General features: G+C 35.8%; 3 protein-coding genes across 5 annotated transcripts in view; 2 read left to right on the forward strand and 1 right to left on the reverse strand.

Moving 5' to 3' along the window:
- Positions 1-5,651: 5,651 nt before the first annotated feature.
- On the reverse strand, positions 5,652-25,240 carry LOC126808477 (tetratricopeptide repeat protein 16). Of its 2 annotated transcripts, none has more exons than XM_050533208.2 (13): positions 25,144-25,240; positions 24,091-24,506; positions 23,520-23,629; positions 20,300-20,460; positions 18,642-18,977; positions 15,836-15,965; positions 14,016-14,230; positions 12,907-13,154; positions 11,078-11,229; positions 9,971-10,063; positions 8,668-8,876; positions 6,922-7,096; positions 5,652-6,084 (listed from the first exon to the last, which is right to left on the reverse strand). In XM_050533208.2, exons 2-13 carry the CDS (start codon positions 24,446-24,448, stop codon positions 5,878-5,880), a joined length of 2,394 nt encoding a protein of 797 aa, XP_050389165.1. In that variant the 5' UTR covers positions 24,449-24,506; positions 25,144-25,240; the 3' UTR covers positions 5,652-5,877. The 2 variants fall into 2 exon arrangements, with proteins under 2 accessions (XP_050389165.1, XP_050389166.1); XM_050533209.2 differs by having other exon boundaries at positions 25,130-25,217.
- On the forward strand, positions 25,240-53,642 carry LOC126808476 (uncharacterized). Of its 2 annotated transcripts, XM_050533204.2 has the most exons (15): positions 25,240-25,512; positions 26,289-26,491; positions 30,504-30,679; positions 32,252-32,362; positions 33,365-33,431; positions 34,751-34,885; positions 35,440-36,505; positions 38,381-38,482; positions 39,193-39,296; positions 40,363-40,445; positions 41,409-41,512; positions 42,660-42,751; positions 47,281-47,355; positions 47,936-48,006; positions 51,374-53,642. In XM_050533204.2, the coding sequence occupies exons 1-15, from the start codon at positions 25,435-25,437 to the stop codon at positions 51,511-51,513; spliced, it is 2,607 nt and encodes an 868-aa protein (XP_050389161.1). In that variant the 5' UTR covers positions 25,240-25,434; the 3' UTR covers positions 51,514-53,642. The 2 variants fall into 2 exon arrangements, with proteins under 2 accessions (XP_050389161.1, XP_050389164.1); XM_050533207.2 differs by lacking the exons at positions 25,240-25,512; positions 26,289-26,491 and adding an exon at positions 29,988-30,263.
- A 6,472-nt stretch (positions 53,643-60,114) lies between these two features.
- The window catches only part of LOC126808500 (lysosomal thioesterase PPT2-A), a 19,413-nt gene continuing 7,438 nt past the window's right edge, over positions 60,115-72,089 (forward strand). Inside the window, exons 1-7 of the mRNA XM_050533261.2 lie at positions 60,115-60,259; positions 61,727-61,881; positions 63,117-63,270; positions 65,874-65,966; positions 66,508-66,562; positions 66,779-66,831; positions 69,468-69,551. Coding sequence (XP_050389218.1) covers positions 61,738-61,881; positions 63,117-63,270; positions 65,874-65,966; positions 66,508-66,562; positions 66,779-66,831; positions 69,468-69,551 — 583 coding nt within the window. The 5' untranslated portion in view covers positions 60,115-60,259; positions 61,727-61,737. The remainder of the gene's footprint in view (positions 60,260-61,726; positions 61,882-63,116; positions 63,271-65,873; positions 65,967-66,507; positions 66,563-66,778; positions 66,832-69,467; positions 69,552-72,089) is intronic.

The raw sequence follows: 72,089 nt of genomic DNA on the forward strand, positions 1-72,089 counted from the left end.
CAATTAGACAAATTTTAAATACAGATGAAACATCATCCTTTGATCTTGTTGTACCATTATTTCAAATACAGATGGAACATCATCCCTTGATCTTGTTGTACCATTATTTCAAATAATGTACTTGTAATAGGCCAATCGTACATGAATTGTAATAGATGAAATCTTGGGACTCACATGAGGTTATTGTTCAATTGTGGCGGGTTGGATGGCCAAATGGATCATAAGGTCTGTCATTGAGTCAACTGGTATGGTTTTGATATCCCGGTAGTACGTGACAAGGAGTAGGGTCGCCTTTCCATCCTCATGGGTTTTCTCCAGGTCCCCCGGTAACCTCCCTCTGCTAAATACCCCTACGCGAAAGCAAATTATTGAAATAATATTGAACCATATGTTAGTCCCAAAATGGCCTAGTTCGTCTTGAGTGGATGTTCAACCCATTTCTCTCTCTCAGGATGATATCCTTCAATTGTATGTGCAAGATATAATGTCTGTATTACTATACTTATATCCAAAAGAAAGTATACACCATGCATTTTGTGCTGCATCAACCAAAGTCGTTTTTCCATGGTGTACGGAATTTGGGTAGAATGTCAACTTGTTTCAAATTTTTTATTTTGCTTAGAAATGTTGAGTTTGGACGCAAGAGACAAACCCAGTAATGCTTTATCAAATGTTTTTAATCTAAACAAAACTTAGTCATACTTTTAGTGTGTGTACTTTCTTTTGGACATCAGTATATTTTAAGTCTTTTAACGGCCTAGAGCACAACATTGTGTAATGTATGAATACAACACTTGAGGTAACGCGCGTGTAGTATCCATACATTACATAATGTCTAGCTCTTCCCCATTAACTCACACTAAACTTACACAGGTTTAATAAGAAAAAGTTAGTTTTATACGCCCACATTGAAATATGGTCTTATATTGTCGTCACCCCTGTCTGTTATAAACAGTGTTTAAGGTCATGAGATGAAGAAGCCTATTGATTTTCACCAATTTCCGATAATTACTGTTAGAGTTATAGCCCTTGATCCTTTTTAAAAAATCTTGTGGACGCTCTCAGGGCTAAAGTTAATATTCGATTGACTTTAAATTTATACACAGTGTTTAAGGTCAAGAGATGGAGAACCCTATTGATTTTCAATGATTTTTGATAATTATTGCCAGATTTGAAAAATCTTGTGGACGCTTTAGAGACAATAGTTATTATCTGATTGATTTTAGATTTATACACTGTGTTAATGCCTAAATAATAAATCCTTTCAATTGATTGATACACAGAATTTAAGGTCTTGAGACGAACAAGTATATTGATTTTCAATGATTTTTGATAACTTGAACAGCTAAATCCATGATATTAAATGTTTTGTATAGTAAATGTTAGCATGGGCTAAACAAATTTACTGATAATTACTTAATGAGTTGTTACTCTTAATCAGATTTTAGTTTATTATAAATGTTTCATTACCAACTGCCCGAACGATTAAGCTGCTGTGGGTGTATGTTTCATTGCCTGGCAACCTATCTTTTTATCAACAAAGATGTCTATATTGCTTGTTATTAAACAATATCTACTGAAATGTGATAAATATATCCCAATGGTTATTCTGATTTTCATTTGATTTTGGGTTTTTTAATTAAGAATATTATACCATAGTATTTATTTATATTGATATATATCAAAAAAATTACATATGATTTTTTTGTATACATTCTTCTTATGCTATTGTAACAAAATATTTTTACATTTATGTATTTAACATACTGTATATGTTTTTGTATTTAATTTATGTATAGAATAAATTTGATTTCAAACCAGAATTCTATTTGTTTTTATACGGCTACATGGATATGTGACCGTATGTTGTGTCGCCTCCATCCGTATGTACGTCGGTGGTCCACATTTTCTTATCAACACTCTACAGACTACATTTATCATCATCTTTTTAAAATTTACATTATTAAATTCCAACAATTTACATTTTTAACTTCTAGAGTTATGGCCCTTGTTTCACTTTGTGAACGCTCTAACGACAAAAGTTATCACCTGATCTGTATTAAATTTGTATGCATCATTTGATTTGGTAAAATGAAGAAGTCTATTGAATTTCAGCAATTTTCGTTAGTTACTGCTAGAGTTATGGCCCTTGTTTCACTTTAACTGGACACAGATCACTAAAGATTTCCCCATTGACTCCAATGTTAATTCTCGTATCTTAGACAGGCTCTAACTTTTTCCCAAATTTTCGTTGGGTAGAACGCTTTCTACCACAGATGGAGCAACATGTGGCAACCACTTGCCCAAAAGCATGTATGAGGTTCTTCATGAAAAACTTGAGATACACAAGCTGGAAGTAGAGACAAGTAAACATGCAATTTCAGGCCATACATTTCAACCTAACCAACCTCTCAACTCTTGTATCCTTCCGCATCAAAATTATGAATATTCACCAAAACCTGGCAGAAAATGTATTTTCAAACCCTTTTCCTCGATTCTACACCAAAAAGTCAACAAAAATCGCCATGCAAAAGGGGGAAAAAGGAAAAGGGAGAGGAAGACTAAAAATAGCTTTGGCCCTTGTTTCGTGGGTGACGGCGTAGGAATATTTGGTGATCTGTGTCCTATATAGGGGTGAAACTTCAGGTATCACCAAAAGGCCCTTTTTATTTCCTTCCCATGTGTTCTGGCAACATGCCGGTGAAAGAAAATCAAAATCAAAGAATAACTGTAAAAATGATGGCCCTTTAAGTACACATGCTGCTTTATGTACACTGGTGCATCTCAGGTCCATAGGCCTTTTGTGCTAAAATTTAAAAATCTTTCTTATTAAAGGCAGTATCTGAGTTCTGTGAAAAAATTAGACAAGTTACAAAGAAACTACATAGAAAACACTCATAATTTGGAATTTTTTTCAAAAATATAATTTTTTACTGCCATGTGATGAAAAATGTACATAATTTACATATAGCATCTCTCAAAATACCAATAATTTTCCACTTTTTTAAATATCCGGACGGACAAGAAATATATTTTTAGAATCTGTGGACAATATTCAAACAGAAAAAATGCAAACCAGTTGCAATGATTGTAATATTAGAGATCTATACTGAAACATGTATGCCTACCCCCTGAACATGCCACTGATTGAATTAATCTAATCTATGGTTGCAGAACTTACATTACCAAAGGAATCTGTCTAACAGCTATGTTTTACCATCCCTGGCTAACATATGCACATATAAACTAAAATAGGTGCAATAAATATGAATTATGGTTAAAAATAGGCCTTGATGAATGAAAAAAATGCCATATTTGGTCTATGATCACCCCTCTCTAACAGAAGGGTCACAGAATACACAATTTTCACAAATTTGGGAATATTTCAATGTTTCCAACATCTCAAACCTCAGAGGCATATTACAAATTTGTATTGCAATCCTTGTGCTGAAGCAAGATGTCTGGAACTTTACATTAATTTCCTGAAAAAAGAAGTAAAAAGAGTAGTCATGACAGAGTTGACAACATAAAAAGAGGCCTGAAAAGGAGAAAAATTAACATTTTATTGTTTTATAGGCAACATAAATGCAGCAAACACCACAAATGCTTGATTTTGATAAGAAAATATTGAACATTAAACTGACATTTACACATCTACACCAGTTTTATATCTGGGTCTGGTCTCATTGGCCTGAAATGCCTCAGGGTTCTACGTTTGACTCTGAACAAATAATTGTTAGAAATCCTTGAAATGCACAAAAAAAATATTTTTGGGTGAAAAATAACATTCTTAGCAGTAATTCAACCACAAATTCCAATTAAGATCAATGACATGTCAACACAGGTGCATTTAAATCCCTCAAAACACATTAATAGAAAAGGGTGGGGTGGGGCATTTATTGCCTCTCTAAACAGAATGATGGAGTAAAAAATGTCTAGAAAGGCTGGGATATTGCTTCCTACATGAAGGAAATGCAAGAATTTAATGTTTCAAAGAAGAAAAAAATGCTTATTCTGGGTAAAATAGTGGCAAAATTGAGCCAACCCCTGTTTTGAACATTTTGTACAAACCCATCTGCTGTACATTATTAACTCAGTGTTACCAATTTTCAATTTTCTGTAGGAAAGCTGGAGCTATTTCTAAACCTGACAAACATGTAGATCCCATCTAAGTTATATTAGCAAAGAAAATATGGGCATTTTTAGACATTTTGACTCATTTTAGTAGTCATGAAAATATTAATTTCTACATCGAAATGGGGGGAATCTCAAGATTTTTTGTGAATATTCCTGATCTTTAGACAAAATTTGGTGAAATTTCAATACTGTTCACTTTATCTGTGCTTTCTGAGACTGAATAAGCCAACATTGGGCATTAGAATATTTTACTTACTGTTAAAAATTCAATAAAAATTGAAAATTGAGAAATTTGCAGTAAAATCACAATTTTTCTTCAAAACTTTGATTTTTTTTTTTTTTAATTAACCTTTTTTTAGTTTTTCTGTAGCCAAACTATATTATTCATATTTTCTGAGAATTTAATCTTCATATTTTCAAAACTAAGGCATATCAGTGACAGCCTTATCACACACAGACAGGACACAGATCACTAAAGATTTCCCCATTGACTCCAATGTTAATTCTCGTATCTTAGACCGGCTCTAACTTTTTCCCAAATTTTCGTTGGGTAGAACGCTTTCTACCACAGATGGAGCAACATGTGGCAACCACTTGCCCAAAAGCATGTATGAGGTTCTTCATGAAAAACTTGAGATACACAAGCTGGAAGTAGAGACAAGTAAACATGCAATTTCAGGCCATACATTTCAACCTAACCAACCTCTCAACTCTTGTATCCTTCCGCATCAAAATTATGAATATTCACCAAAACCTGGCAGAAAATGTATTTTCAAACCCTTTTCCTCGATTCTACACCAAAAAGTCAACAAAAATCGCCATGCAAAAGGGGGAAAAAGGAAAAGGGAGAGGAAGACTAAAAATAGCTTTGGCCCTTGTTTCGTGGGTGACGGCGTAGGAATATTTGGTGATCTGTGTCCAACTACAAAAGTTATCATCTGATCTGTATGAAATGAAAAACGGTTTCTTGTAAAAATTCCCACTACCTAAAGACTTTTAACTGACTGAAAATGCTGTTTATAATGACAATGACCTCCAGGGTTCAGACCCTTGTTTCAGTTTGTAGAACCTTTGGAGGGAGCCAGGGTGGCTAGATGGTAAAGACTGGTCCACTAGCCTTTGGTCGGGTGTTCGATCCCTGCATTGGCCGAGAAACTTCATCCAGATTTTCCGACGTGGTTTCCCCTTGTCAGTGGTGCAGAACGGAGGGCCTGACAAGGATAGTTGTCTAGTCCTTTGGATGATACGGAAAACTGAGGTCCAGTGTATATATTGGAATGCACGAAAAAGATCCCCTGGCAGTTGGAATTCGATATAAGAGTAGCCGATAGTGCTGCTGCCCAGGCAAAATTTCCCTCATAGCACACTGTATGGCGTATGCCCGTTTTCATTAGTCCAGTTTAGGTGCAGAACAGTAGGACGTTAAACCCCATTTCATTTCATTTCAGAACCTTGGGAATCCTCAAACAACAAAAGTTATAATCTGATCTGTATGAAATTTTCTTGTAAATGCACCCAATTACCTACATCTTTTATATAAACACTCTCTGATCACAGTTTATTTCTATCAAGAGTCTTAAACCATTTATTGAACTCCACTGAACACCATTTACATAAAAACTAATAAAATGATCAAATTAACCATCTGGGTTGAAGATTTCATAACTTTCAAAAATATAACACCAAACTATATTAGAAGTAATCCCACTGTCGACATTGTTAATGTAAAAATTCTAATTATCATTTAATTCCAATTCCTAAACCAAATGTTTTCCAGTTCGTTGATTTCTTTTCTTCCGGAGTTTGCTTGATGATCATTTCAGGTCGATGGAATAAGTTTGCTCCATACAACGGTTTGGCAGATGAAGGAGGTAACGGTTGCATTCTCGGAGCATTTGATTTTAATGTTTTTCGTTTGTGATAGGAGTCTTTCAACTTGGTATTTATCTATAAAACAAAAATAAATAAAAAAAGTATTAAAATACAACCCTAACAAGCGGTTGCCAGGCAGGATACACCCACATTTTGCAAGAGATGGATAGAGAACAAGCTAAAGAAAAAAAGGCGATTTTTCGTAAAAAATTGTGACCTCTAGAGGGATCACATCCTAAAAACAAGATTTTTCGTACAATCAAGGGCCATAATTCAGGAAGTAACGATCCGATATGCGCGAATATCAAAAGGAACAAAGATCTTTGGGTTTATAAACATGTAGTTCACGTTTAATCAAAATCGGATTAAAATTGTGATATCTAGAAGGTCCACAACTTTGATATACCATAGTTTTACACTATTCGCGTACGAGAGGTGGCCATTTTGTCCAACAGTTTTGGTTCGAGAATCACAAAATTCGAACTCGACCAACATTACAGTGATAAACTCGAACATTTTATTAAATCGGATAATAATTGTGACCTCTAGAGGGACTACAAGCTTAAAGACGTGATTACAATCAGGGGTCACAAGTTATGGTTTGATATGCGCGAATATCGAAAGGCACCAAGATCTTCAGCTTATAAACATACATTTGAAGTTGTATCAAAATCAGATAAAAATTGTGACCTCTAGAGTATCCACAAGCTAAAAGCGTGACTTTTCATACAATCAGGGGCCATAATCCATGAAGTTATGGTTCGATACATGCCAATATCGAAAGGAACCGAGATCTTTTGGAGATAGACCTATTTTCAGATTTCGTCAAAATCAGATAAAAATTGTGACTGAAGTGTCCAGGGGCGACCACGATAAACCCCATAGATCTGTTAATAATCGTATAATACAAACCTTCTTTTTAGCTTTTGCAAATTGTAAGTTAAATTCCTGTTCTTGCATACACATTTTTAAATCTGGCATACACTTCTCTGGTTTCCATTTTGGTATTGATGGTGGATGAGGTACTACAGGAGGATTATCATCAGTTTCTTTCTCCCCTTCTTCAGAATTCTTTACGTCAGCCGGTCTACAATTATTTGATAGTTCTTTTTAAAAACATTTACATTTGAAATATTCACATGAAAGAATAACAGATTGGTCAAATCCTTTAAAAATCTAGGAGTATTTCTTAGTAAAATGAGGAAAATTGCTTTTCTGTATGATTTTGGTGTGCTGAACATGAATATCCATGCTTCTAAGCCAAATTATGAGTTTTTGACTTATTATTTAGCATAAAAACAAAATGATTGCCAAATGAGGCTAAATCAGGATATCTTACAAACTACCGACATGAGAGAGAGACAGAAATGGGGTTTAATGTCCACTCACACAAACTAGGTCATTTCGGGACTAACATATGGTTTAATTTTATTTCAATAATTCGCTTGCGCGTAGGGCGTCTTTAGCAGTGGGAGGAAACCGGAGGACCCGCAGAAAACCCACGAAGTTAGACAGGCCACCCTACTCCTTGTCACATACAGCCGAAGAGAGAGCGAGAGATGGGATTTAAGATTCACTCGACACAAACTAGGTCGTTTCGGGACTAACATATGGTTCAATTTTATTTCAATAATTCGCTTGCGTGTAGGGGTTTTTAGCAGTGGGAGGAAACCGGAGGAAAAGGAGAAAACCCACGAGGTTGAACAGGCGACCCTACTGCTTGTCACGTACAACCGGGGAATTGAAACCACGCCAGTTGACTCAATGACAGTCCTTATGATACAACGTGCCCCCCCACTGACTTTAGAGCCTATAAATATATTACAGACAGGTAATTGACACTAAAGAAGCCAATAATGATTTCTTTACGCACCTATGACATATCTATGACATCATATCTAAAATACCTGCCATAGTATTCAGCACACCAAAATCAATAATAAATGAAAATTTGACTAGTCTATATTTGCGTTTTGAAATTTTAACAGCAAACTTATAAGAATTGTAATAGAAATTTGTCATTTTAATTTACAACGATAAGTCCGAGAATAAAAATCCAAATGTATAAAAAAGGTACTATAAAATGGGTGCTAATTATTTGTCCTACAATCTGTTATTTGCCTGGATATTTCTATTTCCGACTGCCAGGGAATCATTAATGTACTGCAAATGGTAAACACGTTGCTTTGGCTTTTCATCCAACCGGATTGTCTAGATGCTGTTCATTGCCAGAAAAATAAGCTAATAAATCAACAATTTAATTAAAACACGGACCCTATTTCGTTTCGTTTTTTATAGTTCAAAATTTCGTTTTACTTGTCTTTACTAAGCTAGGATCTAGAAGAGTTGTTATATAACCCACATTCTATATAGTTGATGTGAGGGATTAGCCAATGAAACATTCTGTTGCATTGAGTTCTTGGCGTGCAATGTACCGAACTGTGGGTAACCCACTAGAAAAATCAACGCTGATTGGTTAATCAAATGTCTGCTATCATAGGATCAAAAGCCGCTCGTATGACCCCGGACGTAACATCCCAATATAACCGGTCAGATTTTCATGTAGTGTAGGCCATCGAAAGTATAAAAAAAACAAAACGAAACAAAATATAGATCTGTATTTTGATCAGACTGATAATATACTGTCATAAAACTTACTGTGGAAGTGCAAGAGGTTGTAATCTAACTGGTGAAGCTGTAGGCATCAGATTTCTTAAAGCTAATCTACCTGCATCTGCTGCTCGACTATTGATGATGTCAATCACTGATTTACCTGGGAATAACCTTGATAATATGGTTACTATGTCCTCATTGGTTGGATCTAACAACATCCCTAATATCAGATCTTGTCTCGCTCCGTTAGCATCCTATTAACAAAAACAAACATTTTTCTTACACAAGTAAAATTATTTAAATGTCTTCTTTAGGGGGTCATGGTGGCTAGGTGGGTAAAATGCTGGCTTGCTAGCCTGGAGGTCGGGTGTTCGATCCCTACATTGGCCGAGAAAGTTCATCCAGATTTTCTGGCGTGGTTCCCACGTTGTTAGTGATGCAAGGCGGATGGCCTGACAAGAACAGCTGTCTAGTCGTTTGGATGGGACGGAAAACCAAGGTCTTGTGTACACATTGGCATGTACGTAAAAGATCCCTGGACAGTTGGAAATTGATATAAGAGTAGGCCGCTGTCCAGGCAAAATTTCCCTCATAGCACACTGTATGGCGTATGCCCTTCTTCATTAGCCCAGTTTAGGAGCAGAACAGTAGGATGTTAAACCCCATTTCATTTCATTTAAAGTCTTCTAAATTAACTTGTTAAACTGGTGAAATAGAATTCTATTTAGGATATTATTAATCCAGTACAGAAATAGAAATTACTGTTAATACATTTATAAAAATTATTGATCGTCATTTGCATTTTTCGGACAATTTTTTTTTTTTCATGTCTAAATCACCGCTTTGATTCATTCAGATTAAAAACATTTTACCAAACACTTATAGGTGGCACTGGCTTATTTATATCAACTGGGGTGGTTTTGATTCCCAGATAGGAATAACTGCCCAACCTCGTAGGTTTTCTCTGGGTCCTCCAGTTTCCTCCCACTGCTAAAGACCCCTACGTGCAAGCAAATTATTGAAATAAAATTGAACCATATGTTAGTCTTGAAATGACCTAGTTTGTATCGAGTGAACATTAAACCCCATCTCTCTCCATTCAACAGTAATCACTGCTAAAACCAGCTATAAAGAGTTACCCCCATTGACACTATCTGAACACGAATAAATTGTTCTAACTATTAATATCAAAGAAGTTCTGCAATTATACTTTATAATTTGTTTTATTTATGTACATTTCATCTAAATCTTTTATCAAAATTATAATACTATTTAGAAATTTTATTTTTCAGAACATTTAAAAATTTTGAACCTAATCAATTGTCTCCCTTTGTATATTTCTACTTACCTCTAACATATATTTTGCACGAGCTCTCGAGACATAATATCCACCAACTGTTGGGTTATATTGTATAGCTAATGACATTTTAGATAACGCTTCCTAAAAAGACAAAAACAATTTTAAATAATTACTGCTGACTAGAAATTTAAACACATTAAAAGTAGGGTATATCAATAAATTTAATTGTTTCTTCAGCCATCTGACTGTTGTTTACTGACAAAACTACATAACCATAAACAAGCAGTTGCCATGCAAGATACGCACACATTTTGCAAGAGATGGACAGAGAACAAGCTAAAAAAAACAAGCGTTTTTTCGTACAATCAGGGGTCATAATCGGATCAAATTTGTGACCTCTAGAGTGTCCACAAGCTAAAATCGTGATTTTTCGTACAATGAAGTTATGGTCTGATACATGCCAATATCGAAAGGAATCGAGATCTTTGGGAGATAGACCTATATTTCAATTTTCGTCAAAATCGGATAAATATTGTGACCTGTAGAGTGTCTGCAAACAAATTGTCCAGACGAACAGGGGCGACGACAATATACGTCCACATGAAAATGTGGGCGTATAAAAATTGTGACCTCTAAAAGGTTCACAACCTTGGTATTATATACTTTTACACTATTTGCGTACAAGGAGCGGCAATTTTGATTCGATTATTATGAAATTCAAACTCAACCATCATTAGGGTGTAACAATGAAGGGCCATTCTTTGGGTTATAAACATGCATTTCAAGTTTCATCAAAATCAGATGAAAATTGTGACCTCTAGAGTGTTCACAAGCTAAAATCACGATTTTTTAGTATAATCAGGGGCCATAATCCATGAAGTTATGGTCCGAGCAATGCCATTATCGAAAGGAATTGAGATCTTTTGGAGATAAACCTATATTTCAAGTTTCATCAAAATCGGATAAAAATTGTGACCTGTAAAGTCTCCACAAACAAATTGTAGACGGACGGACAGGGGCGACGGCATAACATGTCCACATGAAAATGTGGGCATATAAAAATTGAAAAGGTAAACAGTACTCTCTTCGATTTTCCTGCTCATGATGGCTGACAAATATTGAATCACAAGTAATCAGATATTTCCAGGAACTTACATTATAATTTTTATCTTGATAAGCGGAATGAGCAAATTCAGCATGTATAACAGATATTCTAGTTCGTATAAACGCATCCTGGCCGTCAATCTCCAGAGCTTGATGATAATCTTGAAGGGCAAAGTTCAACTCATCTTGTTTTAAAAAACAATCTGTAAAAAATTTAATTATTAAAGATACATTATGTAAGATTTAGATAAAGAGCTAGCCATTCTTGCTATAATAGTTCAAAATAAATAATGTAAAATGAATAATATTAAAATTCCATTCAAATTACTCTATTGCGAGCGAAGACAATAGCCTTTGAACGCTTGACAAGGTGTGTGCAATAATTTCAACCACGGTACTGGTTGTTCGAAGCCAAGTCTCACTTAAATCAAAATATGGCTCAACTGTTCTAATCTATTTAATATCGGAGAAATCCGATGCCATCGAGTGTTGATTATGGCCTAGATAAGTTAATTAATGTCTAATTAATAATTTAGAAAACATTTCAGGCGTAAAGAAAGACCTGCAATTGGCAGATTTAGCTCTTGCATAATGTATGTTGAATGAACAGACAGGTTTCATAAAACATATAATTTTATTACAAATAAATGTATGAACAATAATTAGAGAGATCGGTATTTTTCATTTAATTTTTTGTGGTCAATTTGCTTAATGAGCCACAGCGACAAAATGAATTATGGTGTTTTCAATGTAGGTGTATCAATATTGGTATCAATAAAAAGACTCAAACTTTTTAATTATTGGCCAAAAAGAGCAAGGGAGAACTAATTTAGTGAATAAATATGTTTTATATGTGTGTGAAGCTATTCAAGAAAATATCACCCAACACATGCATTCTTTATTTGACATAATTCATAAACAAGGTCAAATTGTATGTGAACAAACCAGTCTGATTAAAATATTTACTAGTTCAGCTATATGCTATATATACATGACTTTCAAAAATCTATTTTCTTAATAAATAATGACCAAATTTACATTCATTTAATCTTTTCATACAACTAGATAAAATACAATCTGATTAAAGCACAGATCTATATTTCCTTTCGTTTTTTTTATACTTTTGATGGCCTACACTTCATGAAGATCTGATTGATTGTCCTGAAAGGTCGTGTCAGAGGTCATGCAAGCGGCTTTTGACCCTATCACGTCAGGCATTGATTAATCAATCAGCGTTGACGTTTCTAGGGGTTTACCCACAGTTCCATGCAGAGCACGCCATGAACTTGCCGTAACAGATTGTTTCATTGGCTAATTCCTCACAGCAACTAGAATGCGAGTTATATAACAACTCTTCCAGATCCTTGTGTAGTAAAGTCGAGTAAAACGAAATTTTGAACTATAAAAAACAAAACGAAATAGGATCTGTGTTTTCATCAGATTGCATTAAAGCGGAAATTGCAAATTTTTAAGTTATATTTTTAAAATTTATTAAAATAAAGCCTGAAAATAGATGGTATCCATAAACAGTCCTACCTTGTTAAAGAATAATCCTATTAATCCTATAATTCACTATTGCCAGCTGAGAAATTGGCAAAAATATAATTTTCTTCTTCATTTTCAAACATTTGAAAAAAGCTACTCCATGGTGGAGAATAGAAAACAAGGGAGGTAATTGTGTTATTATTTCCTGTGTAAATGAGTTTTAAGTGTGAGAATGACACCTATGACTGTATAATTGTGAGTTGACAACCTATTGAGCAAAAGACATAGAAATAATTATGTTTTGACTTTCTTAGAAAATTTGCAATTTCCGCTTTAAATTGACTAAAAAAAAAAGAATCGAGTAACATATCCCTTTAAATAAAATAATAGCATACCTCCTCTATTGATATATAATCCCTTTTCTCTCTTCTCTCCTTTAATAGCTTTATTAATTAAAATAATAGCCTCCTCATAAAAACCTTTATTGAAACATTCTACTGCGAAATCGTTATAAGTCAATAATAATTGTCTCTGTGAATCTATATAGACTGGATTATCCTCCTCATGGTCACATTTATCTAAGGCCAATAGAAAATCATCTATTGCTGAATTAAAATCACCTAATTTACGATGTAAGGCACCTCTAAAAAAAAAAAAAAATCAAAAAGATGAATTAATATCTTACATACCATGTATTTGGATAAAATGTGAAAATAAATGAAAGGCTATTTATAGGTTTCAAAATTTCTATCTGGAAATTTCCAAATTTTAATAATTGTTATGCCTTCCAAACAGGCTGGGGGGTTGGATGGCCGAATGGTTAGCATGTGCGCGCTGGCTGTATCATACGGTCTGTCATTGAGTCCACTGGCAGGGTTTCAATTACCCGGTTGTACATGACAGGATTAGGGTCGCCTGTCCAACCTCGTGGGTTTTCTCCAGGTCCTCAGGTTTCCTACCACTGCTAAAGACCCCTGCACACAAGCGAATTATTGAAATAAAATTAAACCACATGTTAGTCCCGAAATGACCTAGTTTGTGTTAAGTGGAAGTTAAACCCCATTTTTTTTCTCTCTCCAAACAGGCTTTTAAAAATAAAGCAAATCTACTGTTTGAAGTTTCTCTTTTCCAAACGTCTTTCAAGAAACTTCAAAATATGTTTTTTTATGGCTGTTCATGGATTTGTTTAATATATTTGTATTCATGTAGTAGCGCCGCTGCCCGGGCAAAATTTCCCTCATAGCACACTGCATGGCGTGTATGCCTGTCTTCATTAGCCCAGTCAGAGCAGAACAGTAGGACGTTAAACCCCATTTTATTTTATTTCTTTATATTCATGTAAGCTAATGCCATACCAATTTCAAATCTTGTTCTTCCTCTAAAAACGAAAGTACAAGTTAGTTGACTCAATAACAGACCTTATGATACACCACGCACGCACCATTCGGCCAGCCAACCGCCCAAATTGGTGAGAGATAATAAAAGTAATAATAACAAAAAATACCTTAAAACATGATAAGAACTAACAGCAGGGTTAGTTTCTATAGCTATTGATATTTTCTGTAGAGCTTCTCTATGTTTTCCTAATATATTAAGTTGCATGGCTTGTTTCTTACTATCTTCAGCTGCTTTCTCTAGACTATACATCATTTCTTTAGCTACAGAATGATTCTCATCTATATTCAGAGCATCTTTCACATCGTAATAACATAAGGTTGTCTGAAAAACAAATTGTTTTATTTAGAAAATTATCTCAAACACCGTGGACCTAATGTAAGAGCAGAAATTAATATAAGCAAGATATAATGTTAAATGTGAACAATGCCCAAATTTTACATATTTCTGTTCTGTAAATTAAGTGTCATTAAGTAACCTTTCTGCCCAAGAACATCAGTGAAAAGGACAGTTATTTTTTATATAGTCATGTGTGCAATTCTACTGACAAGTGGGAACCCAGGCTTGAAAAATCTGGAGATTCTCCTCTGTCTACATACTGCAGGCTTCCAAGGAAATCTGTATTATGAACAAAATAATTAATGATGCTAGACTCCAAACAGTATTATTAGCTCAAAGCGCTATGAAAGGTTACAGAAAACAGTTATAAATATGAACACTGGAACAAGTAAGTTTTGAGTTTATGTTTGAAGATGCTTAAAGATGGAGCAGTCCATAGATGTAGTGGCAGAGAGTTCCATGTATGTGCTGCATTATAGGCAAATGATCTGCAGCCAAAAGTTTTCAGGTTATACTTTGGAGTAGTTAATAAACACTGGGAACCAGAAAGGAGTGATCTAGATGGAGAGTATTTATGAATTGTATTACATAGGTAGCCTGATGCTGTGCCGTGTATTAGTGCTCCTACGACTAGTCGGATAGCGGTAAACGGTTAGAACTGGACGGTTAAACGGTTCGAATTCAACGGTAAGGTTATTCGGAGATGTCCCCCATTACATAGAGTTGTGTCTGATTATATTCCTCTTTATAACAAAACTTGCCCGTTGTCATTTTGTATTTGATGTTTGAAAATCTTAGAATGTAACAGTCGTCCTACGATGTCGACTGCTAAACAATGATTCTATTAATAGCACTTGTCGTAGTCATACGGCAAAGTCAATGGACCTTGTTCTGACTTTAGCTAATGTTAATCCAATCTAAATACTTCTCGGCATTTCTAACTATATTCTACCTTGTTTATTATTTACTTAAAAACGTAACCACCATTCAAAATATAATCATAAAGGATAGAAAATGACATTATACTAGATTCGTTACGACATTCAACACGTAATTTCTCGCAAGAATTCTACTTTGGTTTTTAGTTAAATTAACCAATCATAAAAATTCTACTTGCAAGCGGGGAATTAATTTTTTATTGTCCAATCAATAGACGTCTTCCAATTTACTTTATTCTATTCTTAGTAACATTGTGTAATCTGCCATCTGTCACGTACGAAGGGAAACAGAGTATTGTTTTGTATATTATCGTAGATATATATTGAATTAAAAAATGTTTCAAATGAACCAAGTTAACCAGGTAAATAAATAACTACGGCCTAAGATAGTTTAAATTTTCATTAAAGAATTCCTGAAATTTTTGTGCGTGTAATGCCTTTTAGGCGAGTATAGCGTGCGCACGAGTAATGACTCGCACCTCCTGACAAGCTCTGTTTTATGTTTAAAATTGATACCATACGGTTAACGGTTACTAACCGGTTAATAGCTACGGCTATTCGAATAACAAAAAGTCCTAACCGTAGGAGCACTACCATGTATACACTGATAAGTGAGGGTTAGAACTTAGAACTAGAAAATATTCAAACTTACATTTCTGAACATTTCATGCAACCTGGCTCTCATTATAAGGAGATCAGAATTATTTTTATCTGTTTCTAATCTCTTGTTTACTAGAGCTAAACATTCACCATGTCTTTGTAAAGCAGCTAAACATGAAATACTGTTAAATATACACATGAAATACTGGTAAATATACACATGAATTACTGGTAAATATACACATGAAATACTAGTGGTAAATATACACATGAAATACTAGTGGTAAATATACACATAATACATATCAATAAAGTGAATCATTAGAAGAAATTTGTTAGACCTAGATTCAGTATTAGTTTGAAAGATATCAACACATTCTTTTAGTGTCTTTTTAAGTCATGACCATTATATACAGATTAGTGCCACTGGCTTAGATTTCAGACGTAAATGTATTGTTACCTTTGACTAATACTAGAAGACTGCAATCTGATTAAAACACAGATCCTATTTCGTTTTGTTTTTTATAGTTCAAAATTTCGTTTTACTTGTCTTTACTACACTAGGATCTGGAAGAGGTGTTATATTACTGGCATTTTGGTTGATGTGAGGGATCAGTCAATGACACAGTCTGTTACGGCGAGTTTTTGGCATGAGGTGCACAGAACTGTGAGTAACCCACTAGAAACATCAACACTGATTGGTTAATCAAATATCTGATGTCATAGGGTCAAAAGCCACTCATATGACCTCTGACGCAGGCCATCGAAAGTATAAAAAAATGAAACGAAATATAGATCTGTATTTTAATCAGATCAGCCGGCCCTAGATCCAAAGATTCAAGAATATTTATTAACAATCCTTCAGTCGAAGATCCAGGTGGTGGGTTTAATAAATAGGATTTATTATGGGATTAAGGGCTAAATAGATGATCTCTATTAGTTTCGTTGATTGATATTATTACTTAGACTGATGATTGGTGCCCAAAATTTGTAATATTTACCAATCACATGTACTTCAATCGAGATTCATATGGGGGAAATCTTTAATAGCAAAAGGTCATGCTTGCAACTTTTAAAACTAAAAACTAGTAATTTTGACCAATCAATTGAGTTTCAAATGGGGGAAATCTTGGATAGAAAAAGGTCATGCTTGAAATTTAAAACCAAAATAACTAAACTAACCCATGTTGGAAATGTCGGAATAAGGAAGAATCACTGTTGGAATTTAAGATTACTTAGTTTTCTTTCAGATTGTGTCAGTGTGAATCACATTGCTAATACAAATGAAATGGGGTTTAACGTCCTACTGTTCTACTCCGACTGGGCTAATGGAGACAGGCATACGCCATACAGTGTGCTATGAGGGAAATTTTGCCCAGACAGCGATGCTACAGCCTACTCTTATATCGAATTCCAACTGCCAAGGGTTCTTTTACGTGTATGCAGGGGGACCTCGGTTTTTCACCCCATCCGAATGACTAGACAGCTATCCTTCATCTTGCACCACTGACAAGGGGTAACCAAATCCTGATGGACTTTCTCGGTCAAAACCGGGATCGAACATGCAACTGCCAAGCTTAGAGAGCCAGTGCATTACTCACTTAGCCACCGTGGCTCCTTGCTAATACAAAGTTTAATGGTATGAGCAAATATTGCTACTGGGAATGGAGAAAATCTTGGGGCAGCTATCTCCTCTCAGATTGTTCTTGTTCTATTAATGTATAGATTTTGTGTTTTCTGTTTTAAATTTAGAAAATTATCTCAAATACCGTAACCTAAGGTAATGGTTCAAGTTTGATCTGTAATTAATAACGCTATAAAATGACCAATTTATTTACATTGGAAGGTATATAATGATCAAATAAAGTCTCGTTGGCAATAGAAATGACCGAAAGTGTTAGAACTAGTGATCAAGAGTACACTAGTTTTATTTTAATCCCTTCAAGTGCCTGTGAATTTTACATATTTCTGTTCTGTAAATTAGTCATTAAGTAACCTAGCAGCTCAAGAACATAAGTGAAAAGGATAGTTGTTTTTATATGGTCATGTATGCAATTCTACTGACAAGGCTGACCTTAAAAATATCTTTGTTTCGCCTAACGCGACCGACTAACTAAAACCACCCCCGACTTAAATTATTTTATTGCACTTTTCCGCGATCTTTTTATTTTATTTTGTGTGTCAACCTGAAATATATCACGAGAGTTATTTCCCTTTACTATGGCTATGGTTTGATTCATTATTGAAACTGGTTGATCAAGACGAAAGCATCATAGGTGTCGCTTCTCAACAAAATGGTTGTAGACGAAAGCACGTCCATTCCCACCAAATGATTCTGCCTCTATTTTTCACGAAAACGGATATTGAATATCCGTTTTCGAGAAAAATGAAGGCACAACCCGCACGATCGTTAAAAAACGTGTTGAGGGAGTTTCAAACGTCAGTTTCTGGCAATTCGTGTGCGAGTCGTGCATCACGAATAATCCCGATGTCATTGATTTGTTTGACAATAAAAGAAGACGAATGTTTGCACCCGGAAAATTATCAAGCTGTCAAATTAGCTCTTAAAAAAAAATCTGAAAAAAACCCCGACCTACCGACCCTTCTCCTCGATTGTGGGTCGGGTTTGGTGAAACAAAGATATTTTTAAGGTCAGCCCAAGTGAGAACCTGGGCTTGAAAAATCTGGAGATTATCCCCTGTTTTAATTAGATAGATAATCCATTGTTGGCCACTAATGGCCAGGTTGTGTATATAATAATGCAGTAATCCTGCACGTACTATTAGAAATAACAGCTGGCAACGAAAAACAATTCAGTTATTTTGGCAAAACAATTTTAAAATCTCGTAATAATTTACCTTCTGATGTGATATCCTGTATTATCTGGTTTCATCTCGGAAGCTCTTGAAAATAATTCTAGGGATTCTGGGTAAAGTCTCTGATCAAACAGCAATTGTCCGAGGTAGAAATAAAGAAAAGCTAGTCTCGAGTAGTAACTATCATTATTAGGTGCAATTAAACACGCCTTCTTGTAATTCAAGATGGCCGACTGAAAATCACATAGCTGAACATAGTTTTCTGCTCTTTCAACATAAAACAAATGATCCTCTGATTGAAGAGCAATAGCCTTGCTTAAAAGCCGAATAGATGCTTTATGGTCACCCTTTTCTTTTAATTCCATAGCATGTTCGTAGCTGAAATCAAATGAGAAATAAAATTAAAAGACAGAGAGAGAAATAAATGGGGTTTAACGTCCACTCGACTCAAACTTTCTGGACTAACATATGGTTCAATATTATTTCAATAATTCGCTTATGCGTAGGGGTCTTTAACAGTGGGAGGAAACCATAAGAATAATAATAATAGAATAATATTAATAATTATTATTATTAACCAGAGGACCCGGAGAAAACCCACAAGGTTGGACAGGTAACCCTACCCCTTGTTAAAGCCAGTTGACTCAATGACAGACCTTATGATACAACACGCATGCGATAACCATTCGGCCATCCAACCCCGCAAAAAGTAAAAGAAGATATAAAATAATGTTTAAAAATCTTATACAATAATAACATTAAAATGAATTTTGTTAGATGTCAATTTTTAATAATTTCAACAGTATTTTATGCCATTTGATTATTTCAGAAACCATACATTTTGAGCTAAAAGGAATCAAATAAGATTCAATATCTCGTCATCACAATACTTCAGTTATTTCTATGGTGACTTTTCCGATGTGGTTTCCTCTTGTCAGTCATGCAGGAAGGGGGTCCTGACAAGGACAGCTGTCTAGTCATTCGGAGGGCACGAGAAACTGAGGTCCTGTTTATAAAATGGTGTGCACGTAAAAGATCCCTCAGCAGTTGAAAATTGATCTAAGAGTAGGCCATAGTGCCACTGCCCAGGCAAAATTTTCCTCATAGCACACTGTATGGCGTATGCCCGTCTTCATTTTTTCCCAGTCGGAGCAGATCAGTAGGACGTTGAACCTCATTTCATTTCATTTCTATGGCGACTTAAGAATTTTGCCTGGACAGCAGTGTTCATGGCCTACTCTTTTTCGATTTCCAACTGCCAAGGACTTTCGGACAAATGGGAACATTTTCCATGTCTACCCCACGGACACTAGTCCTGACGTTTGAAAGTTCTATTTGAAAAATCCTTATACTGGGTTCCCACTGTCGTGCGATGTGTAACGATAGGATTGTCCCTATTGAGTCCACAATCTGGTACGTGCAGATACTTTCGGATATGTTTCGATACGATCAACGCGATTGCTATGACTGACCTCAATATATGATAACAGCTGATAGGATCATCATGATTAATCCACGTTTAAAACCACGATTTCAAATCGTACCACGAATCATGATAGTGTGAACCTAGTATAAAGGTTCTTCTTGTTCTACATTGGGATTTGAACTCTGGACCTTCTAGTTGAGAACCAGTTCCCAGATAGCTCGACAACCACAGTCCTCATGAGATTTCTATTTAAATTTACAATACATGTACTTACTGTTCTACAGCCTTGTTAATCAAGATCTCATCAAATGTGGGACTGGGTGATCTAGCACCTGGCCAATCTTCTGTATTAAAGATACTTTTACTACTTTTAGATTTGGCTGCCGTCAGTGTCTCTTCATCAATAGTTGTAGCAAAAACATTCTCATCTCCTGTCTGAAAAAATACATGAAAGTCAACATGAAAGTAAATGAGACTATTAGAATCTCAATCTGATTAAAATACAGATCTATATTTCATTTCGTTTTTTATTATACTTTCGATGGCCTACACTACATAAAGATCTGACCTGTTGTACATGAAGATCTGACCGGTTTTGGTTGACGGTCACGTCAGAGCTAAGAGGTCATACGTGCAGCTTTTGACCCTATGATGTCAGATATCTGATTAACCAATCAGCGTTGATTGGGGATACCCACAGTTCTGTGCACCTCACGCTGTAACAGACAGTTTCATTGGCTAATCTCTCACATCAGCCAGAACACGGGTTATATTATAACAACTCTTCCAGATCCTAGTGTAGTAAAGACAAGTAAAACAAAATTTTGAACTATAAAAAACAAAACGAAACGAAATAGGATCTGTGTTTTAATCAGATTGTAGTCTTCTAGTATTAGTCAAAGGTAATAATACATTTACGTCTCAAATCTAAGTCAGTAGCACTAATCTGTATATAATAAAATGGTCACTAAAAGTTTTAGTAAAAGAATGTGTTGATATCTTTCAAACTAATACTAAGTCTGCATTTATATCGAGAATCAGCTAATAATAAATTGGACACTGTTTTAAATCACACAACACAAATGAGTACTAACATTATGGAATAGGCTATCAAAAAAAGACTAAAGACTCTAAAAACATGACATCTTTTAAGAAATCTCTTAAGACTGAACTCTTTTAAATCTGTTTACCCTTAGTGTCAATAACTATTTTGTTTATGGTAATTTTACCAGTTCGGACATTCTGTTCAATGCTTCAATGTGTTTAAAATGTTTATTGTGTCAAGGTTATTTTCATCTTTTAAAGATATCTTATGCAGATAGCACTCTTGAGCAACCAGTTTGTTGGATATTCAGAGTTCTTCCATGTGCATTATCTGCTATAATGCTTCTGGTATATAAATATATACAACAATTTTATATAGGATCGTTTAAAATACACTTATATACAATAATTATAAGTACAAATAGAAGGTTGGGTGGGATTGGAGGGAGGGGGGCTGGATATAATAATAACATAACAAATAAATTTAATAACAATCAAAATATGCTTATAAATAATAATAAAATACAATTTAAATATACATCATGCAAGAGCTAAATCTGCCTATTGCAGGTCTTTCTTTAGGCCTGAAATGTTATCTAAATTATTAATTAGAAATTAAGTAACTTATCTAGACCATAATCAACTCTCGATGTCATCGCTAGCCTGCGATATTTCCTGGATTAGGATCTGATTTGCTGCTCAACTTTCATTCATGATTAAATCAAGAAATGGATAATCGAGATTATGAGTTTTATTGTACGGACTTTAGTAATGATGATTGAGACTAGGCCGGAAATTCAATCGCTAAATTCTTGGTTTAGAGTGGAGCAATCTGACTGAAAATTTCAGCAAATTCCCTTTACATTATCTAGTTTTTAACTATTATAGTGAAAACTGCCAGCTCTTTATTTAATCTCCCATAATGTACCTTTAAGTCAATTTCAACAACTACCAGTGGTATCTAAATTATCATGCACAATTAAAAAACATAAATAAAACCAGATAAAATGGAATAATATGCAATAACATCCAATCAATTGATACATTCTACCTTTCGGTCCTTAGTCTTTTGTTTTTTAGTCCTTTTTTTCCGAGGCTGTCGTTCCTTTTTTTGTGAGTTAGGGTCTATATTTTTTCCAAAGAATATCCTAAAAAGCTGCATTTGTCATAAAAGAATAATATAACATTACAACCAGTCTACTTCATTAGACTTAATTACATTTGTTTGGTAATAATATGCTTATCTATTTAGAAACTGAACTTAAATAATCAGTTTTATTTGACATCTTAAACATTCTTCTCAAGCCTTCACCTTTTATGCATATATTAAAGATGATTTTTTGGCAAAAGAATTGTTAACCATTGTCCCATTCCACAAAACACATATCCGTTTTGCCCCTTTTTAATATGTGTAATGTTTTGTGTTGAATAATTATCTGTCCTTAAATTTTGTATTTGATAAGCTATGTGTAATCTTTTGTGTTGAGGGGGGTTAGATGGCGCATTGTATCATAAGGTCTGTCATTGAGTCAACTGGCGTGGTTTCGATTTCCCTGTTGTACTGACATGCATTGGGGTTGCTTGTACAACTTCATGGGTTTTCTCCTGGTCCTCCAGTTTCCTCCCACTGCTAAACCAACCTCGTGGGTTTTCTCCGGGTCCTCCGGTTTCCTCCCACTGCTAAAGACCCCTACGCGCAAGCGAATTATGTAAATTAAATTAAACCATATGTTAGTCCCAAAATGACCTAGTTTGTGACCAGAGTGGACGTTAAACCCCATTTCTCTCTCTCTCTCCCCACTGCTAAAGACTCTACGCACAAGCGAATTATTGAAGTAATATTGAACCCTATGTTAGTCCCAAAATGACCTAGTTTGTGGTTGAGTGCTAGTGCTCCTCTCTCTCTCTCTCCCTCTCTTGTGCTGATTTAAATGTATCTGTTATTTGAATGTCTTATTTATTATATATTTCTGTATTCAATGTGTGAATAAATTAACTGTTCCTTTAATGTCATTTAATAATATACATGTATAATATTTAATATTCTCGGCTTCTCACTGTTATATGAATGTTTATAAACACATAAGATGAATCAAACATTTTACTTTAAAGCTCCATTGGACTTGTGGTGTGACTTTATTGGAGAACGTTAAGATTGGAGACTGTCTAGCACAAATGGCGTTGTATGTGGATTGTGGGTTAGGGTTAGGATAAGGTTTAGGGCTGGGGATAGGGTTGGCACTAGCCCTGTTTATATCTCCAGACTTTGACGTAATCTGCAGTCCTAAACCTTACCCTAACCCACACTCCACATGACATCATATGTGTCAGACTCTCTGATCTAGCGTTCCTTCGACTTTATTATGTAGACTACATAAAAGTTTATTCTAACCCAGACAGGTTTTAGTTTACTGCTGAACAATACACGCTGAATAAACAAATTATTTTACCTTTGAATCCATATTTCTATCAGCTGAATTGTTATAATCAGGTCCCCAGGTATCAGTGGACCAACTGGCAGCTTCAGACGTCAACGCTAACTGCTTGTTGGTACCATGCTCTATAAATAAGAACAAACATGACATATTGAACTATTTCACTGGGGGTAGATGGCCGAATGGTTAGCGTGTGTGCATTATATCATAAGGTCTGTCATCCATAAGATCATATTGAACTATTTCACTGGGGGGTAGAAGGCCGAATGGTTAGCGCGTGTGAATTTTATCACAAGGTCTGTCATTGAGTCAACTGGCATGGTTTCGATTCCCCGGTTGTATGTGACAAGAAGTAGGGTCGCCTAGCTGTCCAACCTCGTGGGTTTTCTTCGGGTCCTCCAATTTCCTCCCACTGGTAAAGACCCTTACGCGCAAGCGAATTATTGAAATAAATATGAACCATGTGTTAGTCCAGAAAGGACCTAGTTTGTGCCTTATTTCTCTCTCTCTTTGACTGCGTATTTAATTGCACAATTGTATTAATAATAAGAAAAAACTACACAGTTACATATTAATTTGAACTTACCACTAAAAACTGTTGAATCTTCTGCAACAAAATCCTTAATCGCTGCTTCCATTCTATTATCCTGTTCTTCAGCAAATTTTGTTGATGTTTTTGTAAATGAATGTTCCAAAGATGGAAAGAATTGATGAATATTAACAAAATTTGGATCCGATCTGGGATCGGGAGGCTCAACTTCATTTTGATGTCCAGTGTCACCCCCCTCTTCTTCATGCACTACTACAGTTACTCCTTCTTCCTTCCTGTCTGATACTTCGACATGATCAGAATCCGTTTTTGGTTCGACCATAGATTGTTTTAACTCTTCTTCCTTTTCAAAAGATAACTTTGAAACTTCGCTGGGATCTTTTTCTGCTGACATGTTGATATTTTATTGTTAATTTATGGTAAACCTTTATACATATGTATCAATTTCCATCCTATAGTATAAAAAAATGAAACAAAACGTAAATTGCCTGCAGTAGTACACTATAAATTATTTATGATTTTTGGTGTAAAAATATTTAATAAGTAGATTTTTACACTAGAATATTCTCCACCACTAGGCCTACTGTACTTTAAGTCACTTACATGGAGACAATATATGAGGCTACTTTTCATGCAATGTGAATAAGCCTAAAGGTTAATGAAGATCTGCTGGGCTTCTTTTGGTGGGGGCAAGATGATTGTGGTTACACTTATTTGTAAACACACAAGGCCTCGGCCTGAGTAAAGTAGGGCCGAACAATAAACAAGACTATAGAGGACAGTTTTAGGAATTATTTTTAACTGACAATAATTCTTTTTTAAAGGATATATCTTTTCTTCAGTTCTTTTAGAAATTGCGTGTTGTGTTTAATTTGATAGACAGTAAGCTGTTTCGTGTTTTTCAATTAAGCTTGATAATATCAACTGACAACTCTTCTGGGACAATAAATAATGCAGACGATCCATCTTCTCTTGTTTCGGATGATCGATTTTATTGTCCCCTGAATGTCACTTATGCATGGTTGTGGGTATCAGTTCAAGAAACTTGTTAGATTCATTATTTATGGATGCTCACGTAAATCTACTCACGCCATTGTTATTCATGGAAAAACGGTTTCTCAATCTCATGTCTTTGTTTCCATCATGTAGGCTGCCATGTTGTTTTCGGTAACTAAGGGAAATACCGTTGTGCGCACGCGTGCGGAAAACTTTAGAAGGAGTTAGTGTAAGGTGCTCGTTCTTTCGCCCGTGTCGGGCTAAAAAATACTGTTACATAACAGCTTAAACCAATCAGATGCAATGAATCACACGTATTGATAAGAACTGTCATGGCCGTTTAGTGGAAGTTGACACAAACAATCTTTTCATGTTGAAAGCGACATGGATCCGATGTTTCACATTGATCTGGATCCAGATTTAATCGATCAATGTGAAGAAATCCGAGCAATCGCTTCAAAGGTATAAGATCAAATAATAAACTCTTCAAAATAAATCTTCTTTATGTAAATTTGACATGTCTGTTGGTTGATCATTCAATGATTCATTGTATAAATGTCACGATTTATGACAGTTGTTGAAAACTGACCAGTAAAAAGAACCATGAGAAAAAAAAAGAAAACATTTAGTACTCTGATGACTTCATTCAGAAACCCTACATGGACCAAAAGTATTATTATAGGCTCCAAATTTATAGAGGGAACGCCACACAACTTTGTTCGTTATTAAAGTAGCTAAGTCTCTAACTTAATAATATCATCCAAAGTCTTCCACATTGAAAACACGAATTATTTGTCAATTTAAATTAACATTGATGTTGTGATCTTGCCGGGAAAAGATGGGCTTCTGATATCCAATATTTAAGACAAAATAAACATTTTACCATTGGTACACGATTCGTGTACCATAATGCGTTTCAGAGCCATTTGTAGCAAGGGACTCGAAGAAGGAGGCTAGACATATTCCACAAGTCATGTCAAATGGTGACACCATATTATTTGGAATAATACTACCGGTGTAGACTGGAATAACCAGATGCTAGAAATTGCCATTCGATTAATACTTCTTGCACAATTCGACGAACATAACTGATTTTAAATTAGAGTAAAAACAGAAACAATTGAATATAAATCAGTTTATATACATTCATATTGTATATGTGTCAATTTCTAGGTCCTAAATATTAGCGATTTAGCTCCTTTAAACTAAATATAAGAAATATATTTTACCTTTTTCAGAAATGGACAAATGCAAGCAGTGTGTCGCTGGCTAAATTAGATCAAATTAAAACTAAAGTCTATAATATAGGTTTGAGTGATACTAAAGCTATAAAAGCACATCCAATTACCAATCTAAATAGCCACAGAATTAACACCATTGATCTTAATGAACTGAAAACAGAACCACCATTATCAACTGTATCCTATCAAAAAACAGCATGGTGAGAAATTAAACTTAAGATCATTTCAAAATTACGATGGCCTTTTAGTGCCGGGGGGAGGGGATGTCAAAATGGTTAGCGTGTGCACTCTGTATCATGAAGACTGTCATTGAGTCAACTGGCGTGGTTTTGATTCACCGGTTGTACATGACAAGGAGTAGAGTCGCCTGTCCAACCTCATGGGTTTTCTCCAGGTCAACCGGTTTCCTCCCACTGCTAAAGACTCCTACGCACAAGCGAATTATTGAAATAAAATTAAACCATACTTTAGTCCCGAAATGACCTAGTTTGTGTCGAGTGGACTTTAAACACCAGCTCTCTCTCTCTCTCTCTCTCTCTCTCTCTCTCTCCTTTTAGTGCCATAGGTTGATTTATACCTTATTTTGTAATATACCTCATATGAGATATCGCAGTGAAAACTATGATATATAAAAAAAAACAGTGTAAACCTTTTCTCTGCAGTGTAAACCTTTTCTCTGCAGTGTAAACCTTTTCTCTGTGGTATAAAGTTTACTCTGCGGTGTAAACCTTTTCTCTGCGGACGAAGAAAACTTTATACCGCGGAGAAAAGGTTTACACTGCAGAGAAAAGGTTTACACCGCAGAGAAAAGGTTTACACCGCAGAGAAAACTTTACATTGTGGAGTTTACACTACGGAGAAAAGGTTTACAGCCCGGAGAAAAGGTTTTTCTTGGTTTTTTGAATTATCACATTTTTTACTGCACTTTCTCATGTGAGGTAAATTAGGTTTACAGCACGGAGAAAAGGTTTTTCTTGGTTTTTTTACTTATCACATTTTTCACTGCAATTTCTCACGTGAGGTATATTACAAGAAAAAGGTAGAAATCACTGTATGACACTAAAAGGCCACATTCAAAATAGTATGGTACTCTTCCAAAAAAACACCACAGAATAAAATCTTGTGGAATGTACTTTGATCACATCTTACAAGATGATAGGAAATGAAATGAAATGAAATGGGGTTTAACGTCCTACTGTTCTGCTCCTATGCTGGGCTAATGAAGATGGGCATACGCCATACAGTGTGCTATGAGGGAAATTTTGCCCGGGCAGCGGCACTATCGCCTACTCTATCGAATTCCAACTGCCAAGGGATCTTTTATGTGCATTCCAAGGTATACACAGGACCTCGGTTTTTCGTCTCATCCGAAGGACTAGACAGCTGTCCTTGTCAGGCTCTCCGTCTTGCATCTCTGACAAGGGGGAACCACGCCAGAAAATCTGGATGAACTTTCTTCTCGTCCAATGCAGGGATCGAACACCCGACCTCCAGGCTAGCGAGCCAGCGTCTTACCCACTTAGCCACGTGATCCCCTCAAGATGATAGGATAAACTATTAATGTTTCAGGAAAATAAAAAGAAAATGTTTCATAAAATTTTCAAAACGCCCCTCTAAACCTTACCAGGTCTGTGAAAATTGACCCTACATTTACTTATTAAACGTACATTATGCAAGAGCTAAATCTGCCTATTGCACGTCTTTGTTTAGGCCTGAAATGTTATCTAAACTATTAATTAGACATTAATTAACACGAAAAGACCTTAATAAACTCTTGATGGCATCTTATGTGTCGGATTTTCACGGGATTTGAATCTGATAAGCTGCTTAATGCTCATTGATGATTGGTGAGGATGTCTAAATGCCTCCTTAACTTTGAAATATGAAAGGATATTCAATGTCACCGACTCTAGCAATGTTCGCACACTCCTTGAAACTCTTAAAAAAATGAAAATGTGATTTCCACTACTGGAAAATCCTGGAAAAACAAGATTACTCCTTGAAACTCCTGGAAAATTAACATTTGTGGTTTTCGCTATATACATGTATTTTAAGATATAAAATTGAACGTAGTCATCCAATGTTTCTTCAAAAGTTCACGAGTTTGTTGCCGTAAATGTTCTTTGAGTGTAAAAAAAATACATTATGATGTAGGATTCTATACAGGGACGCCTGGAATCTGGTAAATAACTCCTGGAAAACAGCTGGAAATTTAAGTGCACGCACATCCTGTCTAGCCCAAAATGTGTCTTCGCTTGAAACTCGCGTACAGTATAACACGCATGATAATTGTTAATCAATCTGATGAAAATACAGAGCGGCTTTGGTCCTATGACGTCAGACATTTGATTAACCAATCAGCATTGATGTTACTAGCGGATTAACCACAGTTCCGTGCAAAACACGCCTAAAGCTCGCTGTAACAGACCGTTTCATTGGCCAATCCCTCACACTGTGCAGAGCACGTCAATGATAACAATTCTTCCAGATCCTAGTGTAGTAAAGACAAGTAAAACGAAATTTTGAACTATAAAAGAACGAAACGAAATAGGATCTGTGTTTTAATCAGAGAGAGAGAGATAGGGTTTAACGTCCACTCGACACAAACTAGGTCATTTCGGGACTAGCATATGGTTTAATTTTATTTCAATAATTCGCTTGCACATAGGGGTCTTTGGCAATGGGAGGAAACCAGATGACTTGGAGAAAACCCACGAGGTTGGACAGGCGACCCTACGCCTTGTCACGTACAAACGGGGAATCGAAACCACTGTTTTCATCAGATTGATTATTAATGTAAAGAGAATTAATCAACAGCATTTTTTTTCTTTTTTTCACTTGGCTTTAATTGATTTTCTTTTGATGAATTATTGAATATTTGTTGGTATTTATGTAATGTGGGTATCTTGTATTGCTGTGTTTACATTGTTATATATTATTGATATCTATAGCGTGTCGAATATAAATAATGGCTTGATTCAAACCAGGCGATGTTCACGCTAATAAAAACACAACTTTATTTATCTAGTTTAGACATGGCTAATATTACAAGAGATGACAGATATGTAAAATGATGGGATTAATGAACAGATTAGAGTTTTTCTTGTTATTGGAAATTGACAGATTATGTTAATTTCAAGTTAATATTACAAGTTATGTGACAAATATATAAAATGAGGGTTTAACAAACTGATTAGAGTTTTTCTTGTTATTGGATATTGAGAGATTATGTTAATTTCAAGTTAATATTACAAGAGATGTGGCTGATGTGTAAATTGAGGGTTTAACAAACAGATTAGAGGTTTTCTTGTTATTGGATAATTGAGAGATTATGTTAATTTCAAGTTCTATTGATATTGATATTTAAATATGTAGTGATGTGTGATAAATCATAAAAAAAACAGCCTAATGTAAAACAATCCAATAATCTAAAGAGAAATAATAACAAATGAACAGTTAGAGTAATAGTTCTTGATTTTAAAGGTCGTTCTTCTTGGGGGTTTATGTCCACGTCCACTAATGTTGACATCACAGACAACAACTTTAAGGAATTATATTGTATTGTAATAATAGCATTCTATTTATGACACATGTCAATTTCAATATTTTATAATGGAAATCTATTTATAGAAGATAATGGGATATTCATTTTCTTATCGTGTCTGTTATCAACCTGTAACATGCAGTAATAAATCTTGTTATTTTATATTGGTGTATAAAAGATTAACAATTCATTAGAAAGTGCATGCAGGATTCAATTCACAAGAAATTTGATGGATAGACAGCAAGAATCATTTCAGTGTTTTTAGGGTTACTTTTGTTTGGATTATGATGTTTGTGAGCAGGGATCACAATAGATATTTTATGAGCAGAGATAACAATGGATATTTGAGCAAGACGCAGACACTTTTGAAGTAAAATGCCTCGTAAAGTTGTTTACTATGGCAATTTCCTGGGTATTTCTGGCTATAGGTTTGTGATGCATATTTTAAACATTTCAAGAGGCGATCCACCTGCTGGTCCTCTTGCCTGTATTTATATAATTTGTGTTCAGTTGACCCAGTTTGAATCCTCATCTAGCCATTCAAGTTATTGACAGACTCGGATGCTTTGGAATATATATTTATCTTATTTTGATTAAAAGTATATAAGTTATTTTTTACTGTATTGGTTTAAAATACCATCACAATTTATTTCCCTTATTTTTTTTAGGGGAAGTAACTCATCAATACCAGAATTACTAAGACAACAGGCCCTGAGATCTAGGCCTGTTAGTGCTAATGTGCCTTCTCGAACACGACCATGGAGTGGTAAAAAGTCTCGTCCCAAGAGTGCTGTTAATCTGAAACCCCCTCTTCCATCAGGCCGACCAGAAGTTGATATTAAAGGTTTGTTAAAAACTGCATTTGAAACTGAAGAAGGTTGTCATGTGTTTCTTTTCATAGTAATTGTCCCTCCATCTTCGGGAGAAACTCAGGTACTATGAGAGAGAGAGAGAGAGGGAGAGGTTTGAACAAGCTATCTCAGTTAGTTATAGTGTTGACAGACAGACACATTTTAATAGTACCATCAACGGGCGTGGTTTCGAATCCCCGGTCGCCTGTCCAAACTCGTGATTTTTCTTTGGGTCCTCCGGTTTCCTCCCACTGCTTACAACCCCTATACGCGCAAGCGAATTATTGAAATAAAATTAAACCATGTGTTAGTCCCAAAATGACATAGTTTGTGTCAAGTGGACGTTAAACCCCATTTCTCTCTCTCTCTTTTTTCACTAGTTTTACCTTTAGTCATATGGAAAATTCTGACAAATATCTGCTTAATCCGTCCAATGTTTAACAAAAAGACAATGACTGATCAAATTATTAGATTATTGTGAGGTGAACTGAGGTTGGTTTATAAAACCCAGATGCCTTTGTAACCATGATGATTATTAGTGAAATGTGCAGCAGAAAAAGAGTATTAGAATTGAATTTATATCATTAGTCTCACCGACATATTGACCCGTCTTCATTGGCCCAGTGGGAGTAGAACAGACATGTTGATTTAGAACTTAACTTATTTTCTCTCTCATCAGATCAAAAAATATAATTTAGTATTTTATGGCCTAGTTTAATCTGCCTATCTTTCCCAACCACACCATCTATAAATATAAATAATATTATATCAGTTTTAGTTTTAAATATATCCGATTTCGTTTCGTTTTTTATAGTTCAAAATTTTGTTTTACTTGTCTTTACTGCACTAAGATCTGGAAGAGTTGTTATGTAACTGGTTGATGTGAGGGATTAGCCATTGAAACGGTCTGTTACAGCAAGTTTTTGGTGTGAGGTGTGGGTAGCCCACTAGAAACATCAACGCTGATTGGTTAATCGTATACTTTCGATGGCCTCTACTACATGAAGATCAGACCGGTTGTAGTGGAAGGTCGCATTAGGGGTCATATGAGCAGCTTTTGACCCTATGACGTCAGACATTTGATTATATAACAACTCTTCCAGATCCTAGTTTCAGAAAGAAATGAAATGAAATGAAATGGGGTTTAACGTCCTACTGTTCTGCTCCTATACTGGGCTAATGAAGACGGGCATACGCCATACAATGTGCTCTGAGGGAAATTTTGACCGGGCAGCGGCACTATCGCCTACTTTTATATCGAATTCCAACTGCCATGGGATCTTTTACGTGCATTCCAATGTTTACACAGGACCTCGGTTTTTCGTCTCATCCGAAGGACTAGACGGCTGTCCTTGTCAGGCCCTCCGTCCTGCATCACTGACAAGGGGAAACCACGTCGGAAAATCGGGACGGCCAATGCAGGAATCGAACACCCGACCTCCAGGCTAGCCACGTTCCAGAAAGACAAGTAAAACGAAATTTTGAACTATAAAAAACGAAACGAAATAGGATCTATGTTTTAATCAGATTGGACATAAATAATCTAAGTTTTATTTTAATTTCAGTAAAAGGATCAAAGTTTGATCCAGAAACAAGAAAACAGATATTGCCTGTTGTATCGGTAGAAGGATGGACAGAGTCATCTAGTAATGATGGTACAGTCCCACCCCATGATGGTAATAACTTTTATTTTAACAGAACACAGTTTATATGGGATACAATCACTAGTTTTATTCTAAAAGCACGACGTTTCGACAGATATCCTCTTATCGTTATCAAGCACAAAGATATTTAATAAACTTGGGGTTAATATATATATATATGAAATTCATAATAAAACCATTTACAGAGAATTAAACAAAATATGCAAGAGCTAAATCTGCCTATTGCAGGTCTTTCTTTAGGCCTGAAATATTATCTAAATTATTAATTGCTATATATTAACTCATCCAGACCATAATCAACTCTCAATGCCATCTTTATGTATTGGATTTGAATCCATGTGGATAATCAAGACTTTGTTAATAATCGTGACAGTGGTAACAATGACAATTGTAGCTACAGTAATTTAAAAATAAAGTTTTCTAGGCTTAGAGAGAAGCAATTTGATTGAAATTTTCAGCATATCACCTTTACATTATCTACAGAAGTTTTTAACTATTATAGCGAGAACTGCTAGCTCTTTATCTAATCTTCCATAATCTTCCATGTTTAAATAACAGTAACAATAGGCCTTGTGTCACTGTTTACTGCCCCTGGTTGTATATTCAAATACTTCCATGGTTATACCAGATTATAAACAATTCTTCTTGTCAATCCAGCCTCGTGGGTTTTCTCCGGGTCCTCCGGTTTCCTCCCACTGCTAAAGACCCCTACGCACAAGCAAATTATTGAAATAAAATTAAACCATATGTTAGTCCCGAAATGACCTAGTTTGTGTCGAGTGGACGTTAAACCCCATTTCTCTCTCTCTCTCTCTCTCTCTCTTCTTGTCAAAATATATGTTCTCACTGCTTGATAAAGATCATTCAAGATTTATTGGTTGGACAAAAAAGATAAAAATTGTACCATATTTTAATAAATAGGCCTATTTTTAAGAATGATTTGAAATTTGTTTATTGTCAGTCTAGATTATCATCATGATTGGAATGCAATATATAATTTACCTTTTGTTTTAGACAGTGATCAACATGATGATAAAGACAGTCCAAATGGTCTTTCCGATGACGAGGAACCAAATGATGAGTAAGTATAAATTAATTGATAATGTACAACATATCTATATATTGTCTGATATATTGTCTGTGATATCACAGAGAGAGAGAGAGAGGTCCACTGGACACAACTAGGAGAGAGAGAGGGTTTAACGTCCACTCAACACAAATAGGTCAGACTAACATATGGATTAATTTTATTTCAATAATTCGCTTGCCAGTGGGAGGAAACTGGAGGACTTGGAGAGACAGGCGACTCTACTCCTTGTCACGTACAACCGGGTAATCGAAACCACGCCAGTTGACTCAAAGACAGACCGTATGATAGAACGCACACACGCTAACTATGCGGCCATTCACCCCCCCCCCCAGATGTTAAAGAACCAAGGTACTACTACAACATGTCTGTTATTATAGAAGCAGACGTCTGATTATTTCACAACCACAGTTCAAAATACTGCAGCTCGAATCATCAGTCGATTTACCCAGGAACTCGCATATTACACCAGCATTCAAAGAACTTCATTGGCTGCCAAGTAAATTAGAATAGATTTTAAGCTCTTGTGCCATTCATATAAGTGTTTACATGGAAACGGACCTTCCTATACGATCTTTTATCACCATATTGTCCTGAACATACACTCCGTTCTTAACAAGAACACCTTCTTATGACCCCAAAATATAAACTCAAATCATTTGGATACTGATCGTTTGTTCACATTGTGCCTGTTCTGTGGAATTCATTACCGCTGAACATTAAACCATCATCCAGGCTAGAAACATTCAAAACTAATTTAAAAACTCATCTATTTACAGCCTATTATGTCACCCAGACTGTGTAGCGCCTTGAGCACTCATATTAGCATGGAACTGTGTGCGTTATAAATATACATATTATTAATATCGCCTTGAGCACGCATATTAGCATGGAACTGTGAACGGTATAAATATAAATATTATTATTATTATTAGTCTTTTTCTTACTCTTTACAACCTCGTGGGTTTTCTCCGGGTACTCCGGTTTCCTCCCACTGCTAAAGACCCCTACACATAAGCGAATTATTGAAATTAGATTAAACCATATGTTAGTCCCAAAATGACCCAGTTTGTGTCGAGTGGACGTTAAACACCATTTCTTCTTCTTATTTTTTATGTACTTGTTCTTTATACACAGATAATACGCTTATTCTGATCTTCGACAAAAAATATTCTGAAGAAAAATTAGTTAAGCTCTGTTATATAGTTCTAGATATCGTTGTAGTAATTTCTTCTTGTGTAACAATTCCATATTAAATCTGTTCTTTAATTTCTTTCTGTAAAATTTAAAAAGTAATGTTTTTTATTTTTAAGCATAAAGAAGACAAACACTAAACAGTCACCGCCATTGTTACTAAGGAGGCCAACCCCAGAAGCTTTACATCTGCAATTACCTACTGTTGATAATGATGATGATGATGACGATGAGGATGAACTTGATACCGATAGGTAACATCAACACCTTACTATTATTTTAATGTGGACAGTTACCTTATGAAATGAAATAAAATATTGTGTCACGTCCTACTTTTCTGCACTGACCGGGCCAATTACGATGGGGTTTAGCGTCCACTCGATCCAAGCTTGGCCATTTCAGAACTAGCATATGGTTCAATTTTATTTAAAGATACATTATGTAAGATTTAGATAAAGAGCTAGCCATTCTTGCTATAATAGTTCGAAAATAGATAATGTAAAATCAATAATTTGAAAATTTCATTCAAATTACTCTATTGCGAGCAAAGATATTAGCCATTTTTAGCTTAAATCAAAATATGGCTGAACCACAGTTACACTCACTGAACCACAATTACACCCACTGAACCACAGTTACACTCACTGAACCACAGTTACACTCACTGAACCGCAGTTAACTCACTGAATCACAATTACACTCATTGAACCACAGTTACACTCACCGAACCATAGTTTTCTTATGATGACTTTTGAAATAATTGATGTTGACTTTTTATGATTAATTTGTTTGGTATTGTTTTTTTCAGGTTACTTGAAAGGGCTGCAATCAATTCCCACAGAAACAGTTCATTAACTCTTCAGTTTCTGCAAGGATCTTTGGAATCTTTACATTCTCTAGCAACCACTGAAGATCCAAAGAATTTTTCAGATCTTGATGAATTGAGAGCCAATCTAAGATCAGAAGTGATTGAAAAGGTTGTCTGTGAAGATGGAGAAGGTGGATTATCAGGAATATCCAGTCACACTGACGATAATAATTCCAATATGGAACCAGCGAGAAGTCCTAGTGTATTAATACGAGAAGACAGAAATATGATTTTTGACATATCACCGAGGCTAACAGATAATAATTCCAGACCGGTTTCTGCCTCCAGAAAACGACCAGACTATAAACATGTCCAAAGTCGAATCAATTCGGGAATAGATAAATCCCTCCTTCATTCAAGGAAGTCCTGTCTTAAACAGACATCTAATGAAAGTCTTGAAAGCTCAGATCCTCTACCGATATCTGTATCCAAAATTTCATGTAATCCTTCAAAGACAGTTTCCATGGTTACAAAAGAAAGTAGTGCAAAAGAAATGCCTTTCACTCAAAACAAAGATGGAGAAAAAAGAAGTTCTGCCCTTCAAAGATCTCGACCAAGATCTGCTCTGAGAAGCAAGCCACAAAGTGACTTGTCACCGAGTAGGCTTATTCAGGAGCAGAAACCGGTTGCTGTAGTTACCGTGGACTATGGTGAAGAAAGAACAAGTACGATTAACAATAGTAGCAAAACCGTCGCATCCGAATTATTATCGGGAAAAGAAAGTTCACCAAGTGTTCTTCTAAATACCCCAGAGAACAAAATGAGAGTTCGACCAACGTCAGCCAAAAGTGTTAATTATTATGAGCAGGCAGTGAAACAGAAAGAAGACATCAATATGGTTTACAAGACAACAAAAACTTTTGAGTTTGGTCCAGACGGGCCGAAAGAAGCCAGTATTCGTTCGGCTATTGATGGTCAACTGTTGAAACCTACAGAACCATTAGCTGTATCTGATGAACAGTTAAAGAGATCACGACAGTCTCGTCCACCAAGTGTTCGGAGACCTGTGAGTAAAATCGTTTATTCTTCCTCTTGGCTAAGTGGGTAAGACGCTGGCTCGCTAGCCTGGAGGTCGGAGGTTCGATCCATGCATTGGCCGAGAAAGTTTATCCAGATTTTCCGGCATGGTTCCCCCTTGTCAGTGATGCAAGACGGAGGGCCTGACAAGGACAGTTGTCTAGTCGTTCGTATGGGACGAAAAACCGAGGTCATGTGTACACATTGGCTTACACATAAAAGATCCCTTGACAGTTGGAATTCGATATAAGAGTAGGCCGTAGTGCCGCTGTGCGGGCAAAATTTCCCTCATAGCACACTGTATGGCGTATGCCCGTCTTCATTAGCCCAGGTTAGGAGCAGAACAGTAGGACGTTAAACCCCATTTCACTTCTATTCTTCCTCTAGAACACCCGATGTCACTTTTTATTTTGGGGATATAACATATTTAACAAATTTGTGTTGTACAAAATGTAATTTGCGTGGCTGAATACTACAATGACATTACTCATATAAACATTTAACCTCATACATGTACCTGACAAGGAGTAGGGTCGCCTGTCCAACCTCGTGGGTTTTTTCTGGGTCCTCCGGTTTCCTCCCACTGCTAAAGACCCCTACGCGCAAGAGAATTATTGAAATAAAATTAAACCATATGTTAGTCCCTAAATGACCTAGTTTGTGTCGAGTGGACGTTAAACCCCATTTCTCTCTCTCTCTCTCTCTCTCTTAACTCGGGGGGTTGGATGGCTGAATGGTTAGCGTGCGCGCGCTGTATCATAAAGTCTGTCATTGAGTCGACTGACGTGGTTTCGAATCCCCGGTTGTACGTGGGAAGGAGTAGGGTCGCCTGTCCAACCTCGTGGCTTTTCTCCGGGTCCTCCGGTTTTCTCCCACTGCTAAAGACCCCTACGCGCAAGCGAATTGTGTAAATAAAATTAAACCATATGTTAGTCCCGAAATGACCTAGTTTGTGTCGAGTGGACGTTAAACCCCATTTCTCTCTCTCTCTCTCTTAACTCATACATTGTCAAGCACAGTGACAATCTCATTCCTAACAAATAAATTTACCCTTTGTTTATCTCTGGGAAAACTCAGCCATTTTGAATGTACATAATGTATCCTTTCGTCGGTTGCTTCACAAAGACCCAAAATGGAGGCTCAAACTGGCATTTCTTAAGAAATTTTATGTATTTTGCCGAATCACTCACATTTTGCGCTAAAAATAGTTTCCGGTAATCATCAAATGGGCTGTTTTCGAATGAACTTTTGATGTCAACATGCGGAAAATTAATATATAACTCATGCAACGAATCGATGCCTAATTGTCGAGAAATCGGCAGCATTTCATTCTAACAAATCCTGCTAATCAGTAGCCATTGAAGGCGGAGCTTAGGTACCAATTTCACACTGATTAATGGTCGGTGAGTTTTACCAGAGATTGGCACAGTAAATAAGAAATTCTTGATCTAATTATGTTAATGGCATGGGACTAATACATTATTTTGAATAAAGTTAGATAACTGCCAACAACAAGCAAGTCGTGGAAGTGACTGTTTTTCATAAGGAAACATAATTGCAATGTACGTTCCCGGGTGTTCTTAAGGGAGGACGGAAGGGTCAGGGGTCGTCTTATGCAGTGTTTTTTGTGGCATCTGAATTTGGTTGACGTATGTACGAAAGTTGATTGTTTTACGCAAAAGTCTAATTCAACTCAAAATTTCGACATTTTGTCGGAACTCTCACCCCCATGGGAAGGTGACCTGCAACTTAAGAATCACGGTTAAGAGTATCGGGCACCGCTGTCCACTGTACGCGATTTTCGAAACAACCTGAACCTAGCTCACTTACTATTTGTAAAGATACACAGTATTTATAACTTCAGGTGAAGCCAAAACCCTCGTCACCACAAGTAGAAGTAGAAACACCATCAACAGAAGATCTTCTTCAATCATTGACAACTCATATACAAGTCAGCATTAAAACAGTAAGGCTCTTAACAGTCTAATAAGTTAAGTTATCTGAATCAAAAGTCTGTTTTATGCTTTAGAAAATATGAAAAATAGAAAGATGTAGTTTTAAGTTGCTTTCGGATGGGTTGCTCAATTTGAACATTGTTCTCAGAAACATGTCTAGACTGCAAGAAAACAAGATAAGAGTCTAGAAACTGGTTCGAAGCTAGACAGATGTTTCCGCCCCCCTTCCCCACCTGTGCAAAAACTATGCAAAAAATAGTGTTTCTAACTTGACCCCTGTATAGCTAGAGTAGGGTATTGGGGGCGGGACAGCAAGAATACCACCAGCTGCCTTTAAAAAATTAAATAGCTGTTTATGGGTCCAAGAACAATGTAGCAGCTGTGCCCCCAATATTCATCACAGGCACTTGAAGGGATTAAAATAAAACTTTATTACTACTGCTTGACTATATATTATAGTATATAGAAGGTATCTCACACGCCATCTTTGTTTTCACATGTTCAAGACATTTGTCTGCTATCATCTCACAATACTCACTAGTTCTAACACTTCCTGTCGTTTTTATTGCCAACAAGACTTTATTTGATCATTATACACCTTCCGATGTAATTAAATTGGTCATTTTACAGCGTTATTAATAGCAAATCAAACTTGAAGCGCTATCACTTGACGACGACCAACTTCGTGATATTCATGTATATAAATCTATCTCATATTCAGCCAAGTTCTATAAGAGATAAAACACAGGCAACACCTATCACATCTACAGCTGTTAGTAAAGTCAAAAATACCAGTCCAAAAGTTGCCTTCTTTAAAACAACAAGGTAAGATCAGTTTAATCTTTCTACTAGTACGAAAAACTGAGGTCCCCGCATGTGAACGTTAAAGAACCCTTGTAACAATATTGTTGTTGCGATCATATTATGTCACTAACCAATTATTGCTTTCAAATTCATAGATAAGGAATGGAGCAATATGATGGCTGAAACAATATGTTTATCTTTACAAATTATTGATTTGAAGTTCATAACCAAAAATATAGAAAGTATGCTGGTTATTTTGATACGGAGGTATATTTTAGTAAACATTTTGGTCATTTACATTTTTCAAGGAATAGTTGTTATTGTTTGAAATACACGTACGTGAGTTAGCCTACGTCATTCGGCACCTATAAGAGAGGGTGTGGCTAGAATAATTTTACACACCATCTAGGTTCTTTAGACGACCATATAATGTTGTGGTTTCCTGAGTGTAACCACGGTGATTAGACTTTTACAGGAGTGGGGCTTAGAGAACTCAACTATTCTGTAACTGTTGTAACATAAAAACATAGAAAAAAATTAAAGAAGACTTAGCAGTTGGAATTAGAAATATGGGACAAAATTCGCCACTATGCATTGCACGCGTCACCATAGGAATGAAATTTACCATAAATTTATCTTAAAATGACCAAAGTATTGTATTGAAGGAACCGTAAACTCCATTCCATTCTCTCTCTTAACTATGAATGTTTTAATCTGATTAAAACACAGATCCTATTTCGTTTCGTTTATAGTTCAAAATTTTGTTTTACTTGTCTTCACAACACTAGGATCTGGAAGAGTTATTATATAACAGGCGTTCTAGTTTATGTGTGGAATTAGCCAATGAAGCGGTCTGTTACGGCGAGTTCTTGGCCTGCTATGCACGGAAGAGTGAGTAAACTCCTAGAAACGTCAACGCTGATTGGTTAATCAAATGTCTGATGCCATAGGGTCATAAGCCGCTCATATGACCCCAGACGCGACCTCGCAGTACAACCGGTCAGATTTTCATAACAAAATATAAATCTGTATTTTAACATAATTGGATATATCTTATAAACGAAATAATATTATCTTCTGTTGATAGTTCCACAACTAAACCAACTACAGTAAAATTAGAAAATGAGATTTCTAATGTTCCAGTGTCAAAACCTGCTCAGACGACTAAGAGTAAGTAAAATCTGTATAAAAGTTATTTTCAACAGTTTTTACAGCAATCTCTGTCAATTTAAATTGGCACGCCATCTTTGATTTTGGTAGAATTATAGATACGATTGCATTTTGTGCATTTATTTGTTTTGTGGTATGATGATCTGTAGTCATACCAAATTTTACATGGATCTATATTTAGTAAACCTTGTGAGTTTTCTTCGGGACCTCCGGTTTCCTCCCACTGCTGAAGACCCCTCCTTGCAGGTGAATTGCTGAAATAAAATTGAACCATATGTAAGTCCCGAAATGACCTAGTTTGTGTTGAGTGGACGTTAAACCCCATTTCTCTCTCTTTCCATCCCTTTTCATTTGTGTAGAACAGAAAGTCTGTCAAGGAAACTGTGTATAGTCATTCAGATGGGATGAAAACCCCAAGATCCATTCATGTACTTGGCTGTTGCAATTCAATTAAGAATAAGCTGTCTGGAAAATTTCTCTCAAAGTAAACTGCATGGTGTGTGCCCAACTTCATTAGCCCGGTTGGTGCACATGTTGACCATCATTTCATAAGTTTTATCAATATAAGAATTTCAATTCCATTTCATTCAACATGCCTATTGCAGGTCTTTCTTTAGGCCTGAAATGTTATCTAAATTATTAATTAAACGTTAATTAATTTATCAAGACCATAATCAACTCTTGATGCCATATGATATCTCAAATATTAAGTAGATTAGAACATTTTAGCCATATTTTAATTTAATTTAAAAATGGTGAAGTAAGGCTAAGCTTCGAACAACCAGTACAGTGGTTGCAATTAATGCACACATCGTGTCAAACCTTCAAAAGCTAATATCTTCGCTCGCAATGGAGCAATTTGAATGAAATTTTCAATATATTCATTTTGCATTATCTGTTTTCGAACTATTATAGCAAGAACGGCTAGCTCTTTATCTAAATCTTACATAATGTATCTTTCAGCGTCAGTGCCATTGTTATATAGTAGAAGTATTTCCGCCAAACAAGAGAAGACACCACCTATATTAACTGATGTTAATTATATCACATCTAGAAATCGTAAAGAGGTATAATAACAGATTTAGGTTCATTTCTTATTACATGTGGGGGAGTCACGGTAGCTAAGTGTGTACGAAGCCGGCTCGCTAGCCTGGAGGTCGGGTGTTCGATCCCTGCATTGGCCAAGAAAGTTCATCCAGATTTTCCAGTGTGGTTCTCCCTTATCAGTGATGCAGGACGGAGGGCCTGACAAGAACAGCTGTCTAGTTGTTTGGATGGGACGAAAAACCGAGGTCCCCTATATACATTGGCGTGCTGATGTCCGAGCAAAATTTCCCTCATAGCACACTGCATGGCGTATGCCCGACTTCATTAACCCAGTTTGGAGCAGGACAGTAGGGCGTTAAACCCCATTTCATTACTACATGTGGGAAGATGTGTTTCTAAACTCTTTGACTTCATGTCGAGCTTAACGTCCACTTGTACCTAGGGTGATATCGCAAACAAAATTCCAAACTCCTACATATTGTCCTTACTGCTACACCAGTCTGATTTAAATACACATCTTTTCTTTGTTTTGTTTTTTTATACTTTCGATGGCATTTACTACATGAACGTCTGACCTGTCGCATCAGAGGTCATATGAGGGCTATTTGACCCTATGATGTGAGACATTTGATTAACCAATCAGTGTTGATGTTTCGAGTGGGTTACCCACAGTTCCGTGCAACTCACGACAAAGACTTACCATAACAGACCGTTTCATTGGCTAATCCCTCATATCCAGAACGCAGGTTATATAGTGTTTTAATGTGTGCACATGAAATCACATGGTCTGTCATTTAGTCAACTGACGTGGTTTTGATTCCCTGCTTGTACATTACCAGGATGTAAAGTTGCCCGTCCAACCTCATGCTTTTTTTCCAGGTCCTCTAGTTTCCTCCCACTGCTAAAGACCCCTACGCACAAGCGAATTATTGAAATAAAATTGAACCATATTATGTTCGTTCCGAAATGACCTAGTTTGTGTCGAGTGGACGTTAAACCCAATTTCTCTCTCTCTCGGAAGTCCTTAGTACCATTAATATTTGAATGTGGCATTTTTCCTTGATTGTAAGATCGACTGTTTTAGTCCAGCTCTTCTTTTACAATTCAAAATGATAATCCAAGAAAATTGGTGAAAAGTTTGATAATAAAATTAAAAATGTTTAATAGGATGTAATAACTGAGGAAAGAAGTGCTTGTCAAGATTTAACTGATAGACTGGCTCAAAGTGGAGTAAATGTTGCTCCTGAAACATTAGAAAGGTTAGTATGGTAATAAAACTTAAAATAAAACTAATTCTGTTTAGTCAAGATATAGGTGGTTAAGTGGGTAAGACGCTGGCTCGCTAACCTGGCGTTCAGGTGTTTGATCCTTGCATTGGCCGAGAAGTTCATCCAGATTTTCCGGCGTGGTTCCCTCTTGTCAGTGATGCAGGAAGGAGGGCCTGACAAGGACAGCTGTATAGTCGTTCGAATGGGATGAAAACCGAGGTCCTGTGTATACATTGGCGTGCACGTAAAAGATCCCTTGTCAGTGGGAATTCGATATAAGAAGAGTAGACCATAGTGCTGCTGCCCGGACAAAATTTCCCTCATAGCACATAGTATGGCGTGTGGCGTGTGCCGTCTTCAATAGCCCAGTCGGAGCAAAACAATAGGACATTGAACCACGTCTGATTTTATTTCTAGATGATTTTGGGTGATTTCAAATGAATTTTTAAACAATGATTTGTTATTAAATGAATGTGAAAGAAATTAGTGCTAGATACACAAGATACCCGACCGAGTTACAGAGTTATATTATGATAATAATAGTTATAAATATTATATATTATATATTAGAGCTCTATTTTCACCTGGTAGAATATTATATTATGAGAATAATAGTTATAAATATTATATATTGTTATATATAAGGGGGGGGGGGGGGGTAGATTTAATTATTGTTATTATTTCATTATCACTGATCACTGGTAATGCCGTGTACCATATGTTAAGAATCAATAGTTACATCTTCACATTGTTTTATTATTGCATTTGTTAAGTATTTATCGTTGGTATTATTACGATATTAGTGTTGCCTTTGCCATTGTTGAAAGGTTTAATTGTTACTATAAATAGAACGAGCCGTACGCTCTCATTGTTTACAATTTTGTTTTGCCTAATGTAGCCTACTTACGTTGACGACAGCAAGTCGTATCTTAGATTATAGAACATCGGTACTTAGAGCCGGATTTGTAAGGCATGTCATGATGTATTACTATGCGACTGGATATAAGGGGACGATAGCAATTCAAATAATATCCACATATGAATGTATTGTTAGCGTGGAATGCTGTGTGCATTCGAGTCAGACGAGACGGGCGTAGTAATATGGTTGCTAGGGATAGTTAGTGATAGTAACATGATCATTCTCACGTTAATTTAATGGTGTATTATAATAAATTCATGACCTTACAATGCTTGTTACTTTTGTTACTTACTTTGTACATCTCATTATTATATTAGATCCATTAAGTATTTTGAAGTAGGCCTACTTGCTGTTCTTAGGTAGTTCCAATTCTTTAGGACCTCGTCGCTGTAAGCTAAGACTTACGCACGATTCATGGGCTAGGTGTTTCTTCATTAATGTATTTGCGCTGGTCTAATTGTACATTACTTTGATTTTAGATTCAGAATAGGTTACTTACATGTAATGCAATGATTAATTATGAACATCTTTATTAATTTTTATTTTTATTGTTAAACGTTAACTTGTCAGGAAAACGTAGTCCTTGTCAGGCAGAATGCGAGCCTGTGGTTGGTCAATAGCTCTGCCTGCAGCCTGTAAAAGGACGTCATGTCGTCGATGTCGGCAGATAGCTCTACGGCAGCCTAGGGTAAGGACCTCTTAAAGCTGGCCTGACAAAAGGAATTATGACGGCGCTACCGACCATCCTGGTAGAACCGTCTCCCCTTGACGTTTTTGTATGATCATAACGTAGTTGAGCCTAAGCAATCCGTCAGGCATGGCGGGTTGTCAGGTTGTCAGGGCGAACTTGTCAGGACTTACAGCGTCAATTGTCAGACTGAACATTGTCAGGCATGACACTGGACATTAGAATAAATGACGTTATGGCTATCTCCCACCCCCCACAGGGGCGGATCCAGAGGGGGGGGTTTGAGGAGTCCAAACCCCACCCTGCTCAGCTACATAAAATAAAATGAATGCCTTGCATCAATGAAATTAAATCACAACGTGTCCCGTCATCATTACAAAAATGATTTCTCTCTTTAAAAAGCTCAATTTGTATGTATGCCTTTGTAATTTAGAGACGATGATGACAGATTTCTTTAACAGGAACCTGGCAAACCCCCTCCTGCAAAAATTCCTGGATCCGCCCCTGAGTAACAATGTTACATATTATTATCAAAGATTCATTATGTAAGATTTAGATAGAGCTGACCTTTCTTGCTATAATAGTTCCAAAATAGATAATGAATTATAGATATGTTCGGTCAAATTACATTACTCGTAGCTAAGTTATGAATGTTTGAAGTTTTGACTAATCACATAAATGGTCTTGATTGTCAAGTACCTACAATAATAAACAAAATCTCGATTTTCCATTTTAACTTTTAACGAAGATATGTCTGACATTGTCTAATCCATTCAATATTAGAGAGTTGATTATGGTCTGGATAAATTAATTAATGTCTAAATAATAATTTATATAGCATTTGAAGTCACAAAAAAAGACCTGCAATAGGCAGATTTAGCTCTTGCAAATGCGTCAATAAAGCTGAACTCCGATTACAAAACTATGGAAATAATTAAACAGTCCTCTACTTGTTTTCAATTTGTAGAACAAACATGGCGACTGATGACGGGTATAAGAAGATAGGCAAACCACGCCCACATCCAGTATATGCCTTGTTAAGGACAGTGTGCACATCCGGCTTGCTATATTTCAACTACCACACACTCGACTGGTTGAGGGGTAGTTTTTTTTCACTATCAGCTTATTGAAAATATAGTTTTGTAATCTGAGTTCAGCTTTAAGATACCTGCTGATGAAGTTTGTGCCATAAATATTTTATTTCAGTAATAATGCTACATATCATATTATTATTTATAAAGTGTCTGAACATAATAACACAAAATACAATTTTATGGCTACACAATTACTGAGTTTTATGGGGGATCACGGTGGCTAAGTGGGTAAGGCGCTGGCTCGCTAGCCTGGAGGTCGGGTGTTCGATCCCTGCATTGGTCGAGAAAGTTCATCCAGATTTTCCGGCTTGGTTCCCCCTTGTCAGTGATGCAGGAAGGAGGGCCTGACAAGGACAGCTGTCTAGTCATTCGAATGGGATGAAAACCGAAGTCCTGTGTATACATTGGCATGCACGTAGTGCCGCTGTCCGGGCAAAATTTCCCTCATTAGCCCAGTTCGGAGCAAAACAGTAGAACGTTAAACCCCATTTCATTTCATTTCATTTCAGTGAGTTTAATACTAAGGGACCTATCCATAAAATTGTACCTTGTGTTAATATGTTCAATTACTAAATGCCAATCAATAGTTGTGAGTTTTGGCATAGTAATTGATATTTTTATTCAGCTTTATATTTTGTAGAAAAAAGTATAATTTTTAAACCTGCAGATTTATATTTACGCATGATATGATTTTTATGAATGAGTTTTTTTATGCTCAGAAGATACGTTTGGTAAGATTTATAATGTTTTATTGTTGAGAAATATTATATTTTACAAATTTATGGTGACAAAAACAATAAGATATTGTTTATTATTGTATTTAATATATTTATTATAAATTATATGTATATTTTATTTTTTATTGAATTGAGATTAATTTTTTTTTTTAAATTTAATATAATTGCATAAATTACTGCAAATAGACATTTTTAATTATAGATGCATAAATTAATTAATTTGATGATATCTACATAACGAGATAATTTATTAATTAATTTATTAATGAATAAATAAATTTGGTGATATATTGGACCATGCGTCTCAGTATTATTGAGGTGTATTTTAGATTTATAAATTAATAAATTAATTCGGTGATCTCTATCAATATAACAAGATGATTTATTGGACCATGTGTCTCAGTATTGTTGAGGTGTACCTATTATAGATTTATAAATCAACTGTCTCATAACATGAAATCACATTGACAGATGGTAAATATCATATTTAATTTGTTAGTCCCACATATTATCATCTCCCCATCTGTCAGTTATCCCAATCTAATTAAATTACAGATCTATATTTCATTTCGTTTTTTATACTTTCGATGGCCTACATTACGGCAGCCTAGGGTAAGGACCTCTTAAAGCTGGCCTGACAAAAGGAATTATGACGGCGCTACCGACCATCCTGGTAGAACCGTCTCCCCTTGACGTTTTTGTATGATCATAACGTAGTTGAGCCTAAGCAATCCGTCAGGCATGGCGGGTTGTCAGGTTGTCAGGGCGAACTTGTCAGGACTTACAGCGTCAATTGTCAGACTGAACATTGTCAGGCATGACACTGGACATTAGAATAAATGACGTTATGGCTATCTCCCACCCCCCACAAGACCCTTCTTATAACCAACACTAAGGTTACCTGATTAATGTAAATAATGGTCGTGTATTTATCTCATGGTTGTATTGAATAAATCGTATAAAAATGGTGAATATGGTGTTACTTCTAAACAGCGCAGGCCAAACTGTTACAATATTATATACTAGAGCTCTGTATGCACCCAATGGTAGAACTTTGTATTATAAATATTATATATTACTAGAGCTCTGTATCCGCCCAATGGTAGAACATTATATTATGATGTACCAGGATATTTACCACAGTCATCTAGTACCAAGTAAGTTAAACATTAAATCTGTCTATTGCAGGGCTTTCTTCAGGCCTGAAATGTTATCTAAATTATTAATTCGATTTTAATTAACGTATTCAGACCATTCAACTAGATTAGAACGGTTCGCCATTTAAAAATTTAATTTAAAAATGGGAAAACAAGGCTAAGTCTCGGAATATACCAGTGCACTTGTTACCACAATGCCCACATCTTGTCAAAACTACGAACAGTGATAACTTGGCTCAGAATGAAGTAATTTGAATGAAATTTTTAATATTTTCATTTTACATTATCTAATTTTGAGCTATTATAGCAAGAATGGTCAGCTCTTTATCTAAATCTTATATAATGTATGGTTAATTATTTTCACTAAGTCTGGGAATATGATAACAGTCACAATGTCAGATCCAAATTAACTCTCTGTAAGGCACAATCCCTATGGTATCTATTACTTTATCTGCGATAAATTTTGTCAGGTGTTAAGGAATTAGTGCCCGTCATACTTATTACCACGCCTACTTATTTTACAACTTATTAAATTGATTAGAAAACAGTATTTCATGGTTATCTGTGTTTTTTTTTTCAGTTTGTTGAGTCATCCTAAAGTTTGGATCCCAGAACAATACAAAAGATTTAAAGAAGCAGAAAAACAATTAGGTAGTTAATTAAATTGTTATCTCATACCACTTTTCATTTGAACAAATTTTTGTCATTCTTTTAGTTTTATTTTTATATGCCCACATTTTCATGTGGAGGTATTATGCCGTTGTCCCTGTCTGTTTGTCCATCTTGGTTCCTTTCGATAATCATGATAATCGTACATATCCGAGTGTAACTTCCTGGACTATGGCCCTGATTATTTGAAAAATCACATGGAAGTCACAATTTGTGTTCAATTTTAAAAAAATGCTTAATATCAATGAAGGTTGAGTTAAAATTTGGTGAAAGAAACTGCCTGACAAAATGGCTGTTCATTGTACGCAAATAGTGTAAAAGTATTTGATACCAATGTTTTGGACCCTCTAGAAGTCACAATTTTTATCTGATTTTGATGAAACTTAAAATATATCTTTATATCCCAAATATCTCACTCCCTTTCGATATTCGCACATTTCAACATAACTTTCTGGATAATGGCCCCTGATTGTACGAAAAATTGCTTTTTGTTTTAGCTTGTTACAAAATGTGGGCGTATCTTGCCTGGCAACCGTTGGTTAAATCAATGGACTGGACTAGCTCACTGTAACCTGGGTATCATTTTGTGTATTTAGCAAGATTAAATGAAACCCGGGTTACAGTATGTTACACATAGTAGCCATTCTGCTTCTGAATTCCAGGTTCAAACCATTGGTCCTGTTAGCTATGAGTGGGGATAAGTGTATTGTGTGATGCAGGGTATGCTTTCTCTTTCAAAAACACCTGATACCATTTCTTATTTGAAAAGTTCACATGGCTAACAAATGTCCTGTTGTTGTTTTGTTGTTGTTCTGTTGTATTCTTTATTGATAAATAATCCTTGGATAATTTCACAGTTTTTACTAACAAAGTTTTACCGGTAAATTTTTAACTAATGTACATTGTAAAATTAAAGGAGGAAGACAGTTCCTGGGTTACAATGGGAAAACAACTTTTACCTTTTGGATTGCGCATTGTCATAAGTTGACGAATTAAAGTCATTTTTTATACACCCACATATTCATGTGGAAGTATATTGTCGTCGGCCCTGTCAGGACGTCCATTCACAGTTTGTTTGTGGACACAATACAGGTCACAATTCTTATCCGATTTTGACGAAACTTGAAATATAGGTTTATCTCCAAAAGATCTTGGCTCCTTTTGAAATTGGGATGTATCTGATTGAAACTTCTTGGATTATGGCCCCTGTGGACATTTTAGAGGTCATAATTTTTATCCAATTTAGATGAAACTTCAAATGTATGTTTATAACCCAAAGATCTCAGTTCCTTTCGATTTTTGCGTATATCGGACTGCAACTTTCTGGATTATGGCCCCGGATTGTCTGAAAAATCACGTTTTTAGCTTGTGGTCTCCATAGAGGTCACAATTTTTATTCAATTTTCAAAAAACGTTTTATATATCACCGTTAATGATAGCTGAGTTCTAATTTTATGAAAATCGGACCGAAACTGTCGGACAAAATGACCAGTCCTTGTACACAAATAGCGTAACAGTATGTAATAACAAGGTTGTGGAACTTATAGAGGTCACAATTTCTATCTGATTTTGATGAAACTTGAAATGTATGTCTATAACTTAAAGATCTTGGTTGCTGTTGATATTCCTGGATTATGCAAAATGTGGGTGTATCGTGCATGGTAACCGCTTGTTGTGAAATGTAACTCTTTTATTTAAATGAAAATATTTATGGAATAAAAATATATACTATTCAAAAAAAGTAGGGGATATTTGATTTTGGGGGCATAATACTAAAATATGCAAATGACTACGAAAAAAGTCACTATAGAACCTAACAGAAGAAACATTTCCAGTTACATGTGACGCCCAAACGCACCAATAGCTACCGCATGGAATGCAGGTGATGCTTGGGATCATCATGGGGGTCCAACTCAAGATTTGCACGACTCTGACTTTGAATGTTACAGTCATTGTGGCATTGAATTCCAGGGTGGAAACATCAGTTAAATTGTTTTAGTGACCAGAAAAAAATTTTGATATGCGTCGGCTTACCCAAAATGAAAGGTTACGTGCCCTTGGCATGCTACAGATCGGCACAACACAGGCGGTTGTGGCGCGGACGATGAATGTTTCTCAGTCTGTCATAAGCAGGCTATGGTCCAGATACCGTGATACACAATCTGTACAGGACAGACCACGCTCAGGTCGACCAAGGGCGACAACTCAAGCCCAGGATCGATTTATCCGTACCTTGGCCTTGAGAAATCGTGTCATCACAGCAAATCAGATCAGCGCTCGTCTTCAAACAGACACTGGTGTGAGAGTGAGTGGCCAGACGATTCGGAATCGACTGCATAGGGGTCACCTTCGCGCCCGACGTCCTCGCGTGATCCCTTGTTTGAGAGATCATCACATTCAGGCAAGACGTCGTTGGTGTAGGGATCGTCAACACTGGGATAATCGACGCTGGAGCAATGTGATGTTTTCAGATGAGTCAAGGTTCACTGTTGATTTTTTGGACAGACGTAGGAGGGTGTGGCGTCGTCGAAACGAGCGCTTCCAAGACGTTAACGTCATCAGACATGATCGATTTGGGGGTGGTTCTGTTATGGTGTGGGGAGGCATCACTGTTGCTGGAAGAACGGCTTTACATGTTGTTGCAGGGCGTGTTACAGGCCAGTACTACCGGGACAACATCTTGGCAGTCCATGTTGTGCCGTTCGCACGACGTCATGGCCGCCGTTTCATCTTCCAGGATGATAACGCAAGATGTCACAGGGCCAGGATCGTTACAGGTTACCTCCACAACAGAACATCACCACATTACCTTGGCCAGCACTGAGTCCCGACCTCTCCCCCATCGAGCATGTCTGGGACATGCTTGGACAGAGGTTACGTCAACGTCAACAACGTCCTGCCAATGTCCAAGAATTTGCTGCTGCGTTGCAACAGGAATGGGACAATCTGGACCAAAATGACCTTAGACGTCTCATTAGGAGTATGCCACGTCGGATCAATGCTTGTTTGGCAAACAGAGGAGGATTTACCCGTTACTGACTTGGTTGTGATGCTGTGGTAACTTTGCTGTTTGACCCCGGGTATCATTTTACCCTTATAATGGTCAGTCTGTGCCTTACTTAGTCTAACGATCATTTGGAATAAATCGATGAATGTGAACTTCATTTCATTTTGTCATTTTTTTCTTCGTCAGTTTCATTAGGTGACTTTAATAACACTTAAAAATCAAATATCCCCTACTTTTTTTGAATAGTATATTTATTCCTTGGTATATTTAACTTCACCTATATCTGAGTTGTATTACAAATCCTCAACTTCGTATCAACGTAAATATTTTTTCTGATTTCAGAGAGAGCAGAACATATAATGTGGCTTCAGAAGAAACAGGAAGAACGTGATCAGAAAGCTGCCAGTGGTAAACCGGTGTCTGCTAAAAAACGCAAGAAAAGGGGTAAAAAACTGTTTAAAAGGAGTCAGACATTTAGTTAGAAATTATTTATTTAATTTAGTGTACGATAAAGTCAGTTAGTTAAAATAACAATCTGGTTAAAATACAGATCCAAATTTTGTTTTTTTTGGTTTTTTTATACTTTTGATGGCGCCTGCACTACATGGTGATCTGACCAGTTGTACTGGAAGGTCGCATCAGAGGTCGTACAAGTGACTTTTGACCCTATGACGTCAGTCATTTGATTAACAAATCAGCGTTGACGATTCTAGTGGGTTACCCACAATTCCGTGCACCTCACTACAAAAACTTGCCGTAACAGACCGTTTCATTGGCTAATCCCTCACATCATCAAGAAGGCGGGTTATATAACAACTCTTCTAGACCGTAGTGTAGTAAAGACAAGTAAAACTATGTTTTGAACTATAAAAAAATGAAACGAAATAGGATCTGTGTTTTAATCATATTGTTAAAATACCTGCTGATGAGAAGTTTATATGCTATATGTAGTGCTATATGAAATTTTAGTAACAGGGGCGGATCCAGAGGGGGGGTTTGGGGGGTCCAAACCCCACCCTGCTCAGCTACATAAAATAAAATGAATGCCTTGCATCAATGAAATTAAATCACAACGTGTCCCGTCATCATTACAAAAATGATTTCTCTCTTTAAAAAGCTCAATTTGTATGTATGCCTATGTAATTTAGAGACGATGATGACGGATTTCTTTAACAGGAACCTGGCAAACCCCCTCCTGCAAAAATTCCTGGATCCGCCCCTGAGTAACAATGTTACATATTATCATCAAAGATTCATTATGTAAGATTTAGATAGAGCTGACCCTTCTTGCTATAATAGTTCCAAAATAGATAATGAATTATAGATATGTTCGGTCAAATTACATTACTCGTAGCTAAGTTATGAATGTTTGAAGTTTTGACTAATCACATAAATGGTCTTGATTGTCAAGTACCTACAATAATAAACAAAATCTTGATTTTCCATTTTAACTTTTAACGAAGATATGTCTGACATTGTCTAATCCATTCAATATCTTGGTCATCTGATGATCTAGAGAGTTGATTATGGTCTGGATAAATTAATTAATGTCTAAATAATAATTTATATAGCATTTGAAGTCACAAAAAAAGACCTGCAATAGGCAGATTTAGCTCTTACAAATGCGTCAATAAAGCTGAACTCCGATTACAAAACTATGGAAATAATTAAACAGTCCTCTACTTGTTTTCAATTTGTAGAACAAACATGGCGACTGATGAAGGGTATAAGAAGATGGGCAAACCATGCCCACATCCAGTATTTGCCTTGTTAAGGACAGTGTGCACATCCGGCTTGCTATATTTCAACTACCACACACTCGACTGGTTGAGGGGTATTTTTTTTTCACTATCAGCTTATTGAAAATATAGTTTTGTAATCTGAGTTCAGCTTTAAGATACCTGCTGATGAAGTTTGTGCCATAAATATTTTATTTCAGTAATAATGCTACATATCATTTTATTAATCTATAAAGTGTCTGAACATAATAACACAAAATACAATTTTATGGCTACACAATTACTGAGTTTTATGGGGGATCCCGGTGGCTAAGTGGGTAAGGCGCTGGCTCGCTAGCCTGGAGGTCGGGTGTTCGATCCCTGCATTGGCCGAGAAAGTTCATCCAGATTTTCCAGCTTGATTCCCCCTTGTCAGTGATGCAGGAAGGAGGGCCTGACAAGGACAGCTGTCTAGTCTTCATTTTGGGATGAAAACCGAAGTCCTGTGTATACATTGGCATGCACGTAGTGCCGCTGTCCGGGCAAAATTTCCCTCATTAGCCCAGTTCGGAGCAAAACAGTAGGACGTTAAACCCCATTTCATTTCATTTCATTTCAGTGAGTTTAATACTAAGGGACCTATCCATAAAATTGTACCTTGTGTTAATATGTTCAATTACTAAATGCCAATCAATGGTTGTGAGTTTTGGCATAGTAATTGATATTTTTATTCAGCTTTATATTTTGTAGAAAAAAGTATAATTTTTAAACCTGCAGATTTATATTTACGCATGATATGATTTTTATGAATGAGTTTTTTTATGCTCAGAAGATACGTTTGGTAAGATTTATAATGTTTTATTGTTGAGAAATATTATATTTTACAAATTTATGGTGACAAAAACAATAAGATATTGTTTATTATTGTATTTAATATATTTATTATAAATTATATGTATATTTTATTTTTTATTGAATTGAGATTAATTTTTTTTTTAAAATTTAATATAATTGCATAAATTACTGCAAATAGACATTTTTAATTATAGATGCATAAATTAATTAATTTGATGATATCTACATAACGAGATAATTTATTAATTAATTTATTAATGAATAAATAAATTTGGTGATATATTGGACCATGCGTCTCAGTATTATTGAGGTGTATTTTAGATTTATAAATGAATAAATTAATTCGGTGATCTCTATCAATATAACAAGATGATTTATTGGACCATGTGTCTCAGTATTGTTGAGGTGTACCTATTATAGATTTATAAATCAACTGTCTCATAACATGAAATCACATTGACAGATGGTAAATATCATATTTAATTTGTTAGTCCCACATATTATCATCTCCCCATCAGTCAGTTATCCCAATCTAATTAAAATACAGATCTATATTTCGTTTCGTTTTTTATACTTTCGATGGCCTACATTACATGAAGATCTGACCAGTTGTTGCGATAGGTCACGTCAGAGGTCATACGAGCGGCAAGTAAGCCTATGACGTAAGATATTTGATTAACCAATCAGCATTAGTGTTACTAGTGGATTACCCAAAGTTCCGTGCAAAACACACCTAAAGCTCGCCGTAACAGACCGGTTTCATTGGCTAATACCTCACACTATTCAGAACACGTCAATGCTAACAACTCTTCCAGATCCTAGTGTAGTAAAGACAAGTAAAACGGAATTTTGAACAATAAAAACGAAACGAAATAGGATCTGTGTTTTAATCCGAATGTCAGTTATCCACTACAATTTCTTGAGACCATTCTTCATTTACCATCCAATCATTTTAAAATTTATATATATTGTTTACATAAGTGAGATGAAGAAGTATTGAATTTCTGTTATGACCCAGGGTGGATGGCTGGCTAAATGGTTAGCACGTGCGCGCTGTCATTGAGTCAGCTGGTGTGGTTTCGATTCCCCAGTTGTACGTGACAAGGAGTAGGGTCACCTGTCCAACCTCGTGGGTTTTCTCTGGGTCCTCCGGTTTCCTCCCACTGCTAAAGACCCCTACGGGCAAGCGAATTATTGAAATAAAATTGAAACATGTGTTAGTCCCAAAATGGCTTTCTCTCTGTATTATAGTGAGAAGAAGTATAAATTTAATAATATCTTTATTGATTTTACACTCCTATCTAATATTGAATCCATCCACCCATTTACATGTATACTGCTTTCTAACTTAAATCCATTTACATGTGTACTGATTTCTAACTTAAATCCATTTACATGTGTACTGATTTCTTACCTAAATCCATTTACATGTATACTGCTGTCTAGTAACTTAAATCCATTTACATGTATACTGCTATCTGATAACTGAAATCCATCCATTTATACTTCTATTTTGAAATTTTATTTTTTATACGCCCACATTTTCATATATTGTCTTCACCCCTGTCCAGACATCTGTCCATCCACACTTTGATTGTGGACACTCCACAGGTCACAATTTTTCTCCAGATTTGACGAAACTTGAAATATAGGTCTGTCTCCCAAAGCTCTTGGTTCCTTTGGATTTTGGACGGTTACTTCATGGATTATGGCCCTTGATTGAACGAACAATCATGTTTTTAGCTTGTGGAGGTCACAATTTTTATCCAATTTTGATTAAACTTAAAATATATGTTTATATCCCAAAGATCTCAGTTCTTGTAAATATTTGCGTATATCTGACCATAACTTCCTGGATTATGGCCCCTGATTGTATGAAGAATCACAATTTTAGCTTGTGCACCCTCTAGAGGTCACAATTTTTATCTAATTTTAAAACATGTTTAAATATATAACCGTTACACCACAATGGCAGCTGAGTTTGAATTTCAAAGATATAGGTTCCTTTCGATAATTCCAGGTATCAGACTCTTAACTTTATGGATTATGGCCCTGATTGTACGAAAAATCACTTTTTTTTTTAGCTTGTTCTCTGTCAATCCATTGCAAAATATGGGCATATCTTGCATGGCAACTGCTTGTTTTTATGTTTATTAAACCAATACCAATTATCATGTAATGATAATGTATAATTACCAAACCAACTGATTATAATTATAATCTTCTGTATAGTATTTTCATCATCATTTGCTTGATAACGTTGAGAAAACCCTCAACGAAACGTCGCTTTAATTAAAACAGTAAATGTGTTACATATTATGGTTTTGTGTTTATTACATTATGTATTGTTTAATGGTCAAGAGCGAGATATTAAGTAATATATTGTAACAACAAGAGGACCGTTGAAATAATGGTACGCCAACATCCTACATCAAAGGATGATAATAATATAGACTATAAAAATGATCTCAATTAATTTGTGTGATATTATTTATTTAGAACTGTATGTAAAACTATTTATTATAGTAATACCATGATTAGCAACTTATTATGTTATCGCCTTAGCAACTATAGCAAAATTTTTTATGCCATATCCAACAATTTCCTGAGATAATCTGTCCAACTGAATTGAAGCCAGTAAACTATCATTATGTTAAATGGTTATAAAACATATTGTGTTTTTATTAGTCCAAATCTAGTGCATTTCTGTTTTTAAGAACCTTTTTTATGAAATATTTTTAGATATTAAAGCTATATTATTTATTTATTTACTGACAGTGCTGATGATTTATAATTATTGAATTATTTTGTAGACTTTTATCAATTTGCTCAAAATCTATATATGTAAAATACAGTTATTGGATTTAAATTGAGTGTTGTTTTCGGGGTTTTTTTTTATTATATATATTTTGAAAGACATGAATGATGTTTCTAAGTTCTTTTATGAGGTTTCCTCCCACTGCTAAAGACCCCTACGCGCAAGCGAATTATTGAAATAAAATTAAACCATATGTTAGTCCCGAAATGACCTAGTTTGTGTCGAATGGACCTTAAACCCCATTTCTGTCTCTCGTTTGTGAGATTCCTGAACAATACTAAAGGAAAAGTACTGGTACTGGTCATTGTTCATTAGGAAAACACTGACAAGGACAGCTGTCTAGTCGTTCGGATGGCACGAAAAACTGAGGTCTCGTGTACACATTAACATGCACGTAAAAGATTCCTTGGCAGTTGGAATTCAATATAAGAGTAGGCTACAGTGCCACTGTCCGGGCAAAATTTCCCTCATAGCACACTGTATAGTGTATGCCCATCTTCATTAGCCCAGTTCGGACGTTAACCCCATTTCATTTCATTCAGAAAACAAGAAATTGTAATAGGTATTAAGAAACAGCTGAGCACGAAATGTCTTCATAGTGTTATACTGACAAATGCAAGAATGGTGGAGTTTAGTGTGTGAGGAGGGGGGGGCATGTACTGTATGTTTAGAAACTGTGCGTAATCCTGATTCTGTTTCTTTCTTAAGTGTGATCCATTCACTTAATCTGATATGTACATTTGTTTGTGATTTCTGCATATTTTGTCTTGTCTGTAGATTTATTTTGTGTAATTGTGTGTGGTGCAGTAGTCACCCTGCACTTACTACTATATAGGGGATTGCATTGGGGGCTAGCTGCATGGCCAGTAACCAGTCAAGTCACAATCTGCCTAGCCCTGTAAATATTAAAGAACATTTAAAGAATTTATATTGGCTGAGCAAGTAAGCAAACAATTTTATGAATTTGCATATATGACCGTAAGGTAACCTCACCCGAAAAAGGCTGACCTGTAATTAATTAAATGATGTTATTTTTATTTTCAACATAAATGGATAAAAAAAAAATGCAGATCTATTTGATTATTAGTACTACTTTTTTTTTATTAGGTGGAAGTGGGGTGGTGGGCGTGTGACATTTGATTCAGGGCGGGGTGAGGGGTCTGTCATTTAGTCAACTGGCGTGGTTTCGATTCCTGGGTTGTACTGACAAGGAGTAGAGTCACTTGTTCAACCTCAAAGGTTTTCTCTGGGTGCTCCCACTGCCAGTGATGCCTACTGCAAATGAATTAATGAAATAAAATTGAACCATATGTTAGTCCCAAAATGACCTAGTTTGTGTCAAGTAGAGGTTAAACCACATCCCTCTCTCTCTTCTCTCTCTCTCCCTCTCTTCTCTCTCTCTCCCCTCTCTCTCTCTCTCTCCCTCTCTTCTCTTGTTTGTTTCAACTAGGAAAATTCAGTCTAATCAAACCAAACACTGCTAGGAGTATGGTAAAATTGAGAAGTTATTATTTTGATAGCTGCCGTACCAGTATGTACCGTACCAGTATGTACCATAGTTTCAATAAAATTGATAATGTGATGCTGCAGGGCCAGATCTTTGTCTGTAAGTCCATAGGCGACCTTTTTTTCTTTTTTCTATTAACGTTTAGAGAAAAAATATAACTAACTTATTTCTATGAGATCCACACTGCCCGAAAAGTATTTTCTCGTCTTTTTCTTGTCCACTGCATATGCCCGAAGCTCTCTTATGATAGGTATGCCCGAAAAAACGGTATTGCCCGAAAATAGGTATTGCCCTAAAAACGGGCATCGGGCCGGAAAGCCGCAGAGGAAACTAGCAGTAAAACGCGTTTGCGACCGTAAAATATTCAAAAATTTTATTGGCAGGTCATTCGCCTCTCAAAGAAAACCGGTGCCGCTGTCTATAAATCCGAAATTTTTCGGGCATTTCTAGTTTTGCTTCCCTAACTGTCACCGAGCCCTAATAAAACACTAATTTTACTTTTCTTGTAATTGAATATCACGAATTTGTACTGAGTTTGATTAAAACATTTTGTCTGGAGCCACTCTACTTTGTGCGACATTTTTCAGGCATCGATTATTATTTGTGAATGCAGATGCAACAGTCTGATTGGATGGTTAGAATTCAGAGTGGGATTTCAGTTACAAAACCATTGGATACTTTTGGAGTTGCTTACACGGGCTAGAATAGTAGAAAACGCATTTACGGTGATTAAATTTTCAAATTTTTCTCCGGGAGGTTGAGGCCTCCATATACCGCGCGACGATTGATTGGTTGTTTGGAATTCGGGTCAGCCAGGTAGGCTATATTGGACCAAATTGAAGTTGCTGTATTCACAGACTGGAATAACAGGAAAACGCGTTTGCGGCAGTTACATTTTCAAAATTTTCTCCCAACGGTCCCGTCTTCGTTGACTGTAAACGATTGATTGGAATTCGAGTCAGCCACCTTAATAAGGCTATAATATATATTCGACCACTTTGAAGTTGCTTTGTTCACCGGCTGAAATAGCAGGAAAACACGTTTGCGACAGTTAAATTTTCAAAATTTTCTCCAAACGGTCCCGTCTTCAAGGACTGTAAACGATTGATTGGAATTCGAGTCAGCCACAAAATTAATTAGGCTATATTAGACCGCTTGAAGTTGCTTTGTTCACTGGCTGAAATATCGGGAAAACGCGTTTACGGCAGTTAAATTTTCAAAATTTACTCCTAACGGTCCCGTCTTCGAGGACTGTAAACGATTGATTGGAATTCCGAGTCAGCCACCTTAATTAGGCTATATTAGACCACTTTGAAGTTGCTTTGTTCAACGGCTGCAATAGCAGGAAAACGTGTTTGCAGCCGTCAAATATTCCAAAATTGTCTTTAGGGGAGGGGGGGGTATACAAGGTCGCTGCTGTCTGTAAACCCGAAATTTTTTCGGGCATTTCGGGTTCTGCCCCCCTAACTGTCATCGAGCCCCTATGCCTATGTGTAAGTCACAGCTGGACTGGGCTATCTTATCGGGCATTTTCACAAATAATGCACTATCCATTGTTTTGACCTATTTGTTTTCTAAAAGAATAATATATATAGCAAGAACTCATTTCGACATGCATGAAAATGAATAAATAAATATAAATGCTTAGTTTAGCTTATCTCTTCCCTTCAAAATTATGAAATATTCTATGCACACAAGTAGAGTATTTTTGATCTCTGCCCTTAAATTTTTTCTCCCCTCTTCCTGCATTTTTGGGTTGACTTTTTGGTCTAGAATTGGAGAAAAGGGGTCAAATTTGCAATTTCATAGCAGTTTTGGGTGATACTGATGATATTACAGCGGAGGGATAGGGGGTGTAAATTAAGTGTCTTTCTGCAGAGCAATCATTGTGTCGGAAGTGAGATTTTCACCCCAGTCAACTTCAAATCCCCGTAGCAAAAAATCTAAATGGTCAACCCCCTACAAAATTATGATGAGGAGATTGCCAAATGTTGTCCCCATTGTGCCTATAGAGATTGGAACCAACGGAATATTGAGCAAAAAGCTACAGCCTGTGATGTTACAGCTATTTAAAATTGAAGTCAATGGGCAAATAATTGCTAGTTCTGAGTCCAGTTGTAGAAAGTGGAGTTGCCTCCCCTGAAATAAGAGTTATCTCTCATTGTTTTCAACAAAAGATCTTGACATTATGACATTAATGTCACACTAACAATCATGAGGAAGGAAATTTGAAATGGTGAATGAGGATAATAAAAATATTATTAAGACAGGACATTCTGTTGTCAACTTTCTTAATCATACATCAGGAAGCTTTTTCTAAAAAGAAATTGGTAATTAAATAAGGAAACTTTAGTTTCGTTTAATATATTGTATACCGTAATTGGCGTTATTAATTATTGGGGGTTTGTCATATAATATGATGATGACTCTTCTTATCAGTTCGAAACTAACCTAACGTCCTTCCTTATCACTTACAGACTAGCACTGTTAAAATATTACACAGATAAAGTTGATATCTTTAAGTACTTAGTAGTCTTATTTTATAACAATTCCATAGGGGTAAGTTACTAAAAGTATTGTGGTGAATGACTCTGAGGTTAATGCTGTGGAATAAGAATGAGGGAGAGTGCCAATAGTGGCTATAGATACAAAAATGTAGCTAAAACATTGGTATATATTTTTATGTTTTGGGTTTGAAAACTACTAGTTTTAAATGTAGTTAAAACATTGGTATATATTTTGATGTTTTGGGTTTGAAAACTACTAGTTTTAAATGTAGTTAAAACATTGGTATATATTTTGATGTTTTGGGTTTGATAACTACTAGTTTTACATTGGGAAACTAAACTGGCAATTTGTTACAGAAATTTAGTGGTTGCCAGTCCAATTATGATCACAATTAAACTGTTTACCGGTAGGTCTACCTAACCTACTCGGCTACTGTAGGGCTACTGTAGGCCTACTGAAGAAAATGAATAACTAACCCAACAATTCATCGTGTTACCTTATTGCAAAGTTGAACGGCTGAAATGAAATGAGCTAATGAAGACAGGCATATGCCATACAGTGTGCTAGGAGGGAAATTTTGCCCAGGCAGCGGCACTATGGCCTACTCTTATTTTGAAATCCAACTGCCAAGGGATCTATTATGTGCATGCCAATGTATACACGAGACCTCGGTTTTCAGTCCCATCCGAATGACTAGACAGCTGTTCCTGTCAGGCCCACGTTGGAAAGTCAAATGTCTGACATCATAGGGTCAAAAGCCGCTCGTATGACTCTTGACGTGACCTTCCACTACAAAAAGTCAGATCATCATGTAGTGTAGGCCATCGAAAGTATAAAAAACGAAACGAACTATGCATCTGTATTTTAAACAGATTTGGTGAGTTTACAAGAGAAGGATCAGATGTACTGTAAATATGATTGTGGACATTTCTTTGGGGTTTGGGGGTGTGGATGTCCGAATGGTGTGCGTGCTGTATCATAAGGTCTGTCATTGAGTCAACTAGCGTGGTTTCGATTACCCGGTTGTATGTGACAAGGAATAGGGTCACCTGTCCAACCTCGTGGGTTTTCTTCGTGTCTCCGGTTTCCTCCCACTGCTAAAGATCCCTATACACAAGCGAATTATTGAAATAAAATTGAACAATATGTTAGTCCTTAATGACCTAGTTTGTGTCTAGTTGACCTTAAACTCTCTCTCTCTCTTTCTCTCTCTCTCTCTCTCTCTCTCTCTCTCTTTGCTGTTTTTAAATTATCTGTTTAATTTTTGCTGGGGTTTGTTTTTTTTTCAGACTAGAAGAAAATGAAAGTGTTGATTATTTTAACTGTTTTTATAACTGGTCTCATCATAACTGTAAACTGTGCTACGTATAAAAATGTCATATTTATGCATGGTATTTTTGCGGGACCATCAGAAGATATTGAATTGATAGCATGGATTCAAAAGGTAAAATATACACTTATTCAGGTATTCTGACTAACGGGAAGGAAAGTGCGTCCATTCCTTCGGATGGGACAAAAAAACATTGGTGAGCATGTAAAGGATTCCATGATGTTAGAAATCAAAGAAGAGTGGATGGAAGCGCCACTTTCAAGGCAAAATTCTTTTCCCTTGGATTGCATACATAACTATTGAAAATTGAAATGCATGTCACCATGGTGAATCAGCTGGCGTGGTTTCGATCCCCTGGTTATACATGACAAGGAGTAGAGTCCATTCTCGTGGGTTTTTTCCTGTTTTTTTCCGGTTTCCTCCCACTGCTAAGGATCCCTATGCGCAAGCTAATTATTGAAATGAAATTGAACCATATATATATAGTAAGTCCTGAAATGACCTAGTTTGCGTTGAGTGGACGTTAAACCCCATTTGTTTCTCTCTCTCTCTCTCACTTGCAAGTCACCATACATGTATAAGCTTATTAGTCTCACAGTTTGTGTTATATAAACTTGTAGAATATTGTTGAAACAGCTAGGTTCCCCACTGTCGTGCGATGCATTACGATAGGAATGTTCCTATTAAGTCCACGCTCTGGTACGTGCAGATATGTTCGGATACGATCAACACAGTTGCTACGAATGACCCCAATATATGATAGGATCTCCACGATTACTCCACGATATCAATCGTATCGTGATAGTGGGAACCTAGTAGAGAATATGTACGCTATGAGGGAAATTTTGCCCGGGCTGCGGCGCTACAGCCTTCTCTTATATCGAATTCCAACTGCCAAGAGATCTTTTACGTGCACGCCAATGTGTACACGGGACCTCGGTTTTTCGTCCCATCCGAATGACTAGACTGCTGTCTTTGTTAGGCCCTCCATCCTGCATCACTGACAAGGGGAAACCACGCCGGAAAATCTGAATGCACTTTCTCGGCCAATGCAGGGATCGAACACCCGACCTCCAGGCTAGCGAGCCAGGGTCTTACCCACTTAGCCACGTGATCCCCTGAAATAATTGTACGAGCAATGTGTCAAGGGTACATTATTTATACTAGTGACATATTCTATTGCAAAGCATGTGCAAGTGTCTGTATTTTAAGTTGTTTAATGGTCTCGAGCTTAAGACATTGTGTAATATATTGAAACAGCTCGGGAATGACGTCACTTGTGTTGTTTCAATATATTACGCAATGTCGCGCTCTCGACTATAAAACCACACATATTTTCTATTTGTCAGGCACATCCAGGAACTAATGTAACAGCTATAAATATGTTTGATAATTATAAGAGTTTAACTCCAATATGGGATCAAGTTCACAAGATTATGCCTGATGTACAGAAAGTTATGAACTCCAGCCCACAGGGAACTATTTTAATATGTTTTTCACAAGGTAAATGATATGGGCAATCGCGATCCCAGAGATAACTTTACCCCTCGTTTAGCTCTGGTAAAACTAACTGGCCATTTTGAACGTCACGTGATGTATCCTTCCGTCAGCCGCTTCACAAAGATCCAAGTTGGCAGCTCAAACTTGTGTTTCTTCACCATGTGCACTAAAAATAGTTCCCGGTAAATCATTAACTTGGCGGTTTTCGAATGAAATTTTGATGTCAAGATGTGGAAAATGTTCCAAGGATCATTAGTACATGTATGTAACTCATGCAGTGTATCAATGCCTAATGTCGAGAAATTGGCAGCATTTCATTTTAACAAATCAGTAGCCACTGGGGGTTGAGCTTAGGAGCCGATTTCACACTGATTAATGGTCAGTGAGTTTTAGCAGAGCTAAATTAAGGGTAAACTTATCTCTGGTATCGACATTGTGATTTGGGATTACTAATATATATTAAATTTCCCTCATAGCACACTTCATTGGCCCAGTTTAGGAGCAGAACAGTAGGACGTTAAACCCCATTTCAGTTCAGTTGAGTCATTTGCATATTTCTGAAAATATCACGTTTTCCATGGAAAAAGCTACACCAATCTGATTAAAATACAAATCAATATTTCGTTTTGTTTTTTTTATACTTTCGATGGCCTCTACTACATGAAGGTCGCATCAGGGGTCATACGAGCGACTTTCGACCCTATGACATCAAACATTTGATTAACCTATCAGCGTTGATGTTTCTAATGGGTTAAACACAGTTCTGTGCACCTTACGCCAAAAACTTGTTGTAACAGACGGTTTCATTGGCTAATCCATCACATCATTCAGAACGTGGGTTATATAACAACTCTTCTAGATCCTAGTGTAGTAAAGGCAAGACAAGTAAAACGGAATTTTGAACTATAAAAAAGACGAAACGAAATAGGATCTGTGTTTCAATCAGATTGCAACATTCTCAAATGGTATGCAACATCTGTAACACCGAAATGAATATGCAAAATGATTGCATTTTCCTTTATAGACATGAATGAGTTCAATATAGAATTAATTCTAGTTGAATTATTTTGGATCTCTGAGTTTATTATTATACGCCCACATTTTCATATGTCCGTCCACAATTTGTTTGTGGACACTCTACAGGTCACAATTTTTATCCGATTATGATGAAACTTAAAATATATCTTTATATCCCAAAGATGTCAGTTCATTTCGATATTTGCGCATTTCAGACCAGAACTTTCTGGATTATGGCCCCTGATTGTTCGAAAAATCTCTTTTGTTTTTAGATTGTTCTCTATCCATCTCTTGCAAAATGTGGGCTTATCTTGTCTGGCAGCCGCTGGTGGTTTAGCTTGTTCTCTATCCATCTTTTGCAAAATGTGGGTGTATCCTGCCTGGCAAACGCTGGTTCTTAATAAGATAGGGGGTTGGATGGCTGAATGGTTAGCGTGCGTGCGCTGTATCATAAAGTCTGTCATTGAGTCGACTGACATGGTTACGAATCCCCGGTTGTACGTGGCAAGGAGTAGGGTCGCCTGTCCAACCTCATGGGTTTTCTCTGGGTCCTCCAGTTTCCTCCCACTGCTAAAGACCCCTACGCGCAAGTCCCAAAATGACCTAGTTTGTGTCGAGTGGACGTTAAACCCCATTTCTCTCTCTCTCTCTTATTAAGATAAGATTATAAATTTTTCTGTCAGTAATGTAGATCTAGTTGTAAATTTAAAGTTTAACGTCCTACTGTTCTGCTCCTAATGAAGATGGGCATACACCATACAGTGTGCTATGAAGGAAATTTTGCCCGGACAGCGACGCTACTGTCTACTCTTTATATCGAATTCCATCTGCCAAGGGATCTTTTAGGGGCATAGATCTATATTTCGTTTCGTTTTTTTATACTTTCGATGGCCTACACTACATGAAGATCTGACCAGTTGTACTGGAAGGTTGTGTCAGGGGTTGTACAAGCGACTTTTGACCCTATGATGTCAGACATTGATTAAGCAATCAGCGTTAACATTTATAGTGGTTTACCCATGGTTCTGTGCATCGCATGCCAAGAACTCGCTGAGACAGACCATTTCATTGGCTAATCCCTCAATATAAAAAATGAAACAAAATAGGATCTGTGTTTTAATCAGATTGTGGCTGGAGTCCTTTAAACTGATTTTCACCATAGGCGTACGAGGCAGGGGGGCAGGGGGGGGCAGCTGCCCCCCTAACTTTCGGGCAAGCTGACTTTTCGGGCAGATGGATAAAAGATTATTTCAAGTACTTGGCAAAATAAAGTGCCCGAAATCTAATAAAACACTAATTTTACAGGCTGGAATAGCAGTAAAACGTGTTTGCAGGGGGGGGGGTGGTCCATACAAGGTAAGCTCTGCTTCTTCTCCTCTCGAGGAAGACCGGCGCTGTTGTCTGTAAACCCGAAATTTTTTCGGGCATTTCGGGTTCTGCCCCCCTAACTGTCATCGAGCCCGTACGCCTATGATTTTCACTCTTCATAATCTATAGCATTCGTAGGACAAGAAGATAAGTAAAACTCTATAATCTTATGATAAGTAAAGGTGACAGTACTATCTATGTATATTTGTTTTTATTGACAGGTGGTTTGGTTTGTAGAGGTTTGTTATCAGTACTCAATCATAATGTAGAGAATTTTATAGCACTGAGTTCACCTTTAATGGGACAATATGGAGGTAAGATACCTTATCATCACATTCTTTTCTTCAAGAATTTTACCAAATATAAAATTAAAAAATTCCAAGACTGCGATGAATATATTTCTTACTCAAGTAGTAGTAATGGGTGGAAGAATCCCTGGAACATGCAGGTCAGCGTGGATCTCAATGATACAGTAGGGACGAAATAAAATCTATGAATAATAAAAGAAAAATTGTTATTCCTTTTAGGTAATGTAGCGAAAATGAAAATAACATCTAACACTGGAAATGATGAAATAATTTTATACTATTAAAGATATTCTTCCGTCAATTGACCACTATAATTATTATTATTATTATTATTGTTCGATTTATATCGCGCTTCATTACACATTATACTTTTAGAGATATTCTAACATTGACCACTATAATTTTATACTATTAGAAATATTCTAACATTGTATAATTTTATACAATTAGAGATATTCTTGTCCACAATAATTTTATGTTTTACTAAATTATAATTTTTTCATCTTTTCTCTTAGATACCTATATCCAATGTTTCTTCTTTTTTCAGACACCCGATATTTAAAGTATTTTTTTCCAAATTATGTCAAGTCTGAGATATATAAGTAAGTTTTGATTTAATGAAAATATTTTATGATTCCCCGGTTGTAGGGGTTGCCTGCCCAACCTCATGGGTTTTCTCTGGGTCCTCCGGTTTCCTCCCATATAATTATTGAAATAAAATTGAACCATAAACCCCACGCATAGTTCATTCCAAACTAAAGAACATTATATAATAGTTTATATTAATCGTTTAAATAAATATTTTTGTTTTATTTCAGATATTTTTATAGTACAGGAGGACAGAAATGGTCTGTAGCTAATTATTGGAATGGTATTTATAATTTATGTCTTTACTTAATGATATAATATAACATAGGCATTTCATAAACAACCTGTAAGGATCTTGTTGTGCTACTGAATGTTAAGTCTGTAAAAAACATCTTACCTGCCATTCATTGTGTGAGAAATATATGCTGATACATCTACATCTACCATTAATATTATTGAAGTTAATGAAGTATAATCTTACAGATTTCATACAATTAAAAAAACTGTTATTCCCTTTAAATCACATCCGTGTATCAACAGACAACAACTGGCAGGGTTTCGATTCCCCGGTTGTACGTGACAAGGAGTAGGGTCGCCTGTCCAATCTTGTGGGTTTTCTCCGGTTCCTCCATTTTCCTCCCACTGCTAAAGACCCCTACGCGCAAGTGAATTATTGAAATAAAAATTAAACCATATGTTAGTCCCAAAATGACCTAGTTTGTGTCGAGTGGTCGTTAAACCCCATTTTTCTCTCTCTCTCTCTCTCTATCAACAGACAAACAATCTCGATACATGTAATTTATTGGATGTGATTTAGTTGTACATGGATGTGATTTAGATGTTAATACATGGATGTGATTTAGTTGTTAATACATGGATGTGATTTAGTTAATACATGGATGTGATTTAGTTGTTAATACATGGATGTGATTTAGATGTTAAGTCTTAATATGAAACTTCAAATACAGAAATAAAAACATTGTATACTCAACTCGTCATATAATCCTTCAGTGACAATTAAAGGAGCTAAATCGCTAATATTGGGGACCTAGAAATTGGCATAAATGGGTCACAACGCATATAATAATGTAATATGAATGTGTATAATCTAATTTACATTCAATCGTTTCCATTTTTACGCTAATTTCAAATCAGTTATGTTCGGAGAAATACGTCAAAAGTCTCAATCGAAAAGCAATCTCGAACGACTGGTTATTCCAGTCTACACCGATAGTATTTATTGCGCATGCTTTCCAGATAAGAATATGCGGTCACCGTTTGACATGACTTGTGCAGTATGGCACACGATTCGTGTAAAATGTTTATTTTGTCTTAAAGTAGCTAAGTCGCTAACTCAATATCATCCAAAATCTTCAACATTGAAAACACGATTTATTTATCAAATTAAATCAACACTCATGTTATGATCTTACCGGAAAAAGATGGGCTTTTGATATCCAATATTTAAGACAAAATAAAAATTTTACCATTGGTACACGAATCGTGTACCATAATGCGCTTCAGCCCCAGTTGTATCAAGAGGGACGAGGCTAGACACATTGCACCAAATCAAACGGCGTATGTAGACTGGAATAACCAGACGCTAGAAATTTGCACTCGCTTGAGACTGCTGGCTTATTTCGCCGAACATAACTGATTTGAAATTGGAGTAAAAACGGAAACCATTGAATGTAAATCAGTTTATATACATTCATATTACAGTATTATATGCGTTGCGACCCACTTTTGTCAATTTCTGGGTCGCAAATATTAGCCATTTAGCTCCTTTAAGGATTGAACACAATAAAACACAACAAACATTTATATGGAATGCAGCCACTGGTTGTTATTCATATGACAAGGAGTAGGGTCGTATCCAACCTCGTGGATTTTCTCCTTGTCCTCTGGTTTCCTCCCACTGCTAAAGACCCCTACGCACAAGTGAATTATTGAAATAAAATTAAACCATATGTTAGTCCTGAAATGTCGAGTGGACATTAAACCCCATTACTCTCTCACTCTGTTATTCATATAGCACAATGGTTCAGCAAGTATTGTCTTGTCAGTTTTAAGCACAAGTTTAGCGCAATGTTTCGACAAGTATTCTTTTATCAGTTTCAAGTACAAGAGAAACATGTGGCAATGTTATACTATATATACAAATGTTGTGTTCTTAGTTGCCATATGATGTTTTAAAAAAAATAAATTCACATTGTAAAATTTACTAAAATAACATAATGCTTTATTATTTTAAAGTAACAATTTATTATAACAATATAATGTTTTCTTTTTATAACATAATGTTGTATTATTATAACATAATGTTTTATTATTATAACATAATATTTTATTATAACAACATAATGTTTTATTATTACATTTTATTTCAACATGATGTTTTATTATTATACCATGTTCTATTATTATAACATAATGTTTTATTATTATAACATAATGTTTTATTATTATAACATGTTTTGTTTTTGTTTTGTTTTTTTATTATAACATAATGTTTTATTATTATAACATAATGTTTTATTATTATAACATAATGTTTTATTATTATAACATAATGTTTTATTATTATAACATAATGTTTTATTATTATAACATAATGTTTTATTATTATAACATAATGTTTTATTATTATAACATAATGTTTTATTATTATAACATAATGTTTTATTATTATTATTATAACATAATGTTTTATTATTATTATTATTATTATTATTATTATTATTATTATTATAACATAATGTTTTATTATTATTATTATAACATAATGTTTTATTATTATTATTATAACATAATGTTTTATTATTATTATTACAACATAATGTTTTATTATTACAACATAACATTTTATTATTACAACATAATGTTTTATTATTATAACATAATGTTTTATTATTACAGATCCTCATCATCAACAGTTGTATTTAAAATATTCAAACTTTCTGGCTATCCTCAATAATCAAACTTTTAATCCTAAAAGTCAAGGTAAATTACCTGTTTTGCCAATTTTATTATAATGTATAATTTATATTTTTATGTAAATATTGTATGTTAAATTATGCAACTTGCTATTAGGAATTGAGGATCACGTGGCCAAGTGGATAAGACCCTGGCTCGCTAGCCTGGAGGTCGAGTGTTCAAATCCTTGTGACAGTATTGGTTCTTTAATCAGGTTCGGATGACAAGACTAGTTTCAGCTTCTATTAATACTTTTATTCTGCTTCTAACATATTATGTACAAACATCGTAATGTTAAAGACACCCAGGATTAAATTACATTAGTTGGCCGTTGTCCGGTCTTAACTCCAAACCTGCCTGGCCTGGAGTTAACTACCAGACGTCGCCTAGCCTCCGCCTGCTCTCATGCCCTGCCTGGACTTCTCTCGTATCCATTAGGTACCTTGATCTAGGCACCCGCCTAGCATGGCCTCCTGGACCCGCCTGAAGATTCGTTTCTGTTCTGAGTTTATAAACGTATTCGAGACAAAGTAGCTCATTAGACACCTGTCTAATGTATCAAGCACCATATGAAGGTTTAACATTCAATATAGTTTATCAGACAAAGAAAGTTAGATAAGACATGCCAACAACAAGTTATAGTTACGCAATGACATAAGGAATACTACCAAGATCTCCAGCCGGGTATTGATAGCGACAGGTTTATGTTACAATCACTAACACGTATTTTAATATGGCAGGACGCCTCTATGACATAAGTCATTATGTTATATACCTCTCTTTGTTTGAATAAAGTTATGAATTATATGAAATAACTTTTAAAGACTATTACAAAATTAGATACCTATGGAGTCGATAATTACTACTCTTATTAAGATATAAACAACAATAATAATAATGAAAAAATATATAAAAACAAACAACACTCGTAAAATGTCGTATACAAAAATGTCTATAAACAAAAAGAAAAGGTAAATGAAACACACACGAATTTAAAAGTTATATATACATGTAAAATGTCATAATATCCAAAAATGTCTTTAAACAAAATGAAAAGGTCAATGAAAAACACACGAACTTAAAAGTTATATACACACAATCGGTCACATACGCGAGTCAATGAAAAAAAAAAACAAACGAGATCCTGGAATTACAAACACAGACTACTCTTATTATTCACATAAATGGTGGAATCGCGAACACAAACTACTGTAATTATCTTCTTAGACCGCTACTGCACTGTCGTAGCCAACTGTAGGGGTGGGGTACATATGATGCCCTTCCTCGTTCCAGTAATGTTGAGGGGTCAGAATATTCCCTGCTCCGTTTAGTTCAGCTCTTCTTATTGACCGGTAGTCTTTTCATTTTCCATACCGTCTGGCAAAACGGCGTGTTATGACATGTGCATATGAAGAGTATTAACTGCCACCCGTGCCGAAGTTTTATCATCTGCTTATCATATATATCATGGAGTGAACTTAATTAATAGTTAATCAAATTAGCAAGTGGAACAGATTTGACTTTAGATATCGATCTAACGATATTTACAGTATTATTTACATGGATACAATTGAAATTAGGGAGTCATATTGTTTTATCTCAAGAATAATGAATGATCTGAACACATTTAACCAATCTTAAATAAGATATTTTTGAAAGAACTAACGGTTTATCTCTATAATTTTTAAACACAACACAAAATAAGACGATACGTTCGCTCTTAAATCCGAGCACAACCCTCCTGGGGTTAAACCACTTAACATAAACTTCTCCCGTTACATATCGGGTCATCCCATTAACATTTGGGGTACTACGTTAAACACGAATAAAATCTTTCCCGTAAATATCGGGCCATCCCATTAACACTTGGGGTAATATACACGTATAGACAAAACAAATAAAAAACCTTAGAGATAAACGCGGTAATACTGTGTGAATGTTATTGGGTTAAATTTCAAATTACGATACTGTTAACCCAATTCTAGTTAAACAATCACAAAACATTTTACTTTTCGATATTAACCTATTAATACTAATTTTAAATGCCAAAATATGTGTTCAAAACAAACAATTATAATTTATAATCTTTTAAAAACAACATGACCCATTGTTTAACAAACAATATATATACAATTTTGTTTTAGTCATTTTCCTACAAATAGTTAAGGACTGTTCCACTACAAGCTTGAACGTTATATTAAATTAAGTAACTACACCATGATATTTAATAAAGCGTGATGATAAACTGCTGATTTCCCAGTTAAATTATAATACATTATAGCACAATGTCATTATTAACCGGCCATGGTAGGATTAGAAAAAGACTTACCCGTGTAGACTAATATCTGTGGCCTGTGGTCTTCTAGTGGTGGACTTCAAACGTTGCTCTGGTCAGCGGCGCCAATTAATATGTGACAGTATTGGTTCTTTAATCAGGTTCGGATGACAAGACTAGTTTCAGCTTCTATTAATACTTTTATTCTGCTTCTAACATATTATGTACAAACATCGTAATGTTAAAGACACCCAGGATTAAATTACATTAGTTGGCCGTTGTCCGGTCTT

The sequence above is a fragment of the Patella vulgata genome, chromosome 1 (genome assembly GCF_932274485.2).
Source record: "Patella vulgata chromosome 1, xgPatVulg1.2, whole genome shotgun sequence".
NCBI classification, from domain to species: domain Eukaryota; kingdom Metazoa; phylum Mollusca; class Gastropoda; family Patellidae; genus Patella; species Patella vulgata.

What these genes read in the sequence shown, in the direction of transcription:
- LOC126808476 (XM_050533204.2), top strand. Translation starts at nt 25,435, where the DNA reads ATGGATCCGATGTTTCACATTGATCTGGATCCAGATTTAATCGATCAA. An exon ending in GATGAACTTGATACCGATAG is followed by an intron (nt 34,886 to 35,439) that starts GTAACATCAACA and finishes TGTTTTTTTCAG; the next exon opens with GTTACTTGAAAGGGCTGCAA. An exon ending in GCCTTCTTTAAAACAACAAG is followed by an intron (nt 39,297 to 40,362) that starts GTAAGATCAGTT and finishes TTCTGTTGATAG; the next exon opens with TTCCACAACTAAACCAACTA.
- LOC126808477 (XM_050533208.2), bottom strand. Translation starts at nt 24,448, where the DNA reads ATGTCAGCAGAAAAAGATCCCAGCGAAGTTTCAAAGTTATCTTTTGAA. An exon ending in CAACCTCTTGCACTTCCACA is followed by an intron (nt 7,097 to 8,667) that starts GTAAGTTTTATG and finishes AAATAATTGTAG; the next exon opens with ACCGGCTGACGTAAAGAATT. An exon ending in TTGCAAAAGCTAAAAAGAAG is followed by an intron (nt 6,085 to 6,921) that starts GTTTGTATTATA and finishes TTTGTTTTATAG; the next exon opens with ATAAATACCAAGTTGAAAGA.